The 56,412-nt window shown below is 46.9% G+C and overlaps 2 protein-coding genes and 2 long non-coding RNA genes across 9 annotated transcripts, besides 3 other annotated features; 2 read left to right on the forward strand and 2 right to left on the reverse strand.

Annotated features, from left to right (window-relative positions):
* Nucleotides 5,330–5,830: an enhancer, noted in NCBI's record as "H3K4me1 hESC enhancer chr10:95315968-95316468 (GRCh37/hg19 assembly coordinates)". NCBI's record gives its function as "activates a minimal SCP1, AML or CMV promoter by ChIP-STARR-seq in naive H9 embryonic stem cells {active_cell/tissue: H9 hESC(naive)}" and the evidence as "EXISTENCE:reporter gene assay evidence [ECO:0000049][PMID:30033119]".
* On the forward strand, nucleotides 5,598–10,222 carry LOC105378436 (uncharacterized). The gene is made up of 3 exons (XR_946212.2): nucleotides 5,598–6,247; nucleotides 8,864–8,970; nucleotides 10,136–10,222. It is a non-coding gene; the product is annotated as an uncharacterized LOC105378436 (long non-coding RNA).
* Nucleotides 15,186–16,024: an enhancer, noted in NCBI's record as "H3K27ac-H3K4me1 hESC enhancer chr10:95325824-95326662 (GRCh37/hg19 assembly coordinates)". NCBI's record gives its function as "activates a minimal SCP1, AML or CMV promoter by ChIP-STARR-seq in naive H9 embryonic stem cells {active_cell/tissue: H9 hESC(naive)}" and the evidence as "EXISTENCE:reporter gene assay evidence [ECO:0000049][PMID:30033119]".
* On the forward strand, nucleotides 15,784–39,191 carry FFAR4 (free fatty acid receptor 4). Of its 3 annotated transcripts, NM_181745.4 has the most exons (4): nucleotides 15,784–16,406; nucleotides 25,210–25,338; nucleotides 28,278–28,325; nucleotides 36,339–39,191. In NM_181745.4, the coding sequence occupies exons 1-4, from the start codon at nucleotides 15,840–15,842 to the stop codon at nucleotides 36,726–36,728; spliced, it is 1,134 nt and encodes a 377-aa protein (NP_859529.2). In that variant the 5' UTR covers nucleotides 15,784–15,839; the 3' UTR covers nucleotides 36,729–39,191. The 3 variants fall into 3 exon arrangements, with proteins under 3 accessions (NP_859529.2, NP_001182684.1, XP_011538048.1); NM_001195755.2 differs by lacking the exon at nucleotides 28,278–28,325; XM_011539746.4 differs by lacking the exon at nucleotides 36,339–39,191 and having other exon boundaries at nucleotides 28,137–29,854.
* On the reverse strand, nucleotides 29,196–30,012 carry LOC124902485 (uncharacterized). 2 transcript variants are annotated; one of them, XR_007062250.1, is made up of 3 exons: nucleotides 29,847–30,012; nucleotides 29,465–29,574; nucleotides 29,196–29,271 (listed from the first exon to the last, which is right to left on the reverse strand). It is a non-coding gene; the product is annotated as an uncharacterized LOC124902485 (long non-coding RNA). The 2 variants fall into 2 exon arrangements; XR_007062249.1 differs by having other exon boundaries at nucleotides 29,204–29,353.
* Nucleotides 30,634–30,839: a silencer, noted in NCBI's record as "fragment chr10:95341272-95341477 (GRCh37/hg19 assembly coordinates)". NCBI's record gives its function as "represses an EF-1alpha promoter that drives an FKBP-Casp9 reporter gene in an ReSE screen in K562 erythroleukemia cells {active_cell/tissue: K562}" and the evidence as "EXISTENCE:reporter gene assay evidence [ECO:0000049][PMID:32094911]".
* RBP4 (retinol binding protein 4) lies at nucleotides 40,813–50,863 on the reverse strand. 3 transcript variants are annotated; one of them, NM_001323518.2, is made up of 6 exons: nucleotides 50,785–50,863; nucleotides 50,037–50,090; nucleotides 49,786–49,922; nucleotides 49,512–49,618; nucleotides 42,942–43,154; nucleotides 40,813–41,231 (listed from the first exon to the last, which is right to left on the reverse strand). In NM_001323518.2, exons 1-6 carry the CDS (start codon nucleotides 50,833–50,835, stop codon nucleotides 41,194–41,196), a joined length of 600 nt encoding a protein of 199 aa, NP_001310447.1. In that variant the 5' UTR covers nucleotides 50,836–50,863; the 3' UTR covers nucleotides 40,813–41,193. The 3 variants fall into 3 exon arrangements, with proteins under 3 accessions (NP_001310447.1, NP_006735.2, NP_001310446.1); NM_006744.4 differs by lacking the exon at nucleotides 50,785–50,863 and adding an exon at nucleotides 50,290–50,354 and having other exon boundaries at nucleotides 50,037–50,165; NM_001323517.1 differs by lacking the exon at nucleotides 50,785–50,863 and adding an exon at nucleotides 50,481–50,632 and having other exon boundaries at nucleotides 40,955–41,231; nucleotides 50,037–50,165.

Genomic DNA, 56,412 nt, shown 5'->3' on the forward strand with positions numbered 1-56,412 from the left:
ACCTTGAACAAACCAGGAAGGAGACAAGAGTCTCCACCTGCAAAAAGTAATCAAGGGGAAGCAGCCACAGATCTAAATTTGAAAAGAAAAAGGTTATCACAATTGTTAGAGTTTTACAACATGGTCATACCTACTATAATTGGTGATGGGGAATGGATACGTGGCCACTGCTCATGAGAGTGTGATTTGGTGCAAACTTTCCAGAAGTGCAATAGATATTAAAGCCTTAGTTTTGCAAAATTTGTAAGCTAGGAGAAAGTTAGCCAGGCCTTAGAGCCTCCTTCCTGCATGGGTTGTAGAAAGACAGGACATGGGGCTTGCACTCAGAAGCTGCTCAACTAAGGCTGGTTATTTGTCTAGGGAGTCAGGAATCTGATGAGGCCAGGCCAGGGGCCTCTGAGGCTGAACAAAACATTAGCACAGGAGGAGCAAAAGTTAAGCACACACACACACTCATGCATGCACACACATATGCACATGAACCCAATCCAAAATTTCATATCTAGAAAATTTTCTAGATTGGGTAGATTTTTGCTAACAGGGAAAAATTACAAATAGTTAAATAGCTAACAAGAAGTATTTTGTTAAACAATGGGAAACTATTCTGCCATTAAATTGAAGTAGTAGAAAACTATTTAGTGCCACATGAAAGACTGCAATATTATTGATGGGGAAAAAGCAGATTTTGAAAGAGCATTGTAATATTATCATATTTTTTTTTTCAAAAATATACATGTGGGCATATACACAGAAGAGATAAGAAAGAAAGAATACCAAAATGCTAATAATAGTTATTTAAGGATGGTGAGACTATGGGTGATTTTTTCTTTTTCTTTTTCTTTTCTGAGACAGAGTCTTGCACTGTCGCCTGGGCTGGAGTGCAATGGCACGATCTCTGCTCACTGCAACCTCTGCCTCCCGGGTTCAAGCGATTCTCCTGCCTCAGCCTCCCAAGAAGCTGGGATTACAGGCGCCCGCCACCATGCCTGGCTAATTTTTTGTATTTTTAGTAGAGACGAGGTTTCACTGTGTTGGCCAGGCTGGTCTCGAACTCCTGACCTCATGATCCACCCACCTCAGCCTCCCAAAGTGCTGGGATTGCAGGCGTGAGCCACTGCGCCCAGCCTTTTCTTTTTCTTTTATTTCACTTTTCTTTCTTTTTCTTCTCTATATTTTCAAATTGCTTATAGGATGTGTTGCTTTCATAATGAGTTTTTGAAAAAGAAAATAAGAATGGGAATTATATTTTCTATGGGAAAATATAGAGAATTTTAAGCTGATTTCAACCAACCAATGGAAAATATACAAATGAATAATATAGTACTGTGTATCTGACTTTTCAAAGTGCTTTCGAATTCAAGGTCTAATTTGATTTCTGTAATAACTCAGTGACGGAGACTGGACAGGTATTATTATTTCTATTTTGCAAATGGGACAAGTGAGCCTCTAACCAGCCAATTAGTGACAAAACCAGGACGAGATCCAGATCTCCTGGGCCATTCATGGACCTCAGATGAAATCACACCTGGCTTTGAATTTGGACAGCTTACTTTCTATGCAACTTAATCTGTTGGGGACCCCCTGTTTTAGCCCACCCAGAATCCCTTGTCCCATCTTTTGGTCTCAGCACCCTGACTTTTCTTATGAACCTGCCCTTCCTCTGTCGGTCCAGATTCCTGATGGGCATGAGACCCCACCCTGCCTACAAGAGCCACCCTTGGGAAGTGTGAGGATAGTGCTGGAAGAGTCTGCTGAGCTGGTAGGAAGTGGGCAAGAGCTGCTATGGCCTCTTTGCCTCCACTAGGGGATGGATGGGCTTCCTGAAACAAACCCAATTCAGAGAAAAGAGTCAGAGGTGAGGACAGGTGCCCAAATAAGTTGTTGTTGTTTGCATCCCTGGATCCAGATGTGCCTAAAGCTAAAGTCACTGCCTGGATTTTTTGCTTATCCAGGCCAGTGCATTTCTTTTTTTCTTTCTTTTTCTTTTCCTCCTCCTCCCTTTTATCCTCCTTCTCTCCTTTCTTCTCCTCCATTTCTGTTTGTTTTATTTGAGTTGGATTCCTGTTAGTTGTAACCCAACGTCTCCCGATCATTATATTCTTCTGCCTCAGTCTTCTCACCTGTAAAATGGGGATGATAATAATAACAATGTTCTTCTTCTGCACAGGATTGTTGTGAGACTTAGCTGAGTCACCACAAGTAAGGTGCTTGTTACATAGTGAGAGGTCAGTAAATGTTACCTATTAAGGAGTTGGAAAAAGCTGAATTCAGAGAATTTTATCTCCCTGCTGGGGGCGGTGGCTCACACCTGTAATCTCAGCAATTTGGGAGGCTGAGGCAGGTGGATCATCTGAGGTCAGGAGTTCAAGACCAGCCTGGTCAACGTGGTGAAACCCCGTCTCTACTAAAAATACAAAAAATTAGCCAGGCATGGTGGCACGCGCCTATAATCCCAGCTACTCAGGAGGCTGAGGCAGGAGAATCACTTGAACCTGAGAGGCGGAGGTTGAAGTGAGCCAAGATTGCACCATTGCATTCCAGCCTGGGCCACAGAGCGAGACTGTCTCAAAAAAAAAAAAAGAAAAAGAAAAAAAGAAAAAAGAAAGTTTTATTTCCCCTCCCCCGCAAAAAAGAAAGAGATTTCTCCATGCATCAAAATATGAGGAATAGATTCCTATAATGCAAATTATGAGAAAAGAGAAAGCACTGTGTCAGTCAGTTCACCAGGGAGTCATTATTCCAGAATTTATGGCCTAGGAGTCACTGACCTCACCTCACGCCTCTGTCTTTCTCTCTTTCTCTCACTCTCTTGCTTGTGTGTGTGTGTGTGTGTGTGTGTGTATGTGTGTGTTTCACAGGAATTGCGAGAGAGGAGGAGAAAGGGGAGATGAAGTGGTTGGCTGGACAGAAATGGCTGGTTTTGCAATGCAGTTTGGGGAGAGGAAAAGTAAACTGGGAGAAAGTTATCCAGGCCTTAGAGCGTCCTTCCTGCATGGGTTGTAGAAAGAGAGGACATGGGGCTTGCCATTCGGAAGCTGCTCAGCTAAGTCTGGTTATTTGTCTGGGGAGTCAGGAGTCTAATGAAGCCAGGCCAGAGGCCTCTAAGGCTGAACAAAACATTAGCACAGGAGGAGCAACAGTTACACACACACACACACACACACACACACACACACCCATTCTGGCTGGATTAAACAGAAAAAGGTATAATGTAATTCACAGGCTCTCCGATGGGAGGGCCAGAGAATTGACCGTGAAGACTTCCCAGCCTGGAACGATGTCACATGATGAAGGCTGCTCCAGTGGAACACTCAGTGTCACCACACTACAGCACAGACACCATGCCTGGCTTGCACCACTGGTTCTGGATGTGAGATCCTAGAAGCCTCTTGATTGTGCCCTAAACTCTTGCCCATAAATGGATTCTGTGAAACCCTAGCTTGTCCTCTCCTGCAAAGGCAAGTCTCTCACGGTATGTCTGGTGGTCTAAGCTTAGGGTACATGCCTTGGTGCAAGGGAGATGGGAAAGCCAGTGTTGACCTTTCCCTTGGGGAGGCAGGACTCATACTGTGGGAAATTTGCAAGTCACCTGATAGAGTTCAAAAGGACAACCATCAAGTCTGATATATATCCCCACAATAGCATTGCTATATTGGGTGTGTGTGTGTGTGTGTATGTATGAAATAGACAAATGATCTATATCTCAAGGTCCACTTTCCAGGATGGTTTCATCCTTAAAAATCCAAAGAACCATCATTCAAGCTGCCACCAGGAGCAGGGAGCCCAGTTCCCTCATTTGGGTGTCACTCAATACCTCTGAGTCCAGACAACTGTTCCAAGCTCCAGGTACCGTCTGGTCACCCCTTCTCCTTGTGGCTCTGCTTGTTCAGGTCAGCATTGCCCCCATATGTGGGCCCAGGTCCCTTTCTCCCCTTACCCCCGAAATGAAAAGCTGACACACTCTTCAGAGATGTACCAGGCTCATGGATGGATGGACGGATGGATGGGCGTATAGGTGGATGAGGGGGTGGGTGGATGGACACCAGAGGTTTGAGGACAATGGTCACTGTAGCCAATGACACCAGGGGGCAGTGCGGAGCAGCTTTTCAAGGCCTAACTCCCTACACTCTTCCATCAGACCTGGCTGGCAGGGCTTGGAGAGCTCATTTTGTTCAACATTTTCATTTGTGAGGAAGTTGTTGAGGCCCAAGACAGGAATGGCTGTGTCAGTAGCGCACAGCAGCTGAGCTGGCTCTTGATGCGGCTCCAGCACCCTCTGCATTACAGTATTTACATAAGCCCACCTTCCCAGGCTCGGAGGGCCCCCACGCTGCCAAGCCTCCGTCAGCTATCAGTGATTCTGGAGCCCTTCCTAGGAGTCTCATCGGTTGCCGGCTGCTGAACTCAATCAGCATAGAGGAAACAGACAGTCAGAGTTCAGGGCGTTGGCCAGGCTGAGTCATTGTCTTCGCCCCTCCGAAGGGCTGCATGTTAGGGCCCTCACTGGACACCCCTTCCCTAGCCATGTCTTTTCTCTCCTTTTGGAATCCAGATCACCTGGAGGTCATATTTCCCAGGAAAGGAAGGACCCCACGCTGAGAACACATCTTACAATAAATGATCCCTCTCTTCTCAAAATTTACGTCTGTGTTACATCCCCTTTAGCCCTGCTTTTTAATTTCCACTGCCTGTTTCTTTGGGGGCAGTGGGGGTGGAGTGGGGGAGTACCAGGGTGGTGATGGCCCCTCCCACCCCCACCCCTATCCTTATCCATCTTTACAGCAGGCTCCTGAGGACCACGACTTAGATAGCAGAGACATCAAGAGGCTCACTAAACCTCAAATTTCCATTTTCGTTCATTCATCTATTTAATTATTCAACTATTGAAAATATTTTAAGCCCCTCCTATGTGTCAGATGCTAAAAAAAGTCACAAACTTACACTTCTTAAGCCCTTACTACACTAAAGGTGTGACATTTAGTATATTATCTTACACAAGCCAATGAAGGAAGTATTTTATTTATTTATTTATTTTTATTTTTTTGAGACGGAGTCTTGCTCTGTCACCCAGGCTGAAGTGCAGTAGCACAATCTCAGCTCACTGCAACCTCCACCTCCTGGGTTCAAGCGATTCTCCTGCCTCAGCCTCCTGAGTAGCTGGGATTACAGGTACCTGCCACCCATATCATTCAATTCACAAGCATTTTAATGACTGTGTAGTATTCTACTGAAGACATATAACTGATTTACCTCCCCCTTACTGTTGACCTTATATCTATTGTAGAAGTGGTTTAGTGTTTCAGTGTTTAATATTTTCTTTCTTTCTTTGTTTCTTTTTTTTTTTTTTGAGACAGAGTCTCGCTCTGTCGCCCAGGCTGGAGTGCAGTGGTGTCATCTCGGCTCACTGCAACCTCCGCCTCCTGGGTTCAAGCTATTCTCCCTGCCTCATACTCCCGAGTAGCTGGGATTACAGGTGCCCACCACCACGCCCAGCTAATTTTTGCCATGGTGACCAGGCTGGTCTCGAACTCCTGACCTTGAGTGATCCACCTGCCTCAGCCTCCCAAAGTGCTGGGATTACAGGCGTGAGCCACCGTGCCCAGCCTTGAAGGATGCATTGTTATTTTCGTTTTACAAATGAAGAAACAGAGATCTAGAGAAGTGATGTCACTTGCCCAAGAGTGCACAGCCAGTGAGCTACAGGACAGGAATCAAACCCAGGAGGCCACACCCAAGTATCAGACATTTCCTGCAAGTGTTCAATTGTGAGGCTTGCTCTTCCCCTTCAGCTGCACCCCACAGGCAGCGCCAGAGTGCTGAAGCATGCAGCCCCAAGCAAGGGCCAATGGGTGAGCAGGAGTGGCAGAGGCCAGGTTCTGGCCACTGAAGTGTGTTGTAGCTTTGGGACTTTCGGAGTGGAATTCCAGAATGTTCCATCAGGTTCCATTCTTCAGTGATGCATGGTTGCAAAGCTGCAGCTCAGGGAAGAGCCCCTCCAAGGTCACTGAGTTGAGAATCGAGAACCTGAGTCTGCTCCACTGGGGCTAACGAGCCATGTAAGCGGGACCATCTCCCTTTGCTGCACGGGGGCCACCTGCTGCCTCCTCTGTGAAACGGGAGAGCATACCACCTGCCCTGGAGAGCTGTCCTCGAGATGAGATAAAAGCATGGATATAAAAGGGTCTGGAAATTTGGAGGTCTTTGCTTGTATGAATATGTGTCCTTATTATCGCCATGTGACGGGCTGGTGAGTCTTGACTGAGTTTCTCTGGAGATTGAAGCAGTAGTCAAGTTTTTAACATAGGATTTTTTGTTTTGTTTTGTTTGTTTGTTTTTAATGACTGCCACACATACTCTGTCCTAAAAGAAAGAGAAGTTTAACAACAGCAAAATAAGCAGGACATAATCTTGCAAGTAAAAATGGATGTGGTTAGCCTTGGGGAAAACTACACAGTTGACACTTTTCCCATTTCACTTTAAACCAGCGGAGACTAAAGCAGAGGCTGGCCTCTGAGAGCCATTGCTGGAGGGTGGGTGTGGTGCATAGCTCTGTCCTTTCACCTTGCAGCCAAGCTGGGGGCTAAATATGGCACGGGACAGTTGTGTGCATTGAGGAAACTGAGGGATAGAATAGAAGAATAATGTGACTGAACAAAAATTTTTTTTTCTTTGAGACAGAGTCTCACTCTGTCACCCAGGCTGGAGTGCAGTGGTGTGATCTCAGCTCACTGCAACCTTCACCTCCCGGGTTCAAGCGATTCTCCTGCCTCAGTCTCCTGAGTAGCTGGGACTAAAGGCACGCGCCACTATGCCCAGCTAATTTTTGTATTTATAGTAGAGACGGGGTTTCGCCATGGTGGTCACACTGTTCTTGAATTCCTGACCTCAGGTGATCCACCCGCCTCAGTCTCCCAAAGTGCTGGGATTACAGGTGTGAGCCACTGCGCCAGGTCCTGAAAACAATTTTTAAATGCATATTACAAAATAGTGTGTGCAACACAATTCCCATTTTATAAAATACCTGTAGGCATACAGACAGCCCCGGATGTACAGAAAACACACTGGAAAGTTACACAGCACAATCTCACAGGATTATCGCTGTGTAGAAGAATGAAGGACAAATTTATATTTTTCTTGCATTTCATAATAGAAACATAGAACTAATAAAGAAGCCAAAAAAAAAGAAAAAAAAGAGAAAAGAAAAAAAGAAAGTGATGCAAGAGGAATCGCGCAACACTGCAATATCTTGGCCAATGGTCTCCTTGGGATGTGCGGAATTTCAGTAAAGCTACATCTTGTACTGTAGAAAGCTCTTCTGGGCTTGTGCTCACATCCTTACCTGCTGTCTGGCCATTTCTAGGACTGGGCATGGTGCTGGCCATGCAGTACGTGCTCCATCAGTGTGTGCTCAATGGACTGCCTGCCATCCTCGGCTGGCCACTGTGGCTCCTGGCCGAGAGAGGGCCACAGAGAAACACTACCGCTTAAGTAGAAATGGACCATATCAAAATTGCTCTTCTCTCTGAGTTGAACATTTTGTATTTAGGGGCTTTAATTACATCTTTCCTTGGAAGAATGGGAAAAAGGTGATTACCAAGATCCCACTTATCCAGTTTGAGCTCCCGTATTGGGCAATCTGGCCTCATTAAAATAAAGACTGTCTTTAAAACATGGGGGGGAGGGGAGGCGTCAGATGTTGGATCTTCTATTGATTAGACTCCTTGGTGGCAAGCAACAGGAGTTAATAAATTCTGGCCAATTTAAGCTGGAAAGAAATGCACTGGGAAAGATCCTGGTAGCTACCACTGTGGACAGGAAGGCTGCAGAGCCCAGGTGATAAAACAGGCAGGGCTGAGAGCGCTGAGTTGCAGGGACCACTGCTCGAGCCCCTGAGCTTTAGCCCCCAAACAGAACTCACTTGTCTTACTAATATTTATTTATTTATTTATTTGCAACAAAGTCTTGCTCTGTCGCCCGGGCTGGAGTGCAGTGGCACGATCTTGGCTCACTGCAACCTCTGCCTCCTGGATTCAAGTGATTCTCCTGCCTCAGCCTCCCCAGTAGCTGGGACTACAGGCGTGCGCCACCATGCCCAGCTAATTTTTATATTTTAAGTAGAGATGGGGTTTCATCATGTTGGCTAGGATGGTCTTGATCTCTTGGCCTCGTGATCCACCTACCTTGGCCTCCCAAAGTGCTGGGATTACAGGCGTGAGCCACAGTGCCTGGCCACTACTACTAATTTTTTTTTTTTTTTTTTTTTTTTTTTGAGATGGAGTCTTGCTCTGTTACCCAGGCTGGAGTGCAGTGGCGCGATCTCAGCTCACTGCAACCTCTGCCTCCCAGGTTCAAGCGATTCTCCTGCCTTAGTGTCCCAAGTAGCTGGGACTACAGGCTTGTGCCACCACACCCAGGTAATTTTTATACTTTTAGTAGAGATGGGGTTTCACTATGTTGGCCAGGCTGGTCTCGAACTCCTGACTTCGTGATCTGCCCACCTCAGCCTCCCAAAGTGCCAGGATTACAGGTGTGAGCCACCGCTCCCAGCCACTCCTATTATTATTGTTATTGTTCTTTCTACCCCCCCTTGCCAGTCCCCCTACTCCTCAGTGTTCCTCCTTCCCCAGTTACCTCAGCAGTGGGGGGCTGATCTTTTCTGGTCTATTGACTCCTAAGGCCTCCTCAAGGCACTGGGGCTTCTTGAGGCATGGCTTCACCTCTTCTGTCTGTCTGGGAGGAACAGAGTTTAGTCACCCCAGGACTCCAGCGACAGTGGTCAGGCCTGGCCGTCCAGTGTGCGGACATCCCCGCCCTCACAGTTGCTAAAAGGCTGGCCCTTGCTCTCCTTTCTTCATCTCCTCAGGCAAGATTGTCGCAGAAATGAGCTTGAGGAAACTCCCAGGCAGACAAAGTCGGCTCAGTGGAACTCACAGATGGGCCCTGCCCCGTCAATGCCCCCGCTGTGATAGGGTATGTAACTGTCCAGTGGGTTCACCTTGCCCGCTGCCCAGATAGAGCTGATTTATCAAGACAGGGGAATTGCAACAGAGAAAGAGTAATTTATTCAGAGCCGGCTGTGCAGGAGACTGCAGTTTTTTTATTACTCAAATCAGTCTCTGCGAGCATTTGTGGATTATAACTTTTAAAGATAATTTGGTGGGTAGGGGCTTGGGAAATGGGGAGGGCTGATTGGTCAGGTTGGAGATAGAATCACAGAGGGTCGAAGTGAGTTTTTCTTGCTGTTTTCTATTCCTGGGTGTGATGGCAGAACTGGTTGAACCAGATTACCGGTCTGGGTGGTGGTGGCTGATCCATCGAGTGCAGGGTCTGCAAAATATCTCAAGCCCTGATCTTAGGTTTTGCAACAGTGATGTTACCCCAGGAGCAATTTGGGGAGGTTCAGACTCTTGGAGCCAGCATGACATCTGAACTGTAATTTCTAATCTTGTAGCTAACTTGTTAGTCCTGCAAAGGCAGACTAGTCCCCAGGCAAGACGAGGGTCTTTTCGGGAAAAGGGCTGCTATCAATTTTGTTTCAGAGTCAAACCGTGAACTGAATTCCTTCCCATAGTTAGTTCGGCCTACGCCCAGGAATGAACAAGGACAGCTTGCTTAAAGTTTAGAAGCAAGATGGAGTCAGTTAGGTCTGATTTCTTTCACTGTCATAATTTCCTCAGTTATAATCTTACAAAGGCAGTTTAAGGTATGAGGTGGGCTTTGAGGGCTTGAGCAGAAACCGCAATCAAGTGGGCAGGAAGAGCCCGTGAGAAGGGCCATTGCTGCCCTCAAGCCCACAAACCATGAGGCACAGCCACTTCTAACCACATTGCAGGTTTCGGCCTGCCAAGGACTCCCACCTGAGGGGCGTGCACAGGGGCTCAGCCCCAGCCAGGCCCTGTTAGCCATGCCCAGAGCCTTGGCTGCATCAACCCTGGGGAAGGAGCGCCTTCCAACTCATCTGTTCAGGGAAGTCCCTTTTTTTCTAACTTATGTAAAGCTTTGAGTGTGCTAGCTGTGGCCCGGCCTCTGTATCTTGTTTAAAGTAGACACAGTATGATCCCTGCCCTGGGCCCCTAGTGTGTGAACAACTTATAAACAGGCAGCTGCTCACTTGAGTCTTGCTCTTATTTTCCAGCTTCTACTTGGGTTCCTATCTTTTGGTGGATAGATGTGCTATGGACAGTGGAGAAGATCACAGTGCTGGGCATGCCAGAGCACTTGCCCCTTCCCAGGCATGTGTTGCTCTCTCGGGCCTTCCTACCTTTGCATTGCTGTTCCCTTGGTCTGAATGCCTATGCCCTGTCTCCCTGGGAACTCTTGGGCCTCCTTGAAGAAGGAGCCTTGCACCACCATCAGGGTGCAAGGTGGTCTTCCCCGTCACCCCACTCTGGCCTGGCTGAGGTGGTTACTCAGCTATGAATGCTCAGGGCAGTTGGGTCTGGGGATCTGGGAGGGGTCTCACCTTGACAGGATGGGAGGAACAGAGGCAGGAGAGAGACTTGAAATCTTTGCACGAGGGTGAGCAACCTTTGCATTCTGCTCTATAATATATCCTAATTTTGCACAGAGATACCCTGAACCTGCAAAGGCATATGTCTCAGAACTGATAGGTATAGACAGACAGACAGACAGATACATACATACACAGACAGATGGACAGACTCTCACAGGGAGATTTGGAGGTCGAGTAATGAACCAGTAAGCATTTTCATACTAACTTTATAACATTTTTCCAGAGGAAAAATAAGAAAACCGGCTCACACCTGTAATCCTAGCAGTTTGGGAGGCTAAGGCAAGTGGATCACTTGAGGTCAGGAGTTAGAGACCAGCCTGGTCAACATGGCAAAACCCCATCTCTACTAAAAAGATGGGTCTCGAACCCAGCTACGCAGGAGGCTGAGGCAAGAGGACCACTTCAACCTGGGAGGCAGGGGTTGCAGTGAGCCAAGGTCACGCCACTGCATTCCAGCCTGGGCAACAGAGAGAGACTCTGTCTCAAAAAAAAGTGAAAGAAAGAAAGAGAGAGAGAGAGAAAGAGAAGAAAAGAAAGAAAGAAAGAAAGAAAGAAAGAAAGAAAGAAAGAAAGAAAGAAAGAAAGAAAGAAAGAAAGAAAGAAAGAGAGAAAGAGAGAGAGAAGGAGGGAGGGAGGGAGAGAAAGAAAAGAAAAGAAAAGCATACACAGAGAAAGTCCCCTGTGCCCCTCTCCCCTCCTGTTTGGTTGGAAATGTAAAGAGGTACAGAAGCCACCTGCAATGTTGGCTTTCTCTTTAGCTTAGAAACGAGACTGTCCAGATTTACGCTTGGTAAATCCTTGTCTCAGTTTCTATGGCTTTATCTGAGAGTGGAAGAGGTAAAGAACTAATACCATGGGCAATAAATATGACTTTCACAGTGATGGATCAGCCAATGGGTATCTACTGTCCAGTCTCCAGGGAATACGTGAAGTCTGTCTACCCTGAGGATGCCACACCCAGCCCTGTGTATGAAAGGGATTTCACGGCTGTGCACATCTGGGGCCCAAACACAAAGCGGAGCCCAGTGGGTTGGTTAAAGGGGTCACAGAGGTTGCAGTGAAACATCTCTGAGAAAAAATGGTAACATTTTTGGCTTTTGCCACTAGATGTGACCCCACGACAGGGTTAAAAATAAGAAGTAAAGTCTTGTGAGGTCTCAAGAGCACAGGATTTCTCAGCCTCAGTACTATCAACATTTTGGGCTGGACAATTCTTTGTTGTGGGGAATGTCCTGTGCATTGTAGGATGTTAGCAGCAGCGTCCCTGGCCTCTACACACTGGATGTCAGTAGCAATCTCCCAGTTGTGACAACCAAAAATGGCTCCAGACATGACAAAATGTCCGAGGGTGGGGGTTGCAGCAAAACCTCCCCCAGTTAAGATGCACTGCTCTAGCGGTTCAGAGCAAAGACTCCGGAGTCAGACTGTCTCGGTTCAAATCCCAATGTTTGCAACTTGTAGGGGAATTGAATGAGTTAACAAACACAAAGGAAGGATGGCCATATACTTTATCCTCCAAACCAGGGCAATTTGAGAATGAAAAAGGTTCTAATAATAATTTCATAAACTGGTGCTGGCCATGGTGGCTCATACCTATAATCACAGCACTTTGGGAGGCCAAGGTGGGAGGATTGCTTGAGATCAAGAGTTCAATACCTGTCTGGGCAACATAGCGAGACCTCACCTCACAAAAAATAAAAAAAATTATCTGGGCATGGTGGTATGCACCTGTAGTCCCAGCTACTCATGAGGCTGAGGCAGGAGGATCACTTGGGCCCAGGACTTCAAGACTGCAGTGAGCTATGCCCATGCCACTGTACCCAACTTGGGTGACAGAGTGGGACCTTGTCTCCAATAATAATAATAATAATAATATCATAACTGGGACTGTCAGCAAGCAGAGTTGTGTCCATAATCCATATACAGTGTTGACCACAGAGTCTGACCCACAGTGTCCACTCAGTGACCACTGTGCGAAATGCTTTACATTAAGGAACTTCATTTAATCTTCCCCAAACCCTACGAGGTCAGTACTATCACTATCCCCTTTCATATATGGGAAGACTGAAACTCTAAGAAGCTACAGTAACTTGCCCAAGGTCACACAGTGAGTTGTCCTGCCAGGGCTCTGGTCCCCAAAGGCTAGTGCCCACATGGGCTCGGGTACTGCAGGGAAATGGCACTACTCAACACCCATCCGGCTCTGCATGAACTGCTAGCTCTACTAGGTAATTCACAGTTCCAGCATTAGATTCATGACATTGTACCTTACAAAGCTGAGTGTTTAGGAGTTGCTGTGATAAAAAGCAGGAACTGCATGAAAATCAACATGGAGCAGTGCTCAATATGATTTTGTTTTGAAAAACTGTGCAGAGTACAACAAGTGCACCCAGCCCATCAGGAAGCTATTGTTGTTGGTTTTTTAAAAAAAATTTTTTGAGACAGGGTCTTGCTTTGTTGCCCACATTGGAGTATAATGACCATAGCTCACTGTAGCCTCGACCTCTCAGGCTCAAGCCATCCTCCCACTTTAGCCTTCCAGGAAGCTGGGACTATATAGGTACAAGCCCCCATGCCCAGCTATTTTTTTTTTTTTTTTTTTTTTTGTAGAGATAGGATCTGGTTATGTTGCCCAGGCTAGTTTTGAACTCCTGGGATCAAGTGATCCTCCAGCCTCAGCCTCCCAAAGTGCTGGGATTACAGGGGTGAGCCATTGCACTTAGCCTCACTATGGTTATTTAAGAATGAAACAACAAGCCGGGTGAGTGTAATCCCAGCAGTTTGGGAGGCTGAGGTGGGTGGATCATTTGAGGTCAGGAGTTTGAGACCAGCCTGACCAACATGGTGAAACCCCATCTGTACTAAATTATAAAAATTAGCTGGGTGTGGTGGTGGGTGCCTGTAATCTCAGCTACTCGGGAGGCTGAGGCAGGAGAATCGCTTGAACCCAGGAGGCAGAGGTTGCAGTGAGCTGAGATGGCACCACTGCACTCCAGCATGGGCGACAGAGTGAGACTCCCTCTCAAAAATTAAAAAAAAAAAAAATGAAACAATAAAATTTTTACCCCAATTTATATGTATTATTATTTTCCAAGATAGTTACTAAGTTGTTAGGACATAAAGTCTTATTAAGTTGTTTGGACCCAACTACTTAATAAATGAAACGTTTCTGTTTGGTTTTTCTTTTTGCCTAGGGGTGCCATGAAGGTGCAGTGAATGGAGAAAGTTTATGAGCCTCTGCACTCAACATTTTGCCATTGGTAGAACCCAGGAGGTTAATGTTGGAGAAGGCCTTTTAGTGCAAAGAGCCCACCCTGGTTGTACATTCTAGGGAAACCTCTCTGTGTCTATCTCATCACATCAGCCTGTGATGTAATCAATCTCTCTCCGTCTCTGTCTGTGCTTTTCCCTCTTACTTTCTCTCTCTCTCTCTCTCTCTCTCTCTCACACACACACACACATACATATACCTATAGTTTCCTTTCCCTCACACAAACACTAATATCCCCTGACCCTAATCAGACAGTTGCCAAAACCCCATTTGTCTGAGTTCCCTTTATTTCAATTTTTTGCCCTTTTTCAACTGTTTCAGGAAGCAAACCAGTTCTGTTTTTCAACTTGAACCTAGTCAATGTTCAAGCTGAGCATCTACTTCTCAGGTTAGAAGTCACATCATCAGCTCAGACCTGTTTGATACCGTGAAAAGCAGACACACAAATGGACCCCCTCCCCAGACAGTACTTCAGACTCTGGCGCAACCAGCCTGAAGTACTCAGGTTTCTTTCTTTCTTTCTTTCTTTTTAAGATGGTGTCTCGCTGTGTGGCCCAGGATGGAGCGCAGTGGCCTGATCTCGGCTCACCGCAACCTCCACCTCCCGGTTTCAAGCAATTCTCCTGCCTCAGCCTTCCAAGTAGCTGGGATTACAGGTACCTGCCACCATGCCCAGCTAATTTTTGTATTTTTAGTAGAGACGGGGTTTCACCACGTTGGCCATGGCTGGTCTGGAGCTCCCGACCTCAAGTGATCCACCCGCCTTGGCCTCCCAAAGTGCTGAGATTACAAGCATGAGCCACTGTGCCCAGTCAGTGCTTAGATTTCTTAAGACCCAACCTTAAGAAAGACAATTAGAAGACAGAGTGGGCAACTGGGAGAGGCCTGGTAATATGGCAGAGGGAAGAGGGGGTGAAGGTGTGGGTGGCAGGAGGGTGGCTGGTTGGGGAAGTGGCCACTGGATCTTAGGCCACAGGCATACTTTTCCATCTCCAGCTTCCTCATTTACAGAAAACGAGACTGCAGTGGTGTGATGGAAATGTGTGGGACGGGGACAGGTGACTGGCTTTCATTACTAACCAGAGGACAGCTTAGACAAGTCACTCTGGCTGGGCCTCAGTTTCCTTATCTCTAACGGGACTGGATTGCCCAGTGCTCCTCAAACTGTGGCACCTGGGGCACATTCATAGCTTGTGTGTGAATCTGCCAGCCTTGAAATATCTGTCTTCCTTGGATGGCAAGTTTATTAAAAATTTTGGAAGGACTCACTCTTTTTATAAGAAAGCATTTATGTCATTGTTCAGAATGCAAAATGTATATGCATTTTAGTTACAATAACTAATATTTGATAACATTTAACGAGTAATTACTGTGTGCCAAGTGTGCAAAACTCTAGGTGAGCCTCACAATAACCTAATGGGGTATTATTATTCCCATTTTATAGATTAAAAATCTGGGGTAGAGGGAGTAGATAATCCACCTAAAGACCTGTTATTAAGTAGTGATAAAAGATCTCCACTCCCTCTCTCCCCCACAAAAAATATGGACTCATTACAAGTTGTTTTAGGATCTACCTCCAGACCCATGGAGTTTCTTTAGTAAAGCCTGAACGACACAGGCCAAAATAATCTCCAAAGGCCAGCTCTGACCCTTTTAAATCAATTTTAGCTAAATCCGTTCACAAAAGGCTTCGCACATCCAGTGTCCCTGAAAAATAAAGGAGGTTGGGCAGGCCCTGCGGGGGCTCGAGGAATTCGCTAAGTGAGTTTTCTGGCTTCTGGATACACTTTCAAAGGGCCAGAGGGCACGAGGCTTCCGCCTTGGCCGCCACCTCCCCGGCCAGCTGCGGTGTTCGCGGCCAGTGTTGCCGGGCACTTCCTGGTTCCCGCGCGCCCCGGGTGCAGCTCCCTGCACCCAGTGCTGGCGCTCCTCAGAAGGGAGGGGGCCAGAGGCGAGATGTCGCAACCGCCTCCCTCCCTCTTTCCCCGCCTTGGCACTCAGTCGCCTCCCAGATGAGCACTCTCTCAGACCGCTGCGGGCCGCCAGGCGCCGGGAATGTCCCCTGAATGCGCGCGGGCAGCGGGCGACGCGCCCTTGCGCAGCCTGGAGCAAGCCAACCGCACCCGCTTTCCCTTCTTCTCCGACGTCAAGGGCGACCACCGGCTGGTGCTGGCCGCGGTGGAGACAACCGTGCTGGTGCTCATCTTTGCAGTGTCGCTGCTGGGCAACGTGTGCGCCCTGGTGCTGGTGGCGCGCCGACGACGCCGCGGCGCGACTGCCTGCCTGGTACTCAACCTCTTCTGCGCGGACCTGCTCTTCATCAGCGCTATCCCTCTGGTGCTGGCCGTGCGCTGGACTGAGGCCTGGCTGCTGGGCCCCGTTGCCTGCCACCTGCTCTTCTACGTGATGACCCTGAGCGGCAGCGTCACCATCCTCACGCTGGCCGCGGTCAGCCTGGAGCGCATGGTGTGCATCGTGCACCTGCAGCGCGGCGTGCGGGGTCCTGGGCGGCGGGCGCGGGCAGTGCTGCTGGCGCTCATCTGGGGCTATTCGGCGGTCGCCGCTCTGCCTCTCTGCGTCTTCTTCCGAGTCGTCCCGCAACGGCTCCCCGGCGCCGACCAGGTGAGCGCCCCTCTGTGTGTGCCGGGCAGGTGTCCTGCGCAGGCTGGGAAGCGGGGCCCCGACGGAAGCTGGGATGAGGATGATCAAGAACAACAATAGCCATTTATTGCACTTAATCGTTGTGCCAAATCTTGTGCCCATGGCTGTGAAGTTTAATCTCTTAAATCTCACTACAACGCTGTGCACACGCCCTCCTAAATGATGTAAGTGGAGTCCCCCAAATTCTTGCAAAATGCAATGACTGTTGCGAGGTTAATTAACGAGTAGTTTAGGAGCGAGACGGAACTTTGGGGGTGCAGGGTGGCCAAACACTTTGTATTGAATCATGATTCCTCGCCAGGTGCTACAATACTGTTATTATCACACCCATTTCACAGATGAGAACCAGAGGCACACCGAAGTGTATAATAACTTGCCCAGAGTATTTTATCCGTAATTCGAGGAGGAGATGGGCTCCTTCCAGAAGTTTACCCGTAATTCAAGGAGGAGTTGGGCTCCTGTCCAGGGTTGGGTTATGGTCCTGCTTTGAAAGCGCGCGGACAGGCATGTGAGACCCGGGGACCCCAGATGCAATGCTGTCTTTAGGGGACTTGTGACAGAATTCCCTTCCGGGGTCTTCAGTTTTTTCAGCTGCAAAACGGAAGGATTACACTAGACCTTCGAGGTGTCCTGGGCGCCTGAAATGTGCAGATTACAGAGGCTGGACCGACGAGCTCTGTTTTACATAGCGGGTCAATAGTTGTCATTATTAGCTCATAGGGGTGGGAGTGACCATGATCGGAATAAGGTTCTGCGGATAGTGCAGGACATTGGCTCTGTTCCCCTCAAGTCCCGCGGTCCGGAATCCCGAGCTCGGGTCTTTTTCTCTTGCCGCTTTGCCCGGTGGTTGCAGGGTTCGTGCGCCGGGATCCACACGGAAGAGGGAATCTAGACGCGGAGTCACGGTGGAGGACAGTGGCCGCCGTCTGGCTGTCTTCCCAGTGTGTTTGGTTCTCCATGCCTCGCGGAGAGAGATAGAGAAAGGACTTAGGTCTGTGCGCTGGGGGCTCAGCCTCCAGGAGCTTCTGCCCGTGGCTGGGTTCTTGGCCTCCCCTTCCCTGCCGGGGTCACTGGTTTTCCGGCCTGGAACCCCCTACCCTTAAGCTCCCTCTCCACCTAGGAGTGAATATGGGGCGCCCTGAGTAATCGTGGCACAAACAGGAATCACGGTCCCAAAGAGGGACCTTCGAAGTGGTCAGAGAGGGGAGTAGGGAGGGAGAAATGACATGTCACCAGGGGAAGGCTTGGTTATGGAGATGCACACAGCCCACCAGGGACACCCCCTGACTGTGTGACCCTCCAGAGCCTGAGACAGAGAGGTGGAGCTTCTCTGGGGGTTTTCCCAGACCAGTCTCTCACACAGCCCTTTTATTGGGGGTAGGATGGATGGAGTCTGCCTCCTGTATCCTGTGCGAGATTTTTTTTTTTAAACATAAATCAAACTTAAACACTTGTTTCTAATGCTTGTGTGGAATACATTGTGGGGTGTTTGTTTGTTTATGAGCTTGAATGACTAATAGGCAGGAGCCCCATCAAGCCTGTGGCACTTGATCAAATAACATGCAAGCTTGTGGCCATGTCCACTCAAGTGGGGCCCAGAGAAGCCAGGATTAGCTGAGCTGGTGGGTGCCATTTATGGGCAGACCAAGGGCTCTGGCTTAGTGGACAGGCTTGTTCTTAGCCCACACACACCTGAGAATCAAGGTGGGCCACGCAGATGCCTCTAAAAGCAAGGATCAGGAGGGGGCTGGGCTTCTGCCATCAGTTTCTTTGATTTTTTTAAAAGTTATTCTCTCAGTGAGTCACAGTACTTCTATATTTCTCACAGAACTTGAGGTATTTCACCTCATTTTCTTTCTTACAGGAGAAAATGATGTTCAGGGAATGAAAGACCAGATAGAATGTATCTTGAAGGTATCTTAAGTTTTCAGATGTGTATTTTGTGCCTCTCCCTTTTTTCAGTGATTTCAAGTATAACCCTAATTAATTGGCAAATGACATTAAAAAATAAGACTCTTGTCACTTCCCAGCCAGAGCCCAGACTAAAATTGTGTGCTGACAGGGACACAGGTGACTGTTTGGGTGAGAAGGCCTTGGCATAGGCAGGGGCCTTCCATGTCTTGGCCACTTAGTACCGCACCACTGTTAGGGAATCTGGGTGTGGTTAGAGCCCTCTGTGGTGCTTCCAGAGTGGCCACAGTTGTGCTGTAAGGTGCTTCCGTGGAGGTCTGTGTTGTGATGGCTGGGCACACAGACCTCCTTTGTTTTAATGTTGAAACACTTCCTTGGTTTTAAGCAGCTTCGGAGAGGGATTTGGGCAAAGCCACTGGGAGAGAATGAGGCTGCAGTGTGCACTGGGGGCCAGGTGAGTTAGTTACCCACAGGAGCCCTACTCACTGAAATTAGTAGAGGTGAGGTGGGAAAGCTTGAAATTAAAAAAAAAAAAAAATCCCTGGGCATGCTGGCTCACACCTGTAATTCCAGCACTTTGGGAGGCTGAGGTGGGCGGATCACTTGAGGTCAGGAATTGGAGACAAGCCTGGCCAACGTGGTGAAACCCCATCTCTACTAAAAATACAAAAATTAGCTGGGTGTGGTGGCATGCACCTGTAGTCCCAGCTACAAGGGAGGCTGAGGCAGGAGAATTGCTTGAACCCAGGAGGTGGAGGTTGCAGTGAGCTGAGATGATACCACTGCACTCCAGCCTGGCCAGCAAAGCAAGACTCAATCTCAAAAAAAAAAAATTTTTTTTAAATTAAAAAAAATGGGACAATCCTTTCTGGCTCTCCATCTTCTTTGTCTTCTTTCCTACCTGTCTGCCACATCCACCTCATCTCTCTCTCTCTCTGTCTCTGTCTCTCTCACACACACACACACACACACACTTTCACACCTACCTGCCCAGGAACCCAACAAACAGAAAAAACCCAATTTCCTAAGGGTTGTTGCCTGAATACATAGAAAACATCCAATATTATAGGTTCAGCAGTTGAAGAAATAAGTTGAAAAGAATGAGAGACAGAAAAAAACAAAGGGGGAGTGTAGTCATTAAAAAAAAAAAAGCAACAGGAGGATCTGGTCTAGACTGACTGAGTCTCACATTTAAAATTAGCAAAGGCTTGTTTTCTCAATCCCCATATTCCCAGCTTTCTGCTTGTGGATTCTGTCTGCCCCATCCCACTTAGAGACTAAATATGGAGGTTTGGGATGGGGGATATTTTCCTAACCCAAACCACACGCTGAGAGAATCAACCAAGCCTAAGCAGATACTGGCTCCCTCCCCTCAAGGAGCGCTGGCCAAGGAAACTGCCCCTTAGAGCTTCTGCCGACCCAAGAGCCTTCCTGAAACAGAAACTCAATCTCTTGTCCATGTGGGCTGTGGGTGCCCAGTAGTTCATGGTAATCAGACTCTAAAACTTCACTGAAGAGAAGATGAGGTGATAAATATCCTAGAAATGTGAGACAACTTGGTATTTGGAGTGGGCTTTGGAGTCAAACATTCTGTTTAAATCCCATCTCTGCCATTCGGGAGCTTCATGACAGAATCCAAGCTGTCTAACCTCTCAATACCTCACTTTCCTCTTCTGCAAAATGGGCATGATTACAGTATCAACCAACCTTACCGGATCATCATGGGCACTCATGTTCAGTAAATGGGCCAACACCTGGCACATACACAGTTAAGCACATAAGAATTGCTAGCTATTATTAGTTTCCTTATCTTTGAACATAGACATTTTAAACATTCTTCAAACAGTATAATTCTTCTGATTGCTGTAAAATAACAGACTGCCATTTTAAGAGGGCGAACACATCCTAGCAACGTTGACATCTCAGCCAGGTCAGCTCACCCTGCTTCAACAGGATTCCAGCCTGTGTGTGCTGTGGACCTGGCTGGGCAGTGACCCACATCGGCAGGTGGAGAAGACTGTCTATCCTGGCCAGAATGTGCTGCCCATTCATTCTGCAAACATTTACTAAGCACCCTTCCCCTCTTGCCCCTGCCACAAATCACGTAAATCCACCTCCTTCTCTTCAAGGAGAAGCACACAGATGGTCCTAGATTCTGGCCTAATTTGGTCCTCACAGTCACCCCACCCCATATTCTTTTGTTTATTCTAAAAGAGGAAATCCCTAAGGTCACAGAATTGCAAGAGATGGAACCAGAATTTAGCCCCACTCTTTTGGGTCCCTCTGGATACCGTCACCCTTGGGTTTATACTCCCTTGCGGCACTTGATCCCACTGCCCCACCCTACCCTAATTTAATACCAGGCTAGTCATGTGAACGTTCATGTGTCTCTGCTGAGTGTGGATTGTCTGAGGAAACAAACACAGTTTGCTTGCTTTTGTTATGATTAGAGAATACTTTTGAAATATAAGAAAGGAAGCATCTCTTGCATTAATATTTTCTCTCTTTTTTGCTGGGAAGCTGATAGAAGATGAAATATCCAACTAGGACTCCTAGGTTCTTAAAATAATCTTGAAGTCTTCCATGTTGATGGCAGAGGTGAGACACAGGAACAAGGATCTACCAAGGGTCTCCAGAGGTACTGCAGGAAGAATCATCAGAGAGACTGATAGGCAAACAGCTGGAACAAACAGCTAGAACTTATTTGCAAACAGGCAGTGTTTGCAAATAAGTCAGGCAGTGTGGGGAGGGTCAGCATTTCCACAGTGCCTGTGGACAGATGTCCCCATCCTCAAGGGGAGTCTCCTTAGAAAAGTCATTTGGCAATTTTGTCCTGAGCACCTAATGTGTATTAGGCAGAATTCTAGGTGCTGGGATGCTGGCTGGAAAAAGGCAGGCTTGGTCCCCACCCTTAGTAACACACTTCAGTGGGGACTCCAGACAGGGAAGGGGATGATTGCACAAGCTTTGGAGAGCTGTGGAAAGGTCTCTGCTGGGTGTGGGGAGTCCAGGAAGCTACTGGGAGATGGCAGTGTCCCCACTGAGTGTGAAGATGAGAGGAAGTAAACCAGGCAAGGGGATGGAGACGAGGAGGACATTGTAGGCAGAGGAGAGTCCACATGGAGGCCAAAGGAGCAGTGAGTGCTGTTCTGAAACTTGCAAGGGGTTCTCCACCACACATGTGTAGAGCCTGAGGTTCAGTGGGGGCAAAAGACGGTGCTGGAAGCGTTGGCAGAGGAGAGGGAGAAGGACCAGAGTCATCCTGGTAGGAAGTTTAGACTTAATGGTGATGGCCTGGTCTTGGTAAGGGTTGGGGGTAGGCCAGTGAAAATGCAATAGGTGGATAAGTCAATGGCTATGAAGGAGGAATTTAGAGATCCCTTCTGAGTGGGGAGGAGGAGGTGGGCAGAAGGCCAGTGCTCAGGTTTCTGGCAGCTTGGAGAATGGTGGCCCTGTGCCCTGATTCAGGGAGTGCAGGAATCAGGTGGAACCATTTGAGGATGGGACCTTCAAAGCTTAATGCGCCTATGAGGCCTCCTGCTGAGATGTCCTCATGGCTATTGGGCAAGTCTGGGGTTCAGGAAAGCATGCAGCTGAAAAGAGTAGATTGGAGCTTTACCTGCAAAAGGAGCCGTGGAAATGAGTGAGATGGCCAGGGAGAAGTGGAGACTGGGATGAGGCAGAACACATTTGGGGGATCCAAGTCACACTTATCCCTTCACTGTGAGTGGCCTCCCAATTTCATCCCACAATTCTGCTCTGACAGCTGAGCTCCAGCCTCCCTATGCCCCTGGCCGCGGTCCTTCCAGGCATAGCAGAAACAACCCCCCCTGGGTGGCTCTACCCTCTCTGGTCCTCTGAAGCTCTCTGGGCACTTCCAGCTGCTTGTCCTGTCCTGAAGTGTCCTAGCGCTTCTCTGCCTCCCTCCCTCCTGGAGGAAAGGGCCAGCGCCTTGCTCTTCCTCACTGTGGCTTCGCTGTGGTCAGCCACCACGTCTGGAGTCGGGTGGTTGAGCAAATGAATTAAAGAAGACTATTGTTGACTCTGCCAATTCTGCTTCTGTAACTCAGTAACAAGGCAGGCCTGCCACTTTTGTTTTCCAAGTTCCCTTTTTAAAATCAGGGGACATTTCACATGTGCAGAAAAAGTACAGAGAATATAATAGGACTCACATCCCCACCTTCCAGACTTGACATGCTGCCTAACTCCTCTACATGTCACAGCCTGCGGGAGAATACCTAGAATCAAAACGACTTAAGCCAAATGGATTTTCCCACAGAAACCAAGTTATGACACCAACTTGGATCTCTGTGGGCATGGCACCTGTTATTTTATTTTTTAATGAGACCAGACAGTGCATTTAGTCAACAATACCATACAAAACCTTCTAAAGAGCATGTCAATCCATCATTCAGGCCCCCAAGCCAGTTGCACTGCCTCTCAGTTCATGTGTGGGGGTGCCAGGCAGAGTTCTTATCTTACTTCCTTATCACACTTCCTGCCCTGAGCAAGAGCCACAAATCAAAAGGAGAACGAGCGTCTTTATTAAAGTCACGGAATTTGGGAGCTGCCTGGGACAGGTTCATTGTTTCTGTTGAAAAATAGCTGGTAAAGTTGGCAGAACTATCATGGTGGTCTGTGTTTCATGTTTGATCATCATTTCACTTATAAATGAACTTTTTTCTTTTATAAAAGTAATATAGGCACATCATGGAAAATTAGGAAATTCAGATAAGCCACAAGAATAAAAACAATTTGAGAGTCCTGCCTAGAAATAGACACTTCACTTTCTGGATTGTATCCTTCCATGTTTTTTTCTGTGCATGCGAGCACGTGAGTGTATGTGAGAGAGAAAGTGTGTGTGTGCGTGTGTGTGTTGGATGGCCATATACTCATTCACACATATACATTCTCTTCAACACACTGGGATCATAGAAGCACATGGTTTAGGGACCTGCTTTTTTCTTTCACTCCTACTGTAGAGAGAACACCTTGCTCTATCATTATACCCTCCACAAAAGTCTTGCTAACCCTGGAGAGATTTTGGCAGACATTCTGGAAAAGGCTTTTGGAAAGAGTTGGGGGTCTTAAGAAAAGCTTCTGTGTGTCCTCTGTTTTTCTACTCTCCCTTAAAATTTTTCCATCACAAGAATAGGAATGAGAGACCAAGTCACATTCAGGGCTGGAATCCATTTCTTCCGATTGATGCTTCAGCATACCTGCTCATATGTATTGCTACTGCTGTCTTGGAATGAGGGGTCCATAGTGGGCAGAGGCCTGAGTACAAAAGGAGGTGGTGCGGGTTTTCTGGAGAGCAGTAGTAGCCTCACTGCCAGTAATCAGAAGATCCTTGAAAGAAACAGGTTTCTGGCCGGGCATGGTGGCTCACGCCTGTAATCCCATCACTTTGTGAGGCCAAGGCGGGCGGATCACAAGGTCAGGAGATCGAGACCATTCTGGCTAACATGGTGAAACCCCGTCTCTACTAAAAATACAAAAAAAAAAAATTAGCTGGTCATGGTGGCGTGCTCCTGTGGTCCCAGCTACTCGGGAGGCTGAGGCGAGGCAGGAGAATCGCTTGAACCTGGGAGGCGGAGGTTGCAGTGAGCCGAGATCGCGCCACCGCACTCCAGACTGGCAACAAAGTGAGACTCTGTCTCAAAGAAAAAAAACAAAACAAAACAGGTTTCTTTCCAGTCACCAAAATGTGGAAGGATTTAATGAACTTCCCCCTACCATGTGTTCACACCAGCCCAGTCTTGATTCACTGCTAAAAATTCTCTGCTTTTGCCTAGTAGAGCGTTCAATGAATATTGGTCAAGTGAATGAATGAATGAATGGTACTTCAGATGATCATGCTACTCCTAGACATTGGTTAAGATGCCTTGGCCCTTCAAAATCAATAACGTGGTCTTTTTACACAGCACGTGCTCTTAAAAATAATCTATTCTATATGTGTGTGTTAGGGCCACTTGTTTTCTAGACAGTTTTGTTTCTGTAGTCAAGTGGGCATAGGAAGTTTATATGTGGGAAGTTAGTATATACAGACACACAGATATATGTCTGTTTTCATTGGCCTATTTATTCATTGGATGAAATTGTTGCAGAAGCTATTTGTAACTATTCAGTAAGGTCTCCATATGTTGCAGTTCTTGCAGTTAGTGTTAAACATTTGGATCAATACAACATAGTGATAGCAGCAAGATCACAAACCTTCACATTCTTCTGCCATATTCCATTGGTTTTACATCTTGAACTGTCTGTGAGTGGAGGCTGATCTTTGCCTTGGGGCTCTAGATGGCCAGGTTGATGCAGCTCGACACACTTTAGACACCTGAGCACCCCCAGCATGAATACTTAATGCTTTAGCAAAGACCCTGTGTCCTTCAGCTTACACAGTTGTGACTACAGGGAAACCTCGTTCCTGTTTTGATATGTTTGTTATGTAGCATGTCCTTTCCGATCTCTGTAACCTTTCAGGGGTCAGTTTTCTCCTTTGTAAAATGGCAGGCTTGGAAGAGAAGGCTCGAAAGCCCTTTGCATGTCAGCCCAGGGAAGTGGAAAGACCACACCTAGGAACCGACTCTAGCTCTTACCACCCTGTAAGCCTGAGGCTCAGTTGCTGTCCCTGGAGAACAGAAAACATAATCATGGCTATTCTGAGGGTCAGGGGCAAGTGCTTTGCAAGTGGGATTGTGGTGGGCAGTGGGAGGGATTCTGGGGTTCACTGTCATGCTAGTTGTGTAACTGGGCAATGCAACCGTGTAAGTGTCAGGAAACCCTCAATAAGACTGAGCCAGAGGCCAATAAGAAGCCAGCATTTACATGATGTTCTTTTCCTTTTTGTAACTAGGAAATTTCGATTTGCACACTGATTTGGCCCACCATTCCTGGAGAGATCTCGTGGGATGTCTCTTTTGTTACTTTGAACTTCTTGGTGCCAGGACTGGTCATTGTGATCAGTTACTCCAAAATTTTACAGGTATGTTTTCTGCAAGTGCTGCCACTGAACTTCACCCAGGCTTGGGGTTATTTCTGCTAGAATCTTAGAATTTGGGGTCGGAGAACACCTAAGAGTTCACGCCAGCTCAATCTTGATTCACTGCCCAGGTCTACAACACTGAGGAAGGAGAGGATTTTTTTAGAAGTTATATCTTTGTGATTATGTTTTTGCTCATCACTAAAGTAATACTAGGTCATTACAAAAAATTAAATTAAAATGAAAGCAGACACATAAATGTAAATAACACAGAAACTGAAAACTTACTCTACCTTCTTAACAATTCAAGATGTATTTTTTCAGGTTATTTTTCTTATAAGCTTATGTATATGTCATGTATACTGTGTGTGTATTTGATGAACCATATGAAATTGCAGGTTAAAATGGTCAAATGGTTATCTGACACTGTTCAATGTTCTTTTCAGATATGAGATAATACTCTCTGCTCTGTAACTCCTTTTTTCACTTAACATTATATCTTAACATCTTTCCACATCATTCCTATATCTCTAACTCATTATTTTTAGTGGCTACAGATATGACTTCATTTATTTTATGGTCTTTTAGGCTGTGTCCATTGTTTCCCCATCGCAAACACTGCAGTACTGGAGAATGTATACTTTTTAAAACATTTTATTGAAGTATTATATACATATATAAAAAGCACACTGAGCATAGGTGTAGGCTCAAACTGAGTGCATTCATGAAAGCAGCTCCCAGGTCAAGAAATGGAATATTACCAGAAGTCCCTCCTATTATCTTCCAGTTGCTACTCCACCCACCCCCAGGGAATGCCCATTTCAAATGTGCACTGAAACAGGAAATGATCTCTACCTTTAAAACAAATATGTACAGGGACATAAAAAGGACGAGTCAGCCTGTTTTATATCTCGTAAGGTAGCCCATTTGTGAGTAAGTTGCCTGCCCAGGCAAACAGCATGGGTGCATCCATGTTTATGCCCATTTTAGAAGGTTTAATGCAAAGCCCTTGAATCCTCGTGGAGGTTTATAGTTGTTGAATCTTGGTTTTATAGCATCTCATGTGTGGGTCATCTGGCAAGTAGGCACTTGAAGTGGTGCCCTGTAGGGCCTGCTCACTCTCTGGTCACTTTTATGGCCCTTTCTTTGCAGCTAAGGGTCTGTAACCTTCTTAGACGCTCAGAACCCATAGCCAGGCCAACCTCCATCCAGGTCTGCTAATCCCTGGGTCCTGTGGGAGATGGCCCCTCCATGTCACTCATTAGACTCTTGCCCACCCAATGACCACTAAAGTGACACCCAGCCTGAGGCTTGTTCAAGTGCAGGAGGCAGATTCAGGCCTGGAGTTAAGGTCTGGACAGTGCTTGCGATGGGACCAGGCATATGATAGTGCTATGTAAGTGTTAGCTATTATCATTAAGTTAAAAGGAAAGAGGTGAGAGAAAAAGGAAGATAAATGTAGAACTTATTTAACAAATATTTACATAGTGTTGACCATATGCCAGGAACTGACTCTTTAATTCTGATAAGAATTACAGATGAAGAAACCCAGGCACAGGGAGGTTAAGTAACTTACCCAAGGTAACACAGCTTGTAAGTGGCAATCAGGATTTAAATTCAGGCAGTCTGACCCTAGAGTCCCAATGCATTAATTCCTCAGACATGTGTTAAGGGCCTGCTCTGTGCGAAGTGCTTGGGGGAAGGGAGGTGGGCTAAAAACCGAGCAAGACACATTCTCTATCCAGAAGAAGCTTTGACATAAAAGGGGAAGAGGGAGGAGACAGACAAGGGTGCTGATATCGAAAGGAGAGAAACTGAACACAAGGTGGAATGATACTGAGACTTTGCAAACACTTTGCAAACTGTTAAATGCTACACAAACGTAAGGGACGAATAAGGGGTATAAGAAAGAAGAGCAGGCCAGGTGTGGTAGCTCACGCCTGTAATCCTAGCACTTTGGGAGGGTGAGACCAGTGGATCACCTGAGGTCAGGAATTCAAGGCCAGCCTCGCCAACATGGTGAAAGCCCGTCTCTACTAATAATACAAAAATCAGCCGGGCGTAGTGGTGGGCGTCTGTAATCCCAGCTACTGTGGAGGCTGAGGCAGGAGAATCACTTGAACCCAGGAAGAGGAGGTTGCAGTAAGCCGAGATCGTGCCACTGCACTCCAGCCTGGGCAACAAAGTGAGATTCCCTCTCAAAAAAAAAAAAAAAAAAAAAAAAACGAGAAAAACAAAAGGCCATGAAGACAGACACAGAGACTTGACAGTGTTATTTTAATAATCTGGGTTTGAGTCTTGAATCTGCCACTTACTTGCTGTGTGGCCTTGGCCAGCTTAGTTACCATCTCTGGGCCTCAGTTTCCTCATCTGCAAAATAGCAAACATAATGCCAGCAGTACAGAGTTGTTGTGAGGCATGTAGGAGATGCTACTGATGGGACAGAGAGAGCCATGCCTGCCTGTAGCAGGTGATGAATAAATTATGACGGTCGTGATTTGTTAGGCAAGGCTGCTCTTCCGACCCCTGTCTCAGAGCATGCTGGGAAAAGGTGCTGCTAAGATTTGCAAGAGGATAAACAACAGCCCAGATTTGGAGCACATCAAGAACAAGGAATTGATGCTAGAGCAGGGCTGGCTGGAAGGGGCGGCAGCATTTGACCTCCTTCCTGGAGGTCTCACTCCTGAGTTCCTTAGGCGCCAAGAGGGCTCTGGTCTGCCCCTTTTCACTCGTACCTCACGCTTCTCAGCTGCCTGCTGAGGAAGGAATGATTTTCCACCCACCCCCATCTTTTTCTCAAGGCCAGGGTCCACCTGGAAAAATTCTGAGACCTGAGGAGTTGGGGCAGCTGTCCTTTTAGCCACCCACCTCTAAACAGCAGTTTACTCTCGAAGCACCTTGTGTCTAAACCCACAGCCGGCCTTCACTTCTCCCCATTACAGACCTCGGAACACCTCCTGGATGCAAGAGCTGTCGTGACTCACAGTGAGGTAAAAGGGCACTCTGAGTAACAGAGTAACAGAGCAAATATGTAATTTACATTCCATCACCACCCTCACCTTAAGGCCCTGTGTGGTCTGGCCCCGCTGCCGTTCTCACCTTCATATTTCACCCTCCCTTGTGTCCACATTGGCCTTGAGGCTGTACTGCGCACTGGCCACCATACTGCTGCCCCAGGGCCTTTGCACCTGCCACTTGTTCTCCTTGATCTCTCTTCTCCAGATTTCTGCATGGGTCACTTCCCCACTTCATTTAGTTTTTACTCAAAAAGCTCTTCACCAAAAAGTCTTCCCATCAATCTCCAATTCCTTATCCTGATTTATTTCTCTTCAAACACTTACTACACCTGTCATATTCAATTTATGACAGTCATCTGTCTTGCCCACTACAATGCAAGCTCCATGAGAGCAGAGGTTTTGGTTTGTTCACTGCTATATTCCTATGCCTAGATCAGAGCCTGGCTCATTCATTGTAGGTGCTCAATAAATATTTGTTGAATGAATGAGGCATGAGCCTTGGATCACATTGAAAGGGGTCTACAGGGTCGTCTCTTCTTGGACAGTGGGAAAATCACTGGACAAAGAGTCCTAAGACAGAAGTTCTAATCCAGGCTTTATCACTGTGTGACCTTGGGCAAGTCACTTAAGTAATGTGAACCTCAGTTTCGCAGGAGCCAAATATGCCTCAGTGGATTAACACAATAAAATGAAAGAGCAGATATGATAATGTTTTAAAAATCACAATTTTAATCCAAATATCACTTAAAAATTACTTTCCACGTTATTAGCAAAATCCACTGTTGCCCATTTCCCAGGAGGACTATGACATTTGTCCTCACTTGGTACCATGAGTTTGCCAGGCTGATAATTTGGAAGCAGACAAGCTATACCAGGTGGATGGAGTGTGCAAGCAGGGCCTCAGTTTGCATCTCCTCCCCTGTGAAGATATACGTAACTCAGAGATACTGAGTCAGCTTTTCTGTCCAAGCTTTTTCTGTGAAGCTTGGTTTTACATAACTCTGTAAAATCAATTGAACATCAATGTTAATTAGGCATAATAACAGACAATTCACAAATTGTTTGACACCATGGGATACAAACACTACAGCACCACCAGTCCCACTTCTCACCTGTCACTAGTTCCTGTAACCCAGGTCTCATCTCCAGGCTTGAGAAGTGTCTCTTTTTCACATCACCCTGGTCTTCTATTGCTCTAAAGCAGTGTGTCTCCTAGAATGCTCTGTAGAGTGCCATGGCAATGTTAGGTGTTAGAAAGGGTTTGGGAAATGCTGGGATAGGCTAGATTGGATTCTTTGCTGCAGGACTTCTCAGGACCTTTATTATGCCAATATACTTTGAGGATCTCCCACACAGTAATAGAATAGGTATCATTGCTAAACGTGACTACAGAACCCCCTTTTCTCCACAGAGCATCTCTCTGCACTGGTGCTCCAAGAAATGCCTTTTTGGAAACCCTGCTCTAAAGTCTCCACCCTCCTTCCTGGTTCTGACCTGGGCAAGAATTCAGAGCAGGCTTCGCCCTGGCTCTTTCCCTACTGCCCACCCTTCAGGGGCTGCTTCATGTGCTTGGAGCAGTGGCCTTATTCATCCTTCTGCCCTCCCTGCTTCCTCTTTCCTTGTGACTCAAACATGCCATACATCTTCAATATTTTTTCCAATCAACAGTTTTCCCAAGGGAATAACCTCCCAGCGACTTCTAAGTGCCTTCGGATCAGGCTGTCACCACTGTTTGGGGCTTGCTTGACGTCATCGCCCAGCAACTGTTGCCATGACAACTGAGATGCCTCTACCCTTTTGTAACAGTGGATGTTTATTGATCCCCCTCTCATTGCCCACATATGCACCAGAATGGAAGAGCAGCGTGGGTGGAGCTGCCTTGCTTATTGCTGTGTGTCCAGCACCTATGAGTGCTTAGCACATAGCAGGGGCATATAAATATTTGTCGAATAAGTGAGTCTATGGCTTGCAGATGGAAAACCCTCAGCCTGCCTCAGGGCTAAACTGAGAAACAAAATCTGTTTCCGCTGAACATGAGGGTGTTAGACAGTGAACACAAAGCCCTTTCTCCACGCCTGACCTGCATTCCCCAGCTTTGGGGGCCTGCATGCTGGTCGTGGAAGGGTAGGTGGAATCTCTGGAAAGATGGAATTTTCTGTCCAGTGATTCTAGAAGGGAGGCTGTTGATTGACCAAGCAGCTCCCAGAGGAGACTCAACCTTCAGGGTTGAGTCCCAACTTTGTCAGTGGGAACATCCTCTACCCATCCCCACATGTTGGCAGCAGCGGTCTGCTGGCATGGGGTGGCAGAAGGGTGTGAGGTAGGGTGGAGACTACCCCACGGTCTTCAGAAGCTCATGTGGGTGTGGAGGCAGTGAGTCTCAAAAAGGTCTGTCCTCAAAGGACTGAGGGGAACTCCAGACTGAGTCTGTTGTCCTAGATGAGCAGCTGCGACACTTCAGTGGGCAAGAATCACCCGGGGAGTTTAGGAAACTTGCAGATTTCTGGGCCTCACCCAGCCCCACACAATCCGAATGTCTGAAGGGGCCCCCCAGCATTTGCATGTCATCATGTACTCGGTGGCCGTGGACCACATTCCCCAGATGCTGTCCACCTCTGCTGAGGTGCTGTGCCTCACCGGAGAAGACACTGGCACCTGGCATGGGGTACACTCCCCTACTTGACTGTGAGGCTCAAGCAAATCACTTCTCTTCTCAGGGCCTCTTAGTTCCAAAACTGCGGCAACCACAGAACCTATCCCAGAGGCTTGTTCTGTGGATTAGGATTAATCCTCAAAAGTTAATTGAGCATTTAGTTTAATCTAAAAGCACATCAAGCATTCTGCCCAGTGCAGAAGACATTTGAAATCCTGGATCAATGTTAATTATCTTTGACATCTAGCATGGGGAGAGGAGGAGGAGAGGAGCCACATTTGATTATAAAGCCCCCTTTTCTTCCTCGCACCCTACCAGTGGTGGGAACTGTGGAGAGAAGGAGATAGTAGCATCTCTCAGTGCTAAAAAAGATCCAGGCCAGGTGCGGTGGCTCACACCTGTAATTCCAGTACTTTGGGAGGCCAAGGCAGGCAGATCACCTGAGGTCGGGAGGTCAAGACCAGCCTGACCAACATGGAGAAACCCCGTCTCTACTAAAAATTCACAATTAGCCAGGTGTAGTGGTGCATGCCTGTAATCCCAGCTACTCAGGAGGCTGAGACAGGAGAATTGCTTAAACCTGGGAGGTGGAGGTTGCGGTGAGCCGAGATCACACTATTGCACTCCAGCCTGGGCAACAAGAGCGAAACTCCATCTCAAAAAAAAAAAAAAAAAAAAAATCCATCCACTTAAGCACTTGGTCCATGAGTGAGCCCACTTTGTCTGTCACCCGCAGCCATTGTCAGGTACCTGCTAGGGCTCTGGGTCACAGAAGACACAGGCATGCCTTGCTTCAGCTCCCATCCCCCAAGGAACCTGTAGTCTGGTGGGGGTCTGTGTTAGTCTGTTCTCACACTGCTTTAAAGAACTGCCTGAGACTGGGCAATTTATACAGAAAAGAGCTTTAGTTGACTCGGTTCCACATGGCTGGGGAGGCCTCAGGAAACTTGCAATCATGGCAGAAGGAGAAGCAAGGACCTTCTTTGCATGGTGGCAGGAGAGAGAAGAGAGTGAGCAGGAGGAGGGAAAACTGTCTTATAAAACCATCAGATCTCATGAGAACTCATTCACTATCACAAGAACAGCGTGGGGGAAACTGCCCCCATGATCCAAACACCTCCCACCTGGATCCTCCCTCCACACGTGGGGATTACGGGAATTACAATTCGAGATGAGATTTGGTTAGGGATACAGATCCAAACCATATCCGGGTCAGAGGTAAGAGGGACGCCTGGGCCGGGCGCGGTGGCTCAAGTCTGTAATCCTAGCACTTTGGGAGGCCAAGGCGGGTGGATCACGAGGTCAGGAGTTCGAGACCATCCTGGCTAACACGGTGAAACCCCGTCTCTACTAAAAATACAAAAAAAAAAAAAAAAAAAATTAGCCGGGCGTGATGGCGGGCGCCTGTAGTCCCAGCTACTCAGGAGTCTGAGGCAGGAGAATGGGGTGAACCCAGGAGGTGGAGCTTGCAGTGAGCCGAGATGGCGCCACTGCACTTCAGCCTGGGTGACAGAGCGAGACTCCGCTTCAAAAAAAAAAAAAAAAGTAGGACGCCTGGACATCTACCACATAGTGTATGTGGCAACTGTCGCATGAGTGCCTGAAACAAAATGCTGCAAGATGCCAAGCGGGAGATGAACCAGGAATCCTTCTCAGAGTTCCTGGCATTAGAGTTTGGAGTTAAAGCCTGGGCAGAAGGATTCCCATGGGCAGAGATAGTAGAGAGTGGGAAAGAACTAGTTTATGATAAAGACAATGGGCTGGCGTCAGGCTGCCAAGTTGGCAGTCCACCTCGGCAGCTTCTTAGCTGAGTACTGGTGGGCAAGTTTTGTAAGCTCTTTGAGCCTCAGCTTCCTCATCTGTAAAATGGGGATCATCACAGTACATATGTCACAGAATTGTTGGGAGAATTTAAAAAGGTAAACTAAGTGATAGGTAAGGGCCTGGCACATAGTAGGTGCTCCATAAATGTGAGCCTTCATCAACATCACTCATCAAAAAGTATTTTTGCGACACTACACCAGGGACCCTGGGTACATTGTCGCCCTTCTTAGGATGGTGTGGGCAGCAAGAGGGATGAAGCTGCTGTCAGAATCAGCCCTTGTGGGTCCCCCAGCCTGTGCTTAGGCCTAGAGCGATATCCTTACTCAGAGGCGGTACCAATTCCTCTGCAGCCCACCCACCTGACACCCTGCCCAACTGATATTCTCTTAGATCTAACAGCCAAGGCAGCTTCCTTAGATTAACCAGGTTTCACCGGAACACAAGTTCTAGTTTTGATTCTACATAATGACTTCCAGACTTGGATGTGCCAATATGGCCTCTGGCGTTTGAGCCCGAGGTGGTGCCCTGTGTATCCTGAGCAACCTTCACCCTGCAGAGCCATTGAGGGGAGGGGAGAGCTGAATAGTGTGGCCATCCCTTTTGAGACTTTTGTAATTTGTCTCATCTTTAATCCCACTGAGCTAGATTTTCAGAGATGGGGGCTCTGACCCTGTATTATCAGTGGAGTGACCTTCAACAAGTTTCTTAAATTTCTTGAAATTCAATTTCCTCATCTGGGAAGTGGGAACAATGATAGTACAAATCTAGAGTAGGTATGAAGATTAAATGTGACGACTGAGAAGTAAATGTGCGGCACAGTGCCGGCCACACGGAAGCCCTCAGTAAAGCTAGAGATCTGTATGACTATGAGGCTGTTCACTCAGCATCTGTTGCCCTGGTCTCCACCATCAACAGGTGGACCTAAACTCCTGCACAGAGCAAGCAGCCACATTGAATCATAAAACAAACAACTATCCTTTAATTAGCTAGTTACAAGTTTTTGTTTTTTTTTTTGAGACAGGGCCTCACTGTGTCACCCAGGCTAGAGTGCAGTGGCGCAATCTCGGCTCATTGCAACCTCCACCTCCTGGGATCAAGCGATTCTCATGCCTCAGCCTCCTGAGTAGTTGGGATTACAGGTGCCCACCACCATACCCTGCTCATTTTTTTGTATTTTTAGTAGAGACAGGGTTTCACCATGTTGCCAGGGTTGTCTCGAACCCCTGACCTCAGGCGATCTGCCCGCCTCAGCCTCCCAAAGCGCTGAGATTCCAGGCATGAGCCACTGCGCCCAGCCTAGTTACAAGTATTCTAACGGGAATATTTTCAGCCATTCTGATCTTGCAGTTAAATTTACCTGAACTGTGAATGATGTTAATTACCTTCCATTACTCCCCCTCTTGAGATTCAGGAGTCTTGGGGGACACCTGTAGGATCTCCTGAAAGAAGAGTCCAGAATCCCCTTCTAAGCCCACATAACCAGGGCTGCCTTCATTGCCTGCCATGCCTCTGCTTCACTGCCAGCCCTGCTCATTAATACAAAATATTAGAGGTCCCAGCAGCTCCACTGGTAGGAATTTATTCTACTGACATGCTCACCTAGGTGTGCAAGGATACGCATGAGGAGGCTTATTCCCCCAGTTGCCACCTCTCAACAGGGGACATAAATGTAAAATGGTCATTTTCCACAAATATCACCAGCAGTGCTCTGACAAGCTCCTCTTTCTTGCTGGGGCAGGGGCACCTTTAATGACACCTATGTCTGATTTACAGAGCTTTCCAGTCATTTTTTGATTATTTTACAATGTCAATCTCATAGTCAGTTCAAAGCTTCCCCTGCCCAAGGCGTAGGATGTGGGTTTGTGGTGCTGGAGCTGGGAGGAGGACAGAGAAGGAGGATGGGCTGCCCTGGCAGTGGTCTGGTCTCCCACAAGGACAAGGAACTTGCATGATTGCCCATATGAGGTGGTTGCCCCCTTCTGTTGGTCATTGCCTCTGATTTCCCTGTGTCTGGTGATGGTGCCAACAGGCCCTGTTGATGAGGGGATCATTCCCAAGCAGCACCCACTCCAACCCATGGGCAGGCCCTTCCCACACCCACTCCCACCAGGTATGGGCAGACCCTTCCCACACTCAGCTTCATTTTCAGGTTGGCTCCTGACAGAAGCTGCCCCAGCAAATGAGCAGCCTCTGATCACATCATCTTTCCTTAACCCCTGACTCAGGGGCCTGTAGGCAAGACTAGGATCCATTTTCTCCCGCTCCTGCAAAAGGAAAGGAACCTAGGGTGGGGTCCAGTGCTCCCTTCTGCCTGGCCTGCCACACTGGTATGCCATCTCCCACTCAACAACCTGTAGGGGAGTGATATGGTTTGGCTGTGTCCCCACCCAAATCTCATCTTGAATTGTAGTTCCCATAATCCCCATAATCTTGAATTGTAGTTCCCATAATGTCACGGGAGGAACCCGGTGGGAGGTAATTGAATCATGGGGATGGTTTCCCACAGGCTACTCTCGTAATAGTAAGTTCTCATGAAATCTGATGGTTTTATAAGGGTCTCCCCCTTCGCTTGGTTCTCATTCTTCTCCTTCCTGCCACCGTGTGGAGAAAGGAAACATTTTCTTCCCCTTCTGCCATGATTGTAAGTTTCCTGAGGCCTCCCCAGCCCCGCAGAACTATGAGTCAATTAAACCTCTTTTCTTTATAAATTATCCAGTCTTGGGTATGTCCTTATAGCAGCATGAGAACGGAATAATATAGGGAGAGAGGGGAAGAGTATGCACACTGCTATTTCAGCTGCTACCTCCCCAAACAAGGCCAAAGAAATAAAATACTCCTCAATAGGGGCTAGATAAATTGCAACCACCATTTACAGAAGATAACAAGAATGAAGTGCCTTCTCTGTGCAGATATGGCCCGAGCACCATGATATACTGCTAGGTGAAAAAGGAGCAAGGCCCGGAGTGTGGTGCGTGGTGTGGGCCCATCTGTGTACCAGGTAAAAGAGCAGATGCCTGCAATCCCACGCCAGGAATATTGTGTGTGGCAGTGGTGCATTTCCAGAAAGCCATATGGGAAAATACTCACGTTAGTCACCTCCCAGGGTGGAAATAGAGGGTAGAGAAGGCCAGATGTTCTTCATTTGTTCCCCATCAGTATAGCATTGTTTGAGTTTGAACCCTAAGCACATTGTGCTTGCAAACAATTAAAGAGACATCTCTTTTAAAAAAATAACAGGGAAGATGTCCCTCTTGTAGACCACCCAATTCAGGCTTTTCACTTCCCCTCATAACGCTGTTTAGAAGGTAGGTGATTTTCTGCTTTATTTCTCAGGAGTGCAGCCGGGGTCCCATTTCTCCAGCACATCCTAAGCTCGGGCACACAAAGTCCCAGAGGCACACAGCTTCAGTGCCTTGGGGATAGCAGATTCCAACTCTTGGGCCCCTAACTCAAAATCCCCAACAACCCTCGGTCACCTGTGGCTCCAGTCCTGTTTTGGTTTTCCACAGATCACAAAGGCATCAAGGAAGAGGCTCACGGTAAGCCTGGCCTACTCGGAGAGCCACCAGATCCGCGTGTCCCAGCAGGACTTCCGGCTCTTCCGCACCCTCTTCCTCCTCATGGTCTCCTTCTTCATCATGTGGAGCCCCATCATCATCACCATCCTCCTCATCCTGATCCAGAACTTCAAGCAAGACCTGGTCATCTGGCCGTCCCTCTTCTTCTGGGTGGTGGCCTTCACATTTGCTAATTCAGCCCTAAACCCCATCCTCTACAACATGACACTGTGCAGGAATGAGTGGAAGAAAATTTTTTGCTGCTTCTGGTTCCCAGAAAAGGGAGCCATTTTAACAGACACATCTGTCAAAAGAAATGACTTGTCGATTATTTCTGGCTAATTTTTCTTTATAGCCGAGTTTCTCACACCTGGCGAGCTGTGGCATGCTTTTAAACAGAGTTCATTTCCAGTACCCTCCATCAGTGCACCCTGCTTTAAGAAAATGAACCTATGCAAATAGACATCCACAGCGTCGGTAAATTAAGGGGTGATCACCAAGTTTCATAATATTTTCCCTTTATAAAAGGATTTGTTGGCCAGGTGCAGTGGTTCATGCCTGTAATCCCAGCAGTTTGGGAGGCTGAGGTGGGTGGATCACCTGAGGTCAGGAGTTCGAGACCAACCTGACCAACATGGTGAGACCCCCGTCTCTACTAAAAATAAAAAAAAAAATTAGCTGGGAGTGGTGGTGGGCACCTGTAATCCTAGCTACTTGGGAGGCTGAACCAGGAGAATCTCTTGAACCTGGGAGGCAGAGGTTGCAGTGAGCCGAGATCGTGCCATTGCACTCCAACCAGGGCAACAAGAGTGAAACTCCATCTTAAAAAAAAAAAAAAAAAGATTTGTTATGGGTTCCTTTTAAATGTGAACTTTTTTAGTGTGTTTGTAATATGATCAAATTTAATAAATATTTATTTATGACTGTTCAGCAATCACATCTCCTACATATAAAGCCACACCATAGTGGTTTCTGAAGTGAGTCTTAGAACCGATTCAGGACGCAGATTTCTCCTCTGAAGGGTCACAGCCACCCTGTGCCCTACCTTGGACTCGCAAGGGTTTAGGATCATTCGTTGATGTCAAGAGCAATTGAAGAATTTCTAAGGAACAGTTAAAGATGACTTACTTTTTTTTTTTTTTCATTTATAAAAATGCTATGGACCCTTTTAAGAGAATCGGCATCATGAAATGAGAGAGAAAGTAGGATGGCTCTGAAATGTTTGAGAGTGAGTTCAGGAGTGGTTTACTCCTGACGCATCCAGCAGAGATGCCTCTTAAGCACCAGCCATGGCAGACAGTGTCCTTTGTGCTAGGAATACAGTGGTGAACCAGACAGCCATGGCCCTCTCTCAGGGAACTTACCTTCGAGTCAGGGGCAGAAAAACTAAATAAAAGTCAATAAACTATATCTATATACAGATACCTATATATTTGAGATGAGGGTCTTGCTCCAATGCCCAGGCTGGAGTGCAACGGCACAATCACGGCTCCCTGAAGCCTCAAATGCCTTGGCTCAAGCAATCCTCCCGCCTCAGCCTCCCAAGTAGCTGGGATTACAGGCGTGAGCCGCCACGCCTGGCTACAAGTCAATAAATAGTATAGCATCACAGAGCGAATAAGCACTGTGAAGAAAATGGGACGGGGGCTATGGTAGTGATGGGAATTTAGATCAGATGGGGAGGGGCCTAAGGAGACCTTTCTGAGGAGTGACAAATTGGATCAAAAGGTAAGCGACAAGAAAGGGCCACCTGTGTGAATGGGGGAAGGGACACAGAAGAGATGTTAGTGCAAGGAGGCTGACACGCTTGAAGGGAGAGTGGCGTAAGCCGACTATTGATGGAGCCTCCTCTGCACTAGGCACTGCCTTTAATGCTGAGATGAGGGGTACCCGGCTGGGGCCTGTCAGTTGAGGCCAGAGAAATTGCAGGGTTAGATCACATAGGGCCTAGGAGTTTATTCTGTTCTCCAAGCCCCTGGAGGTTGGCAACTGGAGGCTGACGTGACCTGATGAATGTGTGCAAAGATTACCCTGGCTGCTGGGCAGGGAATAGACTCTGAGGAGCATGAGTGAAAATGGAGACCAGTTGGGCAGCTGCTGAAGTGTGACATGGGGATGGGACCTTGGAGGTGAGTGGCATTAGGGAGGGATTGTGAGAAATGACTTGTAAATATACCTTGGGAAGGTAAAACAAAGATGATTTATTGATGGGAAGGATGGAATTGATAGAATGTGAGGGAAAGGGAGAACTCAAGGGGAATACTCTGATTTTTTAGCCTGTCATTGGTTGGATGGTGAAGCAGGCAACAAAAATGGGGGGGCCTGGGCAAAGATTAGGGGGGGGGGAGCCAAGAGTTTCATTTGGAGCTCATCAGTTTGAAATCTCAGTGAGACTTCCAAATTGAATAGGCAGTTGGATGCAGAGATGTGGAGCTTGGGCCTGGAGATGCACATTGTTTGGAGATATAAATGGTGTTTATAGACCTATGGTTTTATAATACATCCCTTGGAGAGATAGAGAGAAACCAGAGCCAAAGACCGAACCCAGGGTCACTCCACCACTTGGAGGCTGGGCCAGTGGCTGGAATGCACAGCAGCACGGGGCCTGGTGTATAGTAGGTGTTCAACAAATCTTTGTTGCTGAGGAAATCAGCACCAGCAGTAGTGACTGCTTATGCAGTTTCTGGAGCAGCTTGCTTCTGAAGTCAGATTCATGGATATCACAAGCTCGAAGACAAACGAACAGAGATGTTTTGCTCACTTTAGTTAATAGATTTGATCAATTAAACCTGTTTTTGGAAGTGATGTGTGGCTATCTTATTGAAGCGGCATTGCTGTCTGGGGTAAATAACCGGGGTTTGTCATCTTGCGCCAAGAGGATTAAGGACACGGACATATGTGGGTGGGTTAAGGAACAGAATGTTTAATAGGCAGAAGAAAGGAGAGAGGAGAGCAGCTCTCTCTCTCGTGAGACAGAGGCATCTGAAAAGGGAAAAGTGGTGGACCACAGCGTATTTTATAGGCAGGCTTGAGGAGGTGGTGTCTGATTTACATAGGGCTCACAGATTGGTTTGACCAGGTGTGACGTTTACGTAGTGCACGAGAAAGGCTGGCCACCCCACCCAAATCTGATTATGCAAATGGACTTTCCACTTGGCCATCTTGTCTTCTCCTTACTGCACTCATAGCTGGCAAAAAGAGAAGACGGAGCCGCCATTTTGAACATGCTTAGTCTTAGGTAGTACATTCCAATGGACACAACTGCTGGCATTCACCCATGCAAGCTTCCAACTTGCTTGTCTATGTCTGCAGCACGATTTTACAGCTGCTTTTTGTTAGAAAAGGATTTAGGGGCTGCTTTTCATTAAAAGGAAAATCTTACCAAGGACTTCCATACCCTCACTATCTGCCCGAGTAATTTCTTTTTAACTCCTATATCATTATGGTTCTCTGAGGTTGTCAAACTGAAGCTGCGGAGCAAGGCTCTGACAGCCTGTGGTTCCGTGAGAGAGGAAGGCAAAGCTCTCCCATGCACATCACCTGTCTCCTCTGTCTTTGGTGGAGAACACTAGCATGGGGCCCCCGGGAGCCTCCCACGGTCCCTGGATATTCCAACACCCAGGCGGAGATCTGTGACCCTTTCCTCACTCCCAGTGCATTTCATAGACATCAGCCTGGCATCACCGGTTTCACAGCTCCCCAGAGCTCTAAGGGACATTGCCTAATTGAATCCTCACTGCAGCCCATCAGGCAAGGACTATTTTCCCTTATCTCCCAAGAAAAGAGTGAGGCTCAGATAAGCCTTGTAACCAGCCCCAAATCCACAGCTAATATATATCTGAAGCAGATTTGCACTTACACCAAGACCCTCTGGTACCAAAGCCTTGCTGCTTTTTTCAAGATGAGAAATGGAGGCCCCTGGGAACGCCTGGAAAACTGAGGCAAGTGGCCTTGCACCCATACACTAGGGTTCCCACGTGCTGCTAATGATGCAGGATGCTGGTGCTCTGTCCCAGCCCCTGCAACTCACCCCCTACCCAGCCCCTCCCTGCATTCCGGGTAGGGGGTGCTCTGATCTTTCCTATAGAATGAGATTCCAGAGCCCCATCTTCGAATTTCCCCAGAGGCCTCCCTCCTCCCCATCAACATTTTGCCTACACCTGAAAGAGGTGAGCTGCATGCTAGAGACAATAAAGGGCTAAGGAGTGTTTCCTAGAGCTCACTTTGTCCCCTGTGGCTCAGCCTCTCAAATCCAGCACTGGTGAGCTGCCAGCCCGCCCACCTCACTCACAGGCCTAGGGCTGACTGAGGACTTGGGCTCACTGGACTGACCTGTCTACTCACTTCCTCTTTTGGCACCAGTGCTTTGGCCAGGCTGGTAGGTAAGGCTTCCCTAAGTTAAAGAGGAAACTTCCTTTTCAGGAAGTTGGGAGAAGCCAGTATTTAATAATGGAGATTAGGCACTAGAACAGGCCAAAGGTCAGAAAGAGCCACGTGCTCCTGGTATAAAGAAGCGCACCCCACCCATCCGTCTGCAGCACAGACATAAACACAAATGAAAACTAAAATCACAGGACACGGGTGACTATAGTTTAATGAATCAGAGTCTGGAATCTTAAGCCCCAGAAACTTTCAGGAAAGGCAAGCAGATTCACTGACCCCCACGTGTATCTTTATGTGTAATGAAGGTTTTATGGGAACTGAGGGAAGATGGGGAGAGAAGGGCAAATTAAACTCCTAAGATAAATAGAGCTGAAGACTGAGAGCTAATCAGAAGTTCTCAGATGAAACTAGATTCTTGATATTGCTACAAAAGGTTTCTTTCTGATCTGCCATCGCAGTAACCTGGAAAATACAAAACAAAGCCATTAACGACAGAAAGTGGACCCAGTTTTTATGTAGATAATGAACATCATGATGGCCTTAGAGCTGGCTTCATTCAAATGCTTCTTAATTCAAATGCATCACAGCAGATTGCAACCCTTACGGATACAGGTGGCTGTAATTCATAAACACCTTCAAGGCTGTTTCTGAAACCCACTGAATTTTCTCTGGACGTAATGGGGGTGGAGAGAATATGACTTGCTGGATGAACAGGGCTTCCTTTGATTTCTCTTAAGTCTGCCTTATTGCATTTCAAAGTGTCGGAGGCCACCCTCAGCTTTCAGGAAGTGGGAGCCAAGGCAGCCTGACCTGGGACACACTGGTGATGGTTTTATAAAGTGCTTCTATGTCTCATGTCATGTGTCACCAGATGGTGTGGCACAAGGGACTTCAGAGTCACAAAACTCTAGGTTTGCATCCAACTCAGCTACCTATTAAAGATTTAGGGCAACTTTCTTCCTCATTGTCAGCCTCTGTTTTCTCATCTGTACAATGTGCATAATCTGCTTCCTACGGTGCCCTGCTGTGGTGGAATCCTTGCTGGCCCTACATTTAATTTTGAAGGGTGAAGCTTCAAAATCAATTTGATTTTGGTCTAAGTTCCCATCTGTTTGGTGTAGTGGGTCAGTTCGTGACCAACAGAAATGCTCCATTTTGTTTGATTATTATTATTATTATTTTTTTGAGGCAGAATCTTGCTCTGTTGCCCAGGCTGGAATGCAGTGGTGCAACCTCAACTCACTGCAGCCTCCGCCTCCCGGGCTCAAGTAATTCTCCTGCCTCAACCTCGTGAGCAGCTGGGATTACAGGCGCATGCCACCACGCCTGGCTAATTTTTGTATTTTTAGTAGAGATGGGGTTTTGCCATGTTGGCCAGGCCAATCTTGAACTCCTGACCTCATGTGATCAGCCCACCTCGGCCTCCAAAAGTGCTGGGATTTCAGGTGTGAGCCACCATGCCTGGCCCATTTTGTTTCTCTACATTTTAGCATTACTGTATTTGGATTTTGAAACCCAGTATCCCATAGCAATGAGTGAGTGTCCACTCAAACTAAATGGAGCTCTTTCCTGCACAATGTTCCTGGCTTTAAAATCAAGATCAGACAAGGGTAATATCTCCTAAAAGATCCTATGGTTGTTCCAGAGAATCTCAAAACCCCCAACTGAGGAAACCCAGCTAGACAATGTCATGGCTATTTGGTTTCATATAGAAAAAAGAAGGTGCGTTGAAATCATTCTCTTTGGAGCTTACTACATTGATGCCCCCTGTGGAGTTTTTACGTCAATGGCCACATGAACTGCCCACCTCTTTACTGGGCTGCTCAATCCCAAACAATCTTAATTCAGTCACAATGGTTTTTTGGGGCAGTGTAGCCAGGGGTGACCACAGAAATGGCCCGAGGAAGCAGAATAAAAAGAAAAGAGAGCCCACGGCAGTGTTAGTGCCAGTGAACTGGACAAAGGCCTTTACCCACACCTGCATGAGCCCTATGAGAAGGCCAGTGAAAAATCTGGCCAAGCAGGATCTGGATTTGGCCTCAGAAAGGGGCTCCCAAGAACCCCTGTTTTCTCTGGGGTACGGACAAAATGAATTTCACTAGCACGTGGGCCCCTTAGTCCAAACCCACTGCCCTGCAGGAAGAGCCAGAAGGCACCCTGCTCCTGACTCACCGTTGTGGACGATCAGCCTGTACTGCCTGGCCAGGCACAGCTCCTCCTGCCGCTGCCTTACAATCTTCTGCGCTTCTGGGGGCAGGCCGTTGGGGTCCCGGGAAAACACGAAGGAGTAGCTGTCAGCACAGGTGCCATCGAGGTTCAGGAGGCGGCAGGAGTACTGCACGGCATACGTGTCGTAGTCTGTGTCGACGATCCAGTGGTCATCATCTGCAAGCCAGAAAGCCACCATGCCGATCAATGCCTTTCCCTCATGGGCTCAGATGTCGGAGAAACTCACGACCAGGCCTGAGAACACAGTGACTTCCAGAAGCTGGTTTTATTTCTTTAGGAAGCAGGACACTTCAGAGAATTCTGACAACTTTTATAAAATTTGGCAAATCAGAAAGGATCTTGTTCTCCTTTATTGAAAAAAATCTTGGAGTCAGGGAAATCTCATTCACTTCAATCATCATCTGTCCCTGTGATTATGTCAGCATAATGTGACAGCATCTTTCCAAAGAACCACCAAGAATGTGGGCTCATCAAAACCACAGAATAAACCGTTCTACTGTCGCTTCACCATCTACTCTCCAATAATATCTGTGTCTTTTGTGGCTAATATCTGATGGCCACCAACTTATGTTACCCCCAATATTGGCTTATGTCTTTCTCGATCTCTATCGCTGGTTCCTAATCAACTCACTGACCGGGCTGCCCCCCGCTCTCTCAGTCCTCTGGAGGATGCCACGCCCATGGTCACGGCTTCTCTGGCTCCATCCTAATTCTGCTTATTAATGCTACTCACTTCTTTGTGCCGGCAAAGAGTAGGTTTTGCCTTGAGGACACAAGAGGCCCACCATCTGGCATCAGATATTCCTTCTCAGACCTTGTCCTCTTCACAACTCACAGAGGCAGAGCTGAGCCACTGAATTTAGATTATATGTATTCCTCAAGGCTGAAATGTAAGCCATGAAGAATAAGAGTAAATGAAAGTGGTAAAAATATCAACGAAGGCAGGAGAGGAAAGAATGTTAATTAGAGTATATGTGTGGCCGGGCACCATGGCTCGTGCTTGTAATCCCAGCACTTTGGGAGGCTGAGGTGGGAGGGTAACTTGAGGCCAGGAGTTTGAGACCAACCTGGGCAACATAGTGAGACCTGGTATCTATGAAAAATGAAAATAATTAGCCAGGTGGGGTGACATGCGTCTGTGGTCTCCACTACTTGCGGCTGAGGCGGCAGGATCGTTTTGAGCCCAGGAGGTCAAGGCTACAATGAGCTAGGTTTGCACCACTGTACTCCAGCCTGAGTGAGAGTGAGATTCTGTCTTAAAAAAATAAAAAAGAAAGAAAAAAAGAATGTATGTGAGCGATTTGCCACAGAGAAAGAACAGTGTCACCCTGTATTGAGATAAAAGTGCCACATCTCTACTTAATTTAACCTTCTTGTTGACACAATACCATGATTGGGACTTTCTGAGCACTTAATTATGTGCCAGTCACTGTATGGACACTCCCATTTGTTTTCTCGGTTACCTCTCACATTGATCCAAAACTGCACACTATCATCCTCTACTTTACAGGTGAGGAAACTGAGGCACAGAGATACTTAATAATTCACCTAGGGTCACAAAGAGCAGGGCAGAACTGGGATTCAAGCAAGGGAGTGTGATCCCAGAGCCCACATGCTTCACCTCTACACCACACTGTCTCCAGACAATCAGTACACTGACGGGAGAGGGGCAAGAAACAAAAAGGCTTTGTGTCTCCATCTCAGGCTCAGGTGTTGGAGCAAGGGGTGATGCTCCCTCTGCAGTGTTCCAGTTGGAGAAGCGCAGAGGGAACTGGATCCCCCAGCGTTAGAGGGTGTAAGGCCACCTGGAATGCTGGTCCTAAGTTGCCTCTGGGTGTGCCTCTCTGAGAACCCCTGGAGTGCCAGCCTAGGATGGGGTTCAGCCCAAACCCAGGCTCTGCAGGGGGGCTGTCACAGGAGTGGGTGTGGAGCCCCTCTCTTCAACTCACCCTAGGCCTGCCAGGAGAATGAGCCACTCCTGTGCCTTGAGGCTGTTCCAGGGTAACAGTGTCAGAGGTGGGGCTGAGGAGATGTTCCAGAACCATGACTGCTCAGCAGGAACCATAAAGTTATTCAGCAGAAAGGCTGGGAACAGAAGCCACAGGGCTGCCTGCTGGGCCTCACCCTAACCACTGACTCCCCTCACAGGCTCCAGAGTATCTGGGTGGTCTTCCTCATCCTTGGATGAAGTCATTCTTTCCCTGGTTACGAGGATCACAGTGTCTGTCACAGGCACCCTCAGACACAAAAACACTTGCCTTTGAAATGTTACCTCGACTCATGATCCAGGCAGCTATTAGCTTGGCCGATCGGCAGCTTAACTTTTTTTTTTTTTTTTTCCTCCAAAATGGTCGCCATCATTTAAATTTTGACAGAGGAATTAAGTAACTTTCAATACTTGGATTTAGTAAAATTGGCTACTGTTCTTGACTTTAAAAGAAGGCCTAAGTTGGTTTGGTTAATCTCCAGGCTCTTTTGGCTGAATAATTCAAAGACGAGGAATTTAAATCATAGTGACCTTGACCAGGCTCTCCCTTTTAAGAGTATTTGCAAGAGATGAACTGCCAGAGCACTGCGAGAATGAGGTTGGTTCTCTAACCTCCTCACACCCGGCAGCTGGGCAGGGCTCCTCTGGAGAACCAGACACCCCCAGCCATTTCCAGACTCCAGCTAACCGCATGCAGTGGAGCTAGGGACAGAGAGCGTTGGAGGCAGTGGCTGTGTGGCTGGGAGCCCCTGCCTCCCCTCTACCATCCTAGGAAGTGGGGTCATGCTGCAGCTGTGTGTATACTGTACCTACACAGACTGGTTTAGCGGTTTGGACTGCCAGTCCCAAAACCAAAGAAAATGCTTGGTAGAGGGCGCTGTCTCAGGCAACCTGGTTCCATTGGTCTGTTCTGTTGCTCACTGCTGTGGGCCTGGCATGTGTCCTTTCAGCTCCCTAAACCTGCATGCTCCAATCATCTAAAGCAGCAAGACCAGGTGGGAAGCTCCCTGTGGTTCTCAGGCCTAACAGTCCAGCTGAGCCAGCCAGGCAACAGATTCAATGCTATTTCTGATGCATTGTCAAAATACCCCAACAGGCCCCAGAAAAGTGAGTGGAGTCTGAGGCCTTGATACCTGAGTAAGCCAAGCTCTTCAGATTGAATTATCTAGACCAGTGGTTCTCAAACTTCATTGTGCAGAAACAGCATACCCAAGGAGCATACTTAAAATGCAGATTCCAGGGCCGTGCCCTTAGAATTTCTGACTCCATAATTCTGGGTTTGAGTCCAGAAATGTGCATTTGTTAACAAGCACCCTAGTGTATTTAGATATAGATGGAGCAGGAACCCTGACTTTGACCAACACTAATGTAAACATTCAGGCTTGCATTGTTATTCAGTCTGACAAGGGCCCCTTTACTAGCAGAGTGACAGACTTCATCTGACAGAAGGACACAAGGAGAGTCTTTGTCCAGGTCTTTCTACAAGAGCACAAAACAATGATGATATAACTAATATTTATTGAGCACTTACTATGCACTAGGCTAAGCATTTTCACAAATTACCTTAATTAGTCCTTCCAATGATTCTATGAAATAGAAACTATTCTTTATCCCCATTTCATAGTGAAGGAAGTCAAATCTCAGGGAGGCTAGCCTGTATTCAACCAAGACCTGCTGATGGTAGTATCCTCAACCCCTGAGACATCCTGCTTGCTGCTGGTGGAGCCAGAAGGGAAGACCAGTATGGAGCATGCCCAAGGCTGGAGCAGCAAGCCACATCAGTCTGTTAACACTGACATTCAACTGTAGAGATTGATCACATTTAATTTTAAAATAATTCGACAACAAATTTCATGATCGCTTGGCCCTGAGTTACTTTCTCTCCATAAGCGCACCTCATTTTAAACACATCCGTTTGGTGAGATGCAGTGTGTGGAGCAGGGGAGAGGCTGAGGATGCAGCCCACTCTTGGAGTGGCCTTCAAATCCCTCTGTCCAAGTCAGTGTTTAAAGCAAGACCATGGTCAGGGAAGAAACTGGCACGAGGAATGAAAGTAGAGTTTGTTAAGATGACCCCAAAACAAGCATGTAAAACAGAACAAGGTAGGTGCATCAAGCCATGCCATTTGCGAGATACTCAGAAAACAAAGGCATTGTTTGTGCCTTTTTACAAGCCATGGGTTAAGAGGTGTCACTAAGTGCCAAAAATTCACCCTGTGCCCCTAGGCCAGTCACTTCTCTATGGGCCCCAGTTTCTTCACTTCTAAAACAAGAGACTTGAACCCAGTGGTCTCCATGGGTCCTCCCATTCTAGACCCAGAATCTAAAGCTATGATTTCACGACCAGGGAGATAACTAAGCAGCCATCATATCAAACACTTACAAAGAACTCATGTCTCAGGCACTGTTCTGAGTGCTTTCTGCCTGTTGACTCATTGCATCTTGTAACACAACTCTATGAGGTAGGTTCTATGATCGTTTCACTTTGCAGATGACGAAATAGGCACAGAGAAGTGAAGGAACATATCTAAAGTTCCACAAGTAGTGGTGGAGTTGGGATTTGAACTTAGGAGGTCTAATTTTAACCGGGCGGGCTTAACTACAACACTGCACAGCTTCTTTTTTGAAATGTAACCTAAGAAGGAATTTATCCTTAAGCCTTCCATATTATAGTCATCTCACTTAATATCTATAGCAATCACTTTCAAGATGGCAGTACTTTTTCGCCCTCCAAATGAAATCCTGATAAAATACCAATATACAAGAGACAAAAGCAAACTAATCTGGTTTGATAGGGGGAGGAGGCAAGAAACAAAATGCTCCCTTCTCATTGGGTCCTCTCTGACCCTGTGCCTAAAGGCATTGCCAACAGAATCCTAGTCCATTAAGGAGCACATCTCAAAATGCTATAGAACATATGTGTTTCCTCTTTCTAAAAATTAATAATCTTGTACCTCTGGTATTGATTTTTGTAATCCATTATCAGAAAAGTATATTTTACTCTAAATAAATCACTTTGGGATGTTTTGCTGCACTATTTGAAATAATTTTTATTATTTCCAAGGATAATAAATAAAAATAAAGCTTCTAAGCTTTTTCTCTACCAGGTATGGTGGCTCATACTTGTAATCCCAGCACTTTGGAAGGCCGAGATGGGAGGATGGCTTGAGCCCAGGAGATCAAGACCAGCTTGGGCAAGCTGGGGAGACCCTGACTCCACAAAAAATACAAAAATTAGCCAGGCATGCTGGCCCATGCCTGTAGTTCCAGCTACTCAGGAGGCTGAGGTGGTAGGATGGCTTGAGCCCAGGAGGTTGAGGCTGCAGTGAGCCATGATGGCGCCACTGCACTCCAGCCTGGGTGACAGTGAGACCCTGTCTCTAAAAAAAAAATAATAATAAATTAAAATTAAAAATTAAATAAAATTTAAAAATGCAATTTCATCCAACACACAACTTTAGAGGAAGTCCAAGAGGGTGGTGTGCCATATATGGAGAGCAAAGGGTTACAATAAAGGACACTTCTACCCTGGATCACCGAGCAGAGAGAGTCTCCCTGAACAACCCTTGGTCCTATCTCACAGAAGAGCTCAAACAATACTTTGCAAAAGCTGGTCTGGATTAGGAGTCCCTGCAGTTCAGGGCCACCTGATCCTGGCCTGAGATTTGGAAGCCTGGCTTCTGACATTGGCTCTAACAAACTTGTTGCATGTCCTTGGGCAAAGTTCTCTTGGCCTCAGTTTATTCATCTACATATTGAACCCCCTCCAAAAGGTTAACTCTCCCTCTCTAAGATTCCATGATATGTGTCCCCTGGCCTGCATTATTCTCTAGCTACCAAGTAGATTCCTGATTTGAAACTTAGGATAAATGGGGAAAAAAATGGGAAAAAGAGCATGTAGACACTGTTTTCTCATGATTAGGCCAAATTTTAGGATGTTCTTCTACAAGTCCTCAACATCACTCCCCTCCACATCTGATTTTCACAGCTTAGTGGAAAGGGAAGAGGCCACAGCCACAGCACACTGTGCCTGGCTCAGAATCTCAGCATCAGCAGGCCAGGCACTTGGGAGGCATCCACCCCTATGCACAGTGTTCCCTCCGTCCTTGGATAGGGCTCTCTCGGCCTCTGTGGGAGCCCCAGATAGTCAAGCTGTCTCAGGGATTCAGCCCAAAGAGACGGAGGAAATGCAGAGCTAGGTGGAGTGGTGATGTGAAAGACAGGAGGAGAAAGCATGGAGAAAGCACACACCTTGGCACAGTGGCTGGTGGGGAAAATGACACCTGACAAACCGAAAGGTCCTTTTGAGCTTAGGCCAGGTTTCTTGAGCTGAGGTTTGGGGAGGGGGTAGGTAGCTGCTCCCAATCTTGTTCCCCTAACCTCAGGTGGTGCTGCGGGTTCCTGACACTTCCAGACCTTTCCGCAGGCCATTCTTCCTAAGGGTAGGTACCTCTGGAGAAGAAACCCAGCGATTTGGCCCGGTAGGCGCCCCATTCCCAAGACAGTCCCACAGAGCTGACTACTCACTTCCTTTCTGGAGAAAGGAGGCTACGCCCCAGTACTTCATCTTGAACTTGGCAGGGTCCTCGGTGTCTGTGAAGGTGCCCACCATGTCTGCGCACACGTCCCAGTTACTGCAAAAGCCAAGGGGATCCTCAGCCAAGCCGGGCAAAGGGCTTCCTCCCTCCCTCCACCCATTCGGTGCTCCCTTCCCTTCACAATGCCCACGTGGCGATCAGCAGGCAGGGCCCTTGGGGAACCCTGGAGCGCAAAGGGCGCAGCTGCCCCGGCGGCCACTGACTTCAAAAGACGGACTCGGCCCTTGGCTGTGGCGCTCATCTGGCCGGTCTCGTCCACGGAGAACTCCGCGACGATGTTGTCCTGCAGAAAGAGGCCCTCGGGGTCCTTCTTGGCCATGGCGTACCAGGTCCCAGAGAACTGTGAGAAGGATGACAGCAGGGGTTTGGCGTCCGGGGGCGCACGGCGGGCCGCGGGGAGGGCGGGGATGGGGTGGGGACCTGGGCCGCCTGGGCCCCCTGGGCCGATACCTACGCGAGCCTTGTCGAAGTTCTCCTTGACTCGGAAGCTGCTCACTCGGCAGTCGCGCTCCGCGCGGCCGCTGCCCAGCGCCGCCAACAGCAAGAGCGCCCACACCCACTTCATCTTGCCCAGGAATCCGCCCTGCGGGAGACGCGCCTCCGTCAGTGCCCGGCAGCCGACCCCCGCCGCCGTATCCCACCTCACCCCACCCCACCCCACCCCGGCCCATCCCGCCGCCGGCCCCGAGGCCCCGGCCGCGACTCACCACCGGGAGGGGAACCGCGCGCAAGCCTGGCCGCCGAGTCCGGGCGCGCGTGGAGCGAGGGAGGCGAGCGCGCCGCGGCCGCCCCGCTGCTTTATAGCGCCGGGGGGAGGGGGTCGCGCTTTCGTAACCGCGCGGGGTGAAAGACCGAAGGGGAGGCGCCGGGGGCACTTGCATAACGCGCCCTGACTCACCGGAGCCCGGGCACGGGCAGGGTCCCTGTGGGCCGGCCTCACCTCCAGGACAGCCTCGGGCACAGTGGAGCGGCCGCGCGGGGTGGCCTCGGCCAGGCCAAATGCGCCAGCGGCCCTGGCTCAGTTACCCTGCACTCGTGCCAGCGGCCGCCAGCTGCGGTCTAGGGTGGCCTCCGGGGCCAGTGGCTCTGGCAGGAGGCTCGAGTCAACCTGGCGGGAAGACCGTGGCCTCACAGAGCGAGAGCGGACCCGCGAGGCTCCCTGGTGCGTGAGTGCCCAGGCCCTGGCCATGCCAAATTGGCGCCTCCGTCTGCCTTCTGAGGTCCACTTGTGCAGGAATTTTGGAATAATTCATCCAAGTAGTTTTTCATTTTATAAAGGATGTATTTTACTCTCTTTCAGGAGCGTTGTGGTGCCCTCTGGTCAATATTTGTTCTTTAGTTTCAACATCTTTAAAAGCGTTAAAACCCTCCCTGTTAAATATTCTCCAGAAACGCAACCCTGGTCAGGACAGGAAATATTTTAGCAGCCTCGGTGGTCGCCTGCTTACTCCGTGGCACTTCCCTGAAACCACTTTGAAAAACACCTACCGATTGTTTATGATGCAATTTTATTTCAAACCCATGTTGGAATTTTCATTTATTTTCAAAACAGCTAAGGTCGGTTGTTTTGTTGGCTGGGGAGTAGACAAAGGAGAGAAGAGTAAACAACATTCTATAACTTCAGTAGCCAATTGAATCAAAACAGTGTGACTAGTTTAGGTATTTTCCTGTGTGATGGCACAATTTACTGACCCTGTTTTTCTCTTTCTGTTCGAAGTTAGAGTTCCACTCGTTTGATCAAAGCAGCCAATCAAAGGATGAGAATGACGGAATGAGAATTCATGATGTGGCAAAGAAGTATCTCTTCTTGAGATTCTTTCCATACAATATCGATTGTGTCTCCATGGCCTAAATTGGAAAGATTCGAGATCAATTTGGGCCATTTTGCTGCAGCCCGACCTGAAATAAGAGGAGATCGGGGAAGAGGAAGGTGGCTGCCAAACAGAAATAAGGAGTTGATTGGTTCTCAGACCAATCCTTTATCTATAGGGCATTAGGGCTAATTCTGAGCATCCTGAAAAGATGACATCTGTGGCTTCCTTCCCCCCTGCTTCTCCATCTTTTTCCCACCTTCCCCTTCACTCTTGCACCCATTTGAGTCCCAGCAGTGTCTGGGGAGCCAACGGTGATGCATTTAACTCCTAACCGCCGCAGAGCTAGGAAAGCCTGTTTCTGGACAACAAGCTGACTAGGAAATCTTCTGATTGGGCCAGTTTTATAGAAGACTGTGTAATCCCAAACAGCTCAAATAAGTTCTGCTTCAGATCGTCTCCTGCAGGACCCTATGGGGTATATATCTATGCACCCTGGGTGGGAAAGGATTTTAGGGCACCTCTCTATCTCCTGCCCAATACTTGGATCCCCTCTTCGGCATTCCAGAGGAGAGGTCTTCCAGTTTTTGCTCCAGGTTCTTTAGTGATAGAGAGCTCCTAGCTTAGCCCAGTTGCCTTTGGACAGTTATTCCTGCCAGAAACGTTCTCCTAATACCCCCTGGCCTTGCAGCCATTTCTCCTAGAACACATTCTGGTGGCCCTTGCACACACTGTAGGTTGAATAATGAAGGGTATTTCAGTTCATTTCGATGATGGTTTTGATGCAGCAACAAGTTTTCATTTATTTGTTGGGTGTTTAAAGGTTGTTTCAGAGTAAAAATTTGAGGTGAAAAAAGAAAAAAGAAAGTTGGTGTAACCATTCCTCTGCCCCTCCTCTTTTAATGATAAATCATGGACCTTAGTGCTCCAGATACCAGCAGAGGAAAACAGTTTACTTTGGCATTCTTTCTAGGATTTCTTCATGATTACAAATAAGTTAATTCAGGTCAACTGATGTTCTTAACTTCAGTACTTTGGAAAAAATCCTCATACATTAACTTTTCAAATATGTGTATATGTAAAGTCAAAAGGAAAAATGTTCATAGTGAATATCTCTGTGAGATAGGATTAGGGACGCTGAAAGATTTTTTCTTTGCGCCTTTTTGTATTTTTAAAATTTTCTATGATGAAAACGTGAATCAGAAAATAAAGCAAATATTTCCTTTACAAATATTTTTCTTGCTCCTTTTCCTGTAGGTAAAATTATGTTTTAAATTACATCTTATAGATCGTATATAATGTACACAAAATTTCATTCATTTCCTTGCCATGCTTCATGGAGAGACAGACCATGTTTCTTTCATTCATCTTTGTACCTGTCCCCATTCTCCCCACTTTTCCACTGGGTATATCAAGAGACTTGTTCATAGTAGGTGCTTAATCAATAGATATAATTTCTTTTACTGAAATTAGTCACTCTATGCAAACTCCATAAAACATTTATTTTTAAAGACCTGTTCAGAGTTCACCCTTTCTAATATATAATTCCTCAGGATTTAGTACTTGTAGCACAGGTGGCTACTTGGCCTTTCACCAGAAAATTTGCAGTCCCCTTCCATGTTGTAAAGTTGGGGACTACCAGTCTGCCAGCCCCTGCCTTCCCCGTCCCCACTTCCCGAAGCTCTGTAAGGCCACGAGCCTTCTGGCCAGCGGAAGGGGCTGTGTCACTCCCAGGCAGAGCTCAGAAAAGCTGCCCGTTCAATTGTTCACATCCTCTCTTTTCTTCTCTTATCTGCCAGGGTCCCCACTGGTGACTGACTTTATGTGAATGAGAGATGAGCTTCCACTGGATGAAGCTACTGAGATTTGAGAGGTTACCTGTAACAGAAGTTGCTGTTACCTTAACCTTCACAGCATCAAACACATCACTAACTCCTAAAAAAGACTGAAAAGGGTTTTACCATAACTCACAGAACTAATGCAAGACATTTGTGTCCTTACCCTCATGAAAATTAAGCACTAGCAACCAGCTCCATTTTATACAAAGTAACATTTATACCCACATCTGGACCGAGGCCAAGAAAAATGAAAAACAAGGAAGTGGAGCAGCATTTATCTTCTGACTGCATTTAAAAGATGTCAAAATAATTGGTTGAAAAATGGAAAGGTTAGTCAGTCCATGTTTTCAGGTACAAAGAGATAAATTAATTTTTTCAATACGGTGTTCTCAGTGGTTGCAGTCATCAGACCATCACATCAATTTGGATAAAAATAATATGGTTTTCACCAACCAAATTGTCTCTGAGATACCTGGTTATACCCCCAATTAAGTGCAGGCACAGGGCTTTCATGAGAGCAAATGTGCAGATGGAAGGGTCCTGTGCAGTTGGCTGCCAGATGTGCCTGAAATTCCTACCTACAGGGGGTCCTTTCCATGATGGGTAATTATAGGAACAGATAATCTGGCTAAGGTGGAACTGAAGAGTGGGTTCAGTATAATAATGTGAAATACACTTAATTAGCCCAGGATATTGTTGATTTCTGTGTTGGTGCTTCTACCTCGTAGGCATATGTTTTGGCTATTGTATAAGCATAACTTCCTGTAGAAGTCATTAACTGCAGCAAAAAAATTTAACAATGATGGAATTAGAAATTACGCGTGCTCATTTATGTAGAGTACTACTGAAAACTTGTTTAAGCAGAAAGTTTAAGGAAGTTAAATCATTCTTTGTGGATTTTTAAAAAGATTGTCTGGAATTTTTATTTCACTCTTGTATTAGTATTTAACATTTTATGATATTTGTCTAGATTTCAAAATCTTCAAAGAAAGAGTCTTTGTATATCTCCCTCTAGCATCAAGTACGAAGTCTAGTTCACCTCATGTGCACATTTTTTAATTGAGCCATATTTAAACTGGTAGTTTTAGAGTAGGTTACTATCACTTGCTGGCTATGACCTTGGGCAAGCTAACTTAATTTCTGTGTGCCTCAGTTTCTCACCTGTAAAATGATAATGGTACCTACCTTATAAGATTGTAAAAATTAAATGAGATAGGCCAGTCACGGTGGCTCACTCCTGTAATCCCAGCACTTTGGGAGGCTGAGGTGGGAGGATCACCTGAGGTCGGTAGTTCAAGACCAGCCTGACCAACATGGAGAAACCCCGTCTCTACTAAAAATACAAAATTAGCTGGGCATGGTGGCGCATGCCTGTAATCCCAGCTACTTGGGAGGCTGAGGCAGGAGAATCACTTGAACCCGGGAGGTGGAGGTTGTGGTGAGCGGAGATCATGCCATTGCACTCCAGCCTGGGCAACAAGAGTGAAACTTTGTCTCAAAAAAACGCCCCAAAAATTAAATAAGATAATATATGTAAGGATCTTAGGAGGGTACCTGTCACAGAGTATATATTTTGTATGTTATCTATTCTTATTATCCTTTTATTATTACCAGGTGGTTTACATTTCTTAAAAAAATTCTATGTAAATGCAGTGGAGTTTTCACATTGACTTAGTTATCATTTCAGAGTTTATCTAAATAAATTTGTCATTAAAAAATATTAGCACCTAAGATTTTGACTTTTTCCTTCATTTTCTCCATCAGTTAATATTCTATCCAAAAAAAACAAACAACAAATCTATGCTTTGAATGAAACAGAAGCACTGAGGTAAAAATTAAACAGTGAAGTCAACATTTTGTCATGTTAAAAATTTATTCTAAGTGATCTGTTTGGTAAGTTTAAATTTTAAGATATGTCATTTTCCATCCTATTTAATAAATGGTGCTGGGAAAATTGGCTAAATATATGCAGAAGAATGAAACTTGACCCCTACCTCTCACCAGCTACAAAAACTGACTCAAGATGGATTAAAGACTTAAATGTAAGACTTCAAACTATAAAAATCCTAGAAGAAAACCTAGGAAACACTCTTCTGAACATCAGCCTAGGCAAAGAATTTATGACTAAGTCCTCAAAAGAAAACACGACAAAAACAAAAATTGACACGTGGGACCTAATTAAACTAAAGAGCTTCTGCACAGCAAAAGACACTATCAACAGAGTAAACAGACACTCTACGAAATGGGAGAAAATATTAGCAAACTATGCATCTGACAAAGGACTAATATCTAGAATCTATAAAAAACAAATCAACAAGAAGAAAACAAATTACCCCATTAAAAAGTGGGCAAAGGACAGGGACAGGTATTTCTCAAAAGAAGACATACAAGCAGCCAACAAACATATGAAAAAATGTTCAACATCACTAATCATTAGAGAAATGCAAATCAAAACCTTTCGCACCAGACAGTATGGCTGTTATTAAAAAGTCAAAAAATAGCAGATGTTGGTAAGGTTGTGGAGAAAAAGGAACACTCATATGCTGTTGGTGGGATTGTAAATTGGTTCAGTCCCTCCGGAAAACAGTGTTGAGATTTCTCAAAGAACTAACAATAGAACTCCCATTTGACCCAGCAATCCCATTACTGGGTGTCTATCCAGTAGAAACCCAAAAGAAAATAGATCATGCTACCTAAAAGACACCTGCACTCACAAGTTTATCACAGCACTATTCACAATAGCAAAGACATGGAATCAACCCAGGTGCCCATCAGCGGTGAACTGGGTAAAGAAAATGTGGTACATATGCACCAATGGAATACTATGCAGCCATACAAAAAACAAAATCATGTCCTATGCAGCAACATGGATGCAGCTGGAGGCCATTATCCTAAGTGAATTAATGCAGGAACAGAAAACCAAATACCACATGTTCTTACTTATAAGTGAGAGCTAAACATTGAGTATACATGGACACAATGATGGGAACAATAGGCACTGGGGCCTCCACAAGGACAAAGGAAAGGGTTGAAAAACTACGTATTGAGTACTATGCTCCCTATCTGGGTGATGGGTTCAACTGAAGCTCAAACCTCAGCATCATGCAATATACCCATATAAAAACCTACACGTGTACCACCTGAATCAGACATTTTAAAAAATAAAATATGTTATTTTCTG

This window comes from Homo sapiens, chromosome 10 (genome assembly GCF_000001405.40).
Source record: "Homo sapiens chromosome 10, GRCh38.p14 Primary Assembly".
Classification (NCBI taxonomy): domain Eukaryota; kingdom Metazoa; phylum Chordata; class Mammalia; order Primates; family Hominidae; genus Homo; species Homo sapiens.

Bases quoted from the DNA above. Each gene is read 5' to 3' on its own strand.
- FFAR4 (NM_181745.4), top strand. From the start codon at position 15,840: ATGTCCCCTGAATGCGCGCGGGCAGCGGGCGACGCGCCCTTGCGCAGC. The intron at 16,407-25,209 runs GTGAGCGCCCCT...TTTTGTAACTAG, and splicing joins GGCTCCCCGGCGCCGACCAG to GAAATTTCGATTTGCACACT. The intron at 25,339-28,277 runs GTATGTTTTCTG...TCCCCATTACAG, and splicing joins GTTACTCCAAAATTTTACAG to ACCTCGGAACACCTCCTGGA.
- RBP4 (NM_006744.4), bottom strand. From the start codon at position 50,147: ATGAAGTGGGTGTGGGCGCTCTTGCTGTTGGCGGCGCTGGGCAGCGGC. The intron at 49,619-49,785 runs GTCAGTGGCCGC...TGGCTTTTGCAG, and splicing joins GGCCGAGTCCGTCTTTTGAA to TAACTGGGACGTGTGCGCAG. The intron at 43,155-49,511 runs GTGAGTAGTCAG...TCTGGCTTGCAG, and splicing joins CTCCTTTCTCCAGAAAGGAA to ATGATGACCACTGGATCGTC.